Source organism: Vidua macroura, chromosome 2 (assembly GCF_024509145.1).
Source record: "Vidua macroura isolate BioBank_ID:100142 chromosome 2, ASM2450914v1, whole genome shotgun sequence".
NCBI lineage: Eukaryota > Metazoa > Chordata > Aves > Passeriformes > Viduidae > Vidua > Vidua macroura.
Genome location: NC_071572.1, coordinates 74,164,811 through 74,236,899, shown reverse-complemented (window position 1 = coordinate 74,236,899; position 72,089 = coordinate 74,164,811). Strand labels below are relative to the sequence as shown.

Here is a 72,089-nt window from a genome sequence, read left to right as displayed (position 1 = left end):
GTTTCCAGAGAGGTGGTGGATGGACCATCTCTGGAAACATTCAAGGTCTGGTTGGACAGGGCTTTGAGCAACCTGATCCAGTTGAAGATGTGCCTGCTCAGTGTCTGGGCTGCGTGACCTCCCTTCCTTCTAGGATTCTCTATCCTATTTACATTAGGCAATTCCAAAATCAGAAAGTCAATCACACAGTTCCAATGCTGCTGTTTGCAGGGGTTCTACACAGGAAGTTTAAAAGCTAAGTATCACAGGATGCAATTTTAGGGAAGAAGGCACTTGGAGAGCAGATACCAAAATTATAAAAAGGCCTAGCACTGGTAACTGAGTTGTGTTCTGCCTCCTGCCATGTCAAAGTGTTGTTTTAATATCGAAGATCAAATTACTCAATGTCTACAGCAATGAAGAAGAATGCAAAATCAGAACCAGGGCTTATACAACTTGTACTTCAAATTATTATTATTATTATTATTATTATTATTATTATTATTATTATTATTATTATTTTGTCACAAGGGGAAGTTCTTTTGTAGAAATGACAGTATGTGGTTCCATCATAACTGTATTTCGGTGGGTTTCAAACTAGCAAAATTTCTACTATATTTGGGGGCAGGGATAGTACCTGGAAATCCTTAGCTCTCCACTTCTTCCTATTGCCTATTCACTATGAAATAAAATTAATCTACAATTAGAACAACATTTCAGAGTTCTGGTTAACATACCACATTGCTCCTATTTCCATAGATCACCAGTGAAAAGGTTAAAGGTTTTGGGAAGGACTGACAGCACTTCAGTGACTGAGACCAGGCAACACCTTCAATTCAATAACATTTGTCAACTCAAAAGCATACAGTTGAATTCCAGAGTGATATCCTTCTGTCTGTCTTCCATTGGAGGACAAAAAAAACCAAAAAAAACCAAAAAAACAAAAAAGCATTCAAGTAAAAGAAAGTAGGTATTTAAATAAATACACACAATTGCAAAGATCATGATACTCATTACAGCACCTGCAAGTGAGAAGGTGTAGGAGAGGTTTGCAGTGATATTTCAATACAATCAGAAATCCACTGGATTCAGTTTTTTCATTGTCTGCTTTGGTTATCACAGGGTGATTTGGCTCAACGTCTAGTGCTAGATAATAATCTTTCATTTCTTAAAGAACAAAGTTGCCGTTACTAGTACCATTGGAAGGAAATGTTAAGACCGTGGATTGCTTTCTGCTTAACTTCTGCTACTGGAATGAAACTCCACACTCCTGAGAATACAAAAAAAAAAAAAACCTGAAATGACTATCCATTTCTCTGAACATTTCTTCAATTTTTCTTAAAGTGGCCTGAGGCAGATGACAAACTGACAGACTGGCACATGCCTGGAAGGGAACTGTGCATAGTTGTTCATTGGATAGTTTTAGACTATCAGAAAGAGACTGAGAGAGCAAGCGAGCACCAGTTTCTGAACTGTCTCTGCAATAACTCTTATTCATCTATCCAACATCTCCTCACCATTTCTTTCTGTGTTAAATAGGAGCTCACTACTCAACGTTGATGGCTCAGTTATAAGTCAGGGAACTATGGTTCAGAAACCTATTCTTCCACAAAAAACAAAAGACCAGCTTTAGCTTACTTGGGAGATAAATATCTCTGCTGAAATTTCACACTGCTGAAACTCACCTAATCAGGTCATACACTGTCTCAATTGGAAAAGAAGTTCCCACTTTAGAATCCTCCCAGGAATAGCAATCACATCTTTTCAAAAGCTTAAAGTGCATTCATGTGACAAAAAATTAAAACAAACAAAAACATCCATCACCAATAAAAAATCCAAACAAGCAAAGCAAACCAAACCAAAACCAAAACAGTCCTGCTAAGCCAGAAATGTTGAAATTGCAGTTAATGGAGACTGCCTTTCTTCAGAGGGCAAAATCTGTCAGGCCCTGAATGCCAGCTGAGTAGTTACAGTCCTTTTCAATCATCACAGTGTCAACAACTACCTTCATTCCTGAGATCAGTTATAGGGTTTGTGGGATATGGGGGAGTTTGGGGTTTTTTTCCTGTTCTGTATAAAATCATAAATCAGAACTTCAGTCTTCTTTGCTATGAGAGCCTTGCAATTTTGCGAAACTGTGGAGGGGGGAAGATTATGTAACAGTCTGGAAGAGGGCTTACTGATCACTTCATCATAAATGGATGAAATCTCATTGCAGGCTTCCTTTGATCATTTGCATAACATGGCTCAACAAGCCCACCAGCTCGGTGCAAATATCAATGCAATTGCAGAGACACTTATAAGCAGGAGAGAAAAAATTGCATTCTTTTGTCATAGCACAGATGTCATGAACTGCTCACAAAATCTTCACCAGCAGAGTTCTCCAAGGCTGACGAATGCATGTGGCATGATGGGGAGTGTATGAACAGCTGTAGAAGACAACTGTCATGGCAAAAGGTCCACTCCACATATTGTGGAGTGAAAATAGAGGCTTCTTAGACATCGTAGACCTCCTCATCCACAGCAGGACCAACCTCTCCACAGAGCTGGCGGAAGGTGTTGCGCCTCAGTATCTCCCAGCCACGGTGAGAACTAGTTCTGGATGTGCTCCGTGACAGTGACAGAGCAGACATTTCCTTCTTGCACAAGGTGTCCCCATTGGTTTCCAGCTTTTCTGAACCTTTGTCATAGTTATCCCTATCCTGAGCCTTAAATGCCTCTGTGTACCGCATCATCTTGTGTTTGTTGGGATCCACCCTGTCTTCAATTCTGGAAGAGGATTAGAAAATATAAACTGAATGAAGTAGAAAAGTGCCAGCTTATCAACAAAACCCCTCCAAAAAACAAGCCTACTGACACAGACACTCCAGAAAAATCTACACAGGAAACTGATTATAGGCAGGATGCTAGGGGCTGCTAGCACAGTTATCTCCTAGACCTTCATCCTGATCATTGACTTCAGTACCTTTGTCTGTCTGTGGTTTCTTGTCCTTTAACTCATTTCCCAGTTGTGATTTGCCCTTTCCATTTTGCCAGCTGTAAGCAATTGGCAGACCTTGATATATGCATATATTCATATATATGCATATATTAATTTATTTTCTCTGTTCTTGACTTTCCTCCTCTGATACTCTATGGCTGCTAGCCTCAGGATGTCACTCATCTCTTGTTGAAGAGATTTAACTGCTTTTATTTAACTGCTCCAGTTCCACCAATCCTCTACATTACTTACAGATTGTCTTCTGAATTACTATCCAACACATATATAAGGAACATCCATGTGATTTGACAGAACTAAATCACAGCACTCTTTTCTCACAGCATCCATTGAATAATTGGCATTCCCAATTATTCCAAGTGAATTTCTGGGACATTGCTCTTGCAATATATTTCTATATTTCATGCCTTGGACTGAAAGTGTTGTATATTGGCACCACTTTAGGTCTGCTTGTTCTGCCCAGTAAATATCAAAATCCACAAGGCTCAGTTTGTCTGCAAAACCTGCAGAATGTCCTGTGCAGGGCCAGGAGTTGGACTTTGAGGACCCTTGTGGGTCCCTTCCAACTCAGGATATTCTATGAGTAGATGATTCTATGATTCATATAGCCACCACTCCCCCTTCTGGCTTTATCAGCAAAAGATGGCACAGTAAGAAAAGGCAAATGCCCAAAAGTTATTTCTTTTCTCACCCGGCATAAATATTGATTAAAATCAGAAATAATGGGGAATTTAGTGTTATCCAGACTACAGACAGTATTTTAGTTCAGTACCTAAATTGAAATCCTGGACCTGTGCCTTTGCCACCTGACACAGTCATTGCAAAGTATAACATATTTACTAGGTTCACTCAAGAAAGAGATTTTGACTTTAATTATTCCTGTTCTGATTTTGAGTCATTCACAGGGCAGCTCATTGCTGTTGAATGCTTGATAGGTTGATTCTGCCTCTGCCATTTCATGTATCCAAGGGACAGGGATGGCCAACCACGCACAGCAGTTAACTTCAGTGATATTCATTACAAGAAGTTTGAAAGAAAAATTCAGGTCTTATAACCCATGCAGTTTCTGAGGTCTGTCCAATGTAACTACTGGATGAGAAAGCATCAGCTGATTTCACAAGGAAATGCACAGCAGAGCTTTCTGAGGGGGACAGTGCTTGCCTGTCTATCAGTCACAGACAGAAAACAGATTGGGGTCTGTGTTTTGTAAGGACAGCACTTCAAACACCCCCAAGACCACTGGAAAGGCTCTTTGTTAACATCCATACATTGGGTTCTTCTCATTGGATCCTTGCATGCACACACTCCAAGAGAACTCACCTGAGATACCATCGGTCCCCCAGCCCAAAGTCCCGCCCACAGATTCCCGAGCGAGGCCAGAGGCACCGTGGCAGCTTCCGCTCCAACATGACAGTAGTAGCAACAACCTTTGGAATGAGAAAAAAGAAAACACTCAAATGAATTAGGAAAAAAAAAAAATCAGACTCTCTTTCAAAAATACTAGTTATATCAGCACTGACCCATACTGTACTTCATTACAGCTCCTTAAGGAAAAAAACAATTACAGAATCTATACTCCATTTCAAATAAAGCAGTCACTAATTTAGGTCTAATTGTTGAAGATCAACTTCAACCTGTTTTGAAGAAGTAATGGTGGTCATAAAACACTGTTCCATTTCTTTCCTTTTATATCTCATGGGAAGGATTAGGGCAATTAATTGCAAGCTAGAGAAGAGGACACTATCTTTACCCACTTTAATTGTCATCAGAACTTGCCACTGTGGCCACATGACTACATTTAACCATTTGTCTGACTGCTTTCTCACAGAAAAGCATAGGAAATGGATTTCCTGTTGATTAGCTATAGAACTGGTTGAATTTCTTTGCCTTTTGACCAAGATAGTCAGGCCAACTTCTTTTAGTGGATTGAAAGACATTTCTGGCCTTCCTGTAACCATTACCTAGTGTTCTATCCCCGCTCATTCAATCCATATAATTTAACTCTCAGTTACACAGCAATGTGATTTGCAAAAAAAAAACAAAAAAAAAAAAAAAAAACAAAAACAAAATAAAACAAAACAAAACAAAACAAAAAAGAAAAAAAAAAAAACCAAACAAAAAAAACCCCAAAAAAACCAAAAAAAACAGATGCAACTTCAATTCTATTTAACAAGAGATTCCACACGTAGGAATAAACATCTAGGGAGACACAGCATGGATAAGAAAGGCTGATGGGCTTCTGTCTGCTATTTGAAATAAGGTAGGAATGCCCACATTAACTAGATTACCTGGGCTCTCCAGAGCTCATCCTGCTCATGGGCCACTCTCCAGTGGGTGTCACCCATCATGGCAATTAACAAGTTGAGCATAAGGAGGGTGGCAATGATGGCGAAAGCAAAGTACACCACGCTGTACATAAAGGGCAGGTCCACATCGTAGTTTGCAGGGCCATCAATGATAGTGAGGAACAGCTCAAAAGTGGTGAATAAGGACATGGGATAGTTGTAGAACTGCCCAAGGTTTTCAGGGTTCTCTGTCTGAAAGATGATGTAAAAAGCTGGAAGAGAGAAATTGGGAGAAAAAAAGAGGGAGTTTAACAACAGCAATCACATTCCAGGAGGAATAACAGAATCTTATAAGAGATTCTGACCAAAAAAAATGGTCTGGGCAGGCCCTGCATGTGTTTCTATGCAAGGATAACTCCCTGATTAGAATCACTGGTCTCCATGATAAAATGACCCAAATTTACTTTGATTATTTATTTATTTCTCAAAGTAGTGATCTTTTCATCCTCAAGGATATAATAAAGCTATGTGTGTTAATCTAATGTTCCACAGACAAATATTATAAATGCAGTATGTTCTTAAACCTTGACTTTAAAATATATGGAATTATCTGAATTATCCTAGTTTCTATTACCCTGGAAAGAGCAAGAATTGAAAACCAAACTCATGGTTTGAGAACTGAAGTCAGTATTGGGAAAGTGACCATGCTCAGAGAAATAGAAGCTAAATATCATCACCAATGTTCCCAGCTATTCAGAAGTCAGAGATTTAATCAAAACCCATATTCTTAATTCATGCCAAAGCAGTTGGCAGGGGTAACACGATTATTTTCTCTTTGTAGACTCACCTGATGCAAAGCCCAATATCACCACAGCCATGAGCCAGCAAAAGCGCATGAGATCTCCAAATATCATCTACAGAGCAAAGACAGAGCCACCATGAGGCCCAACTGTTCCACTAAGTCACAGTGCCACCCCATGTAAACCTTTTCCCAGATTCTAAGACCATGAGTGGACTAAAGGAAACCTTTGCACTGAAGAGAGAATGTGAAAGTTCTAAAATGCTCTGTGCAGACAAGAACCTGTCCATTTGACATGAATGCAAAATTAAGCAAATAGTCCTGAGGGAGAAAAAAGTATTCTTACAGTTCTCCCTATCTGCAAAGAGGTGCCAGGATAGCCCGTATTTGTTTGTGTCTCACACCTTCTGGATCATGATGGTGAAAGGTCCGAGCATCTGGAAGCCCCGAGCGAAGTACATGACGTTGCACCATCCCAGCACCAGGGCAAAGGACATGGGCACCACCTCCCCAGTTGTGCTGGTGAGACGCATCACCATGGTCACCAGGATCATGCAAGCATATGTGATGCTGCAAGGAAGAAGAGACAGCAAAAAGAAGTTCAGTAAAGGAAATAGTAGTCTAGCCATTAAGAGAAATAAATCCAGAAAAAGAGTACTCTAAAGAAAAATGAGAAAGTGACTCATCAGGCAAAAGAGAGCTGTGGGGAAAATGATAGACAATATATTTATTAGACTTACTATGTTCTGTACTTACACAATTATGTGGAAAGGCCCTCCTAGGATTGTTTGTCCAAAGTATTTTGCTGCTCCAACTCTAAGAATATCTGGAATCTGAGAGAGACATCCTGTTAACTTAAGGACTCAGACAGTTTCCATAACACTACTAAATGTCATGGCAACCACCAATATTCGCAGGTTCTTAAGGTCAGCCACATCTCCTTTAATGGATCAATTTCTATGCTACTTAAAAATCAGAATGGTTGAGCCAGGTGGGCCCTTCTTGGGATGAGACAGAGATTGCTGAAAAATCTAAGAATTCTTGGACAGATTGAGAGACTTGTCACAGAGAGGTGCCTCAGTAACAAGGACAAAAAGACCTTCTTGGGGAATCAAAGGGGCTTGTTACAATTCACATTGTGCTGGTTGTAGCCTTAGCCCCAGAGTGCTGACTAAGCACAGAAAGAAGGACTTGTTCTTCTGGAATATATCATAGAATCTAAACTGCACACTGCACTCAAGCTGAGGTCACACCATTGCAGAGCAGAGAGGGGGCAATCACCTCTTTTGGCCAGCTGGTTACACTCTGCCTGATGCACCCCATATAGGCATAAAGCTTTTTACAAGACCTGTTTAATTTTCAGTTCTTCCTATCGTTATCTTTTGAGTTTTCTAAAAAAAGTTTCAGTCTCCTGTTTCCTATTACAATAAAATCAAGTGGGGGGTAGTTGAGAAAGATTCCTGTTACAAGTCCATAGAGTAACTGATCTCCAATTAAATATAAATTTTTCTGTTTATGCACAGAAATCACTTTACCCAGCACCCCTAAATACAGGAATATTTATAGATGCTAGATGAAGCAACATCTGGGAGTCAGCTGGACAATGGATGGTGCTAACAGGAACTGTGGATTACCCTGCAGAAGTATTTGAGAGCGCGACCAATCCATCTAATTGCTTCTTCCGCACCTGGAGCCTTCCTAGGACATTGCCATAGTCTCTGTCTCATCTAATAGGTACTGTTGACAATGTCTATTGCCATAGACCTACGCTGAAGCACTCAGACTAAGCAAATAAGCCCTATCAAGTAATGAGCACAAATCCATGTTTGTCTAGTAAGTAAAATCTGCCTTGATGAAATAAGAAACTGTATAGCTGTTTCTCTTACCTCAAGGACCAAAATTACTACAGCTCCAATGACTGTGATCAGCTCCCCCACCAGCCTCAGCTCATCCTCATATGCCACATATGATTCCTGAAAAATAAAGTTTATGAAAAGTAAAATTACATTTTAAACAAAGTGAAAGTAAATTTTAGAAGAGGATGGGGAGAAGAAAGCCTATTGTTACTTATAATAAACATAGTAGACCTGGCAATGCCAGAGGAACCAGCCCAGCCACAGCAATGGAGAACAGAGCACACCTATTCCTCCCTGACAAAGGTCAGCTGGCTGAAAGAGGGGAGAAGGACAGCTGCAATAGCTGAGGACTGGGGAAGGATTGGACTTTCCAGTTAAGTAGGTTAGATGGGAATTGCCCAATGGGGGCTCCGACTCCTACAGTCACAGTACCTGGAGCATTTTCTGGACATAGACTGTGTTGTCCCTGCTGCTGGTTCTGTTGCCTGTGCGGGGTTTCAGAGGCCGGTAGACGCAGCACATGGTGAAGCAGACCATGTAGAGGATATAGAATAAGGCCAGGAAACAGAAATAGGGACGACCATACATGTTCCACTTCAGGCTCACCAGCTCCTTCACAGGTGTTAGGTCCAAGATCTGGCGTGCCTGAGGAAGCGAGGAAGAAGGAATTAATTGCCAGAAGTGCATTGCTTCAACAGCATTCATAAATTTTCCTGAGAGAATGTTAACAAACTATTCTCATCTGCCCTATTCAGCATTATGAAACTGAATTTACTTTGCAAAAGTGGAATGCTCTAGTGGGCATTGGATTTGCTCAGTCTGACAATAAAGAGCTTTGGAAAAAAGAAACATATCCTGCAGAGAACAGCTGTTGAGTACCAGTGGGAAGTACAAGAAAAGCATGTTAGATACTGGAATAAATTTGTGCTCTGTGTAGGAACATAGAACTGAGGATGACAGAATATTCTTGCTAGTACAACAACACAAGTTTCTGTATCAGGCGTTTTAAAATAAGAAAACTGAAACATTTTTTCTGAAAGATATTTGTACTTGACTGATGCTCTATGGCTTATGTAAAAATACTGCCTTTTAAGTTTCTGCCTTATTATCTGGGTGATAATTAATTGAATCTCCTATATCAAGCCTTCAGCTTACACTAGAAGACTGACAGAGCATAAATAGGAGGGAGGTGTACTTTACAACTTATGAATTTGAGCCACACACTTTATTAAATATTTCTAGACTTACTTTCTGTTGCTTAGGAGACCACTGCAGTAAATGAGGAGAAAATGTGAGTCAAATTGTTGTGACTGGGTTACTTTAAAGAAAAACTTTTTAATGTACTCTGGATGTTTTTCTTCTCTTGATACAATACCCTGTTTCCTCTAAGTTAGCCAAAAATTGCTGAGTGCACAAAGTGCAAGGAATGTTTCCATAAATGGACATGACTCTAAAAAACTCTTGAATGGCCTATGAAATATCATAAAGGATCAAAACTGCATGAGAGAGAATCCACATATGGGTGTTCTGGTTTCTGCAGAAGTCAGTATTCTAGAATTCTTTGGATAGGAGAGCAAATTTAATTTTCAAAGGAATAATACAAATTTGAAGTTTACTATAATCTTCCTGCAGCTTAGTTCCCGTCTATTTTTTTACTTTTCAACCACTTCAGGGTCAGAAAATATATCTTAGGACCTATGTGTGTATGCATTCCCCTTAATACAAGAAGAACCTGCTTCTGACTGGGAGCTAAAGGTGCTTCTCTAATCCAGTATTGAACTGGGAGGAGATGATGGGATGAGGTCACACATGGCATTCTTCTAGAGAGACAGCAAACATTTTGGGCCCCACATATCAAGTGCAAAAAAGAATTGCTAGTTAGGCATCAAAAATTGCAACTGCATAAAAGTAAGAGCATTCTGGAAAACAAATTTTATCTCTTGATATCTGGAGACATCTTACCTTCTGAAATCAGTATTCTTGGATCTGCATGTACTAAATGAATGTTTTGGGATAAGAAAGGCCCAATATTCTGCTTTCTTTTTAGAATTATGGTTTAGTCTTCTAAAGTGGACAACTTCTAAGCCTGTTATATTTTTTGACATGGACTGTTTTTACCTGAATTTCCATATCTATCCTCACTCATGAAAATTTAGATGATTTCACATAAGAGCAAATGAGAGGTCCACAGACATAGCAGCTCCATAGCAAAGCTCTCCAGAAGCACAAAGGTTTGACTAAAATTTTGATAGGTGGAAATAATACAGGATGGGCAGAACTGTGCTAATTGAAGTGTCTTCTGATTCATTTCCTGTTCTGTTAGGATTATTTAAGGTCATTACAACTGATAGGGTTGTGTACCTTGAAAGTCCTAGGGAGATCTATCAAAGCTTGCCATTACACTCAGCTATTTTTGTCTTATTAATCCTTTTACAAGCTTACGAACCTACAGCAGAGATAATTCACCCACTTTGTTTTGAGTCATAACCTGTCATTAAATGAAGAGAATAATAACAATGAGTGGTTTTTAAATGCACTCCAATTTAGGATTTCTGAATGTACTCCTGTCTCAAGGGATATTGTGAGAGTTAATCAGTATGACAGGTACAGGAAGATACTTGCTAGAGCTACTCTACAGGTTCTTAGTGTATCTTTGAGCCTGCTGAGAGAAAACCCTTTTCTGTAGTTTGTTCATACTTAATTCTTCCAATAACCTTCAATTTTCACACCTCAGAAGAAACTGTATATAAAGCATCAGATATAGCCAGACCATTAACAAATCTTTATACTTAATGTGTCCTCTGCAGCTCATGGTACAACGTACTTGCCCTATGAATTGTATCAATGAGCTTGAACCTGCAAACTTATCATTCTTATCATTCCTCCCTTCTATAATCACCATGGTCTGCACACAGCATGCATGCAGTGCAGTACCTCTCTCTTCTTGGTGGATACTATGAGCTCAAGGAAGGACTGATCTTCAGCCCAGGAGTCAATCTCGGTGATATCGTACAGCACAGTGCTCAAGGGGCCAAAGGACCAGAGATTCTGCTTCCGCTTCTGCATAAGGTATTGAAACATCTGAGGAGAAAAGAAGGGAGGCAAGGATATCAGAAGCTTTCCAGTATATTGTGTGTTTGCAATGAGAACAAATAAAGTTGTTCAAAGCCCTCAATTATGAAATATTTTCCTTGAACCTGGTAGCTGTTGTGGTTCTCATATCTCTTGGGAACAATTACAGCAGGTTAAGAAGTGGAAGAAATTTTTCTGATTCCCATTTGATTATTAGCTCATGCCTGATGTAAAGGATGAGTTATTTTTACTCTAAATTCTAATCAAACTACTAAAGTTACTTGACACAGTTATAGTTCCTGACAATAGACTTCAGATGGAATTACATGTTGATTAGAAAAAAAATGTTTTAATACTCTTCTACAAGACATCAGAAAAGAGGTGTGACAAGGGAAATGATCCTGTCCCTTGTGAACCTACAGAAGAAACAATAACCATCTTTGTCTTTTCAGTGAGTGGAAGGATGAGGGTTTGCATTAAATGCTAAGATTTTGTCTATGAACAAATGCCTGTGGGTACCCAAAGAGGTTTCCCATCTGTCACACTTAAAGCAATGAAATCTAGACAAAAAAAGAGAATAATTTCTGTGAGCCTTTAAAAAAATTACTTGGGTTAAATATGTCTATTAAAATCTGTTTAACTCAAATGCTCCAAAAACTGGGGAAAAATATCTATTCTTTAAGCACTCATTTCTTTCATTAGGATAAAGAAATTTCTTGTAAAGGGTTTTTGGGACCTACATAAGATTTCTGGAAAAAAAAAAACAAAACAACTTTTTATGTATCTCCTACCCACTAAGAATATGCACAAACACCCTTGCTCTGAATTGTTATTTCAAGGTCTCCATTTCTTTTGTACAGAGGTACCAGTGTCACACAAACTCACCACAGTGTTGCCCTCAACTCCAGCCAGTTTGAATGGACTAAGCCCCTCATTGTTAGGAATCAGTTCAAGTGACCCTGGTCCCTCTTTGTTCCTGTCATAGGAAAGTATCAGGCTGTACATGTGGCAGGCAAACGTCTTATTAGGTTGGAGAACCAGGATGTGAAGAACAGTGTTACCTATGAAGGAAGCAGACTGGATGAGGTATCTGGAATAGCCCAGCCTTGTGCAAAGATTGAGAATGGACTGATGGCTTTTATTTTCTTCATATCCCTCATCCCACAGCTGTTTCTAGTGAGAATATTGTTTATTTGCATTCACAGATGACAGCCTCTGAATTAAAATGTCCAGATCCAGTCTATGTAATTCACTGTACCCCACAGCACATACCCAGAGCATCTTGAGCTCTAATGTCAGCTCCATTTTCAATGAGCAGCTGTACAATTTCCTCATTTCCCACACAGGCAGCAAATGATAAAACATGTTCCCCTGAAATGAAAGGAATGGGGAGAAACAATATTAAAGATCCAGGAGGTAGGAGAGGTTGAAGCATGCTGAGGGAAAGCTATCCATGCTATGAAGCCATAGGATATGAAAGGAGAAGTTTCCTAAGACAACTTGTAAATTTCCTGCCCCACTTCTCATCCTAATCAGAAAGGTTAAAAAAGACCTGTCCCACACAACACTAAAAGGAAGAAGTGTTCTTTTCAGTGGTTTACCTCCATAAGAAGGTTGACATGTAATTTATTTCTAGGAAGACACTAAATTACAATTTTTATATATAATATATATATTTATTTGCATACATGCGAAGCTATAAATTGTGTATTGTTTGTATTCACATAACATTCACATGCTCAGAGGAGTCATACTCTCTGCTAAGAGGTGTATGTCTGATGATGCTTGGAGATAGGCACCTCTGTTTATCCACTTCAGATGGGAATTAAAGGAAGGCTCCCCCATATCCCCTCACCACTCTGCTGGTTCCCTCCCATAGCAGCAAGGGGAGAAGTTAAGGCTGTACCAAAATAGAAAAGGTTCTGGGAGCTGCGCCTGAAGAAGTGTCCAGTGGCCCTTGCCGTGCTGGCATTGGCTCCTCTCTTAAGCAAAGCCTTCACCAGCGTGGTGTTCTGGTTGGCTGCTGCAATGTGGAGAGCAGTCTGTCCTGCAAGACACAGAAACAAAACCTTGTCGTTCAAGAAAGCAACTTCAGGCTGATCACCAGCCTGCAGTTCACATGTCAGTCATGGTAAATGGACAGCAGTTAAAGGATTTGGCTTTGAAGTTATTCCTGTTGTGTGCAAAGAGTTGTGCTAGAGATTTTCCAGAGGTTCCTTTCTACTTAAATCTTTTCATTAATTTATTAAAACTGACTTTACAAATTGCCAAAAAACCCCAACAGGGTGCATTCTCTTGATTTTTTCCTAGGGAAAATCAAGACATGCCACTCTCTCCTGGGAAGCAAACAGAAAGTTATGAGATTGACTATGCTTTCCTTCATAAGAAATTAAGATAAGGTCAAGACAAAACTCCCAAAGACTTCCTCTAATCCTTCAAACTAGACTTTAGAATTTTTAAAACCCCATTATTATTATTATTTTATTGGTTTTGAGATTCAGGCTAGAATTTCTGTATACTCGACCAGAAGCATGCTTTAAAAATCTGGATAAGAGTCTAGCCTCAAAAGCAGTGGTCACATTTCTCATTTTCTCAACCAAATAACTACATTTTCTCCTTTCAGGGGAGATCAGGCAGATATCCCTTTTTTAACAAATGAGTATGTCAGAAAGCAAGCTGTATATATCCTTGCAATTCCCTGGTCAAGGTCTTTGCATTTTTGCATATGTATGTACTCATGTTTAATATAATTCCATCTTCCAAGAAAGGTCAGAAGCCATTGGCATGTTGGTTTTCCCGTGTAACAGTTCAGCAACATATTGAACCAGGAACCTTATAAGCCAATTTCCCAAATGTACAAGTAGTATCTCCTCTCCCCTCCTGCAGGGAATCCTGCCCATCCTCCTTCCCAGTGATATTACCTTCATAAAGTTCTGATGTCATCCTCTCATTGATAAGCTCAGGAGCTGCTTCCATCAGAGCCACTGCTGCCTCCAAGTTATCATACATGGCAGCTACATGAAGGGCAGTCTCTCCCACTGCGCCTAGAAACAGCAGGACAAGCATGAGAATTGTCAAGATGTTCAACTGTACAGAAAGCAGGGAACAAAAAAGCAGAAATAGATTCACTGAGGTGGGGAATTACAGGAGGGCTATGTTCTCCCTTGAGTAGTGCCTGGTACAGCCACACAACTGCACAGTCTCTGTCCTTCGACAAAATCTGAAAACTGAGCAGAAACTTCAGGTGTCTGTAAGTGACGGCCAACCTCAAGCATGAAGTGAGTGAGCACAACCAAGTCAGAAAACTCACTTTGTTGCAAAGCTACTGACATAGAGTTAAGCCATCTGAGCCTGCTGATACAAATGTTTTTAACAAACTAACAAGCTGCTCACTGTAGGAAGTTCTTGCCTTCCACAGAAAACCATTTTTTTCAAGTAATCCCAGTTACCTCTCTGATAGATATCACATGTTCCGTCAGTGAGAAGTTTCCTAATGGCAGCAAGGTTGTTCTCTTTGGCAGCCTGGAGGAGTGGGGATTCCCAGATCCTGGAATCAAGAAAAAGTGGCTGATAAGGAACAAAGTCAAACACATGGTGCCTCTCTCCAGAGCTAGTATGGCCTTTGCTCAAGACAGTTTGTCTCTTGAACATTTTCGCTGAAAAATCAGCAATTCACATCTACCATCTGAGGTATTCTTTGAATGCACCAAAAGGGGAAAGAAAAAAAAAAAAAAAAAAAAAAACAGGAAAAAGCAGAGCAGTGCAATTCTAAAAACACACTGAAGTTCATAATCTCTTGGCTTACTGGTGCTGAACCATATGGTGGCAGCAGAGGGAAAGACAGAGGAAACAACCAAAATGTTTCTTGTTTTGATATCCCACTTTTTGAGGCACAGAAATGAATGATGGGTCATTGAAACCCTTCTGCAAGTAGACACTTATCTCAGGAGCCAGAAAAAGCCAGTTGCTTCTTCACACAGCACAATAAATTAAGAAAAGATTTTGTCTGAATTGCTCTCATAGTGGATGGAAAAGGGAAAACAAGAATTCCATCTGTGTTCTAGCAACACTTACTATAATTAAGAGACTGAGCTCTGAAATGTAGTTCTTCCATATACAAAATTGTGGAGAAAAATCTGACAACTTAGCTATACTACTTTTTTCTCTAGTGATGAGAGAACTGAGGAAATTGTTGAGAACTGAAATATGTTCATGTGCTGGGAAAGAGCATGCGCTCGTACAAGTTCCAGACAGAGTGGTTCACTTATAGCTGAAGCATGTCCTTGAGTCTTCCATGAGGATCTAGGTTATTTGAGTATATCTTTTGGGCTTGATGAAGAATTTATAAGTACAGCCACCAAACTTCACTACAGCAAGGTCTTTGGAAGCAAACAACAGGTCAAGGGAGGTGATCCTCCCCCTCTACTCAGCTCTGGTGAGGCCATACCTAGAGCCCTGCATGCAGGTATTAGGATCTTCAGTACAAAACACAGAGGGAGCTACTGGAGAGAGTTCAGCAAAAGGCAAAAGAGGATCATGAGAATAGAACATGTCTCCGATGAGGAAAGGCTGAGAGAACTGTGACTGTTTAGCCTGGAAAAGAGAAGGCTCAGGTGGTGTTCCTATCAATTTGTGTAAGTATCTGAAGAGAGTTACCTGCAATGTTTGTTCAACATCCAAACAAGGTTTGCCAATGCTCAAAATCATGAGCTGGCCATACAAAATTTAAAAAAGAACAAAATCTACAAAATTGAGGTAAATATTTCTGTTATCCTTGAGTATTTTCAGGTTCATCTTTTAAATCATAAATCAAAAAGTGGTTTGAGGTGGGCTTTTGTATTTCTTGATTTTATACAAATAAATAATTATAAGTATCCATATTCAGGAGATAAAGATTAAAGGGGAGGAAAAACTCTCAAACCAAAAGAAAAAAAATATGTCTCATGAGTTTTCAGTATGAAATAGAAAGAGATTCCTCTCTCCCAACAAGACAAGGTCAGTTTTAGATCTCTGCTCAAATTAAAATTTTGTGGTTTTGTCTCACTTCTGCTGTTTTCTAGTACAAATGTTTAATTTGATCTTAATTATCTAGTGTGGCCCAGGTCAGGCTGCAATGTGTGATGTGGAATAAGTCTAAGGATTACAGTAGAAAATTACAAATTCAAGCTGATATGAACCAGGAAAACACCAGCCCTTGTTTTTCTACCAGTCTCTATCTGTCCCTTTACTACAATCTAACAACTGGCAATAGTTGTCTGAAGCACTCCTCCCAAAAATCCATGTGGGACAAATACATTAGTCAAACCATATACCTGCAGATACAGTAAATGCTTCCTCCTGGTGATGTTCCATGTATTCTGGCATTATTTAGTCACAAGATTTTTAGGGATAAATCCTACATAAAGCAATGGATGCTTTGCATTAAGTGGTAACACTGATGTGAGGACACATCACCTGTGAATATAACTCTGTTATAAGCCACAATAAAACCCACATCAGAGACATAGGGAATATAAATGGCCCATTGCAAAAAATGTTTTCTTACAACTCATGCATCCTAAGTATAGGACAGTTTAACAATAAAACAACAGGAAAGCAGGCAACATGAATTCTGTGGCTCACAGGAATATATATTTCTTGCTTTAAATTATTATTTTATGAAAAACAAGACCTTGAATCAAAAAGAAATTTATATGTCATTATCTCTGGATTTAATCCACTTGAAATGTGAGAGTTCTGCTTTCCTTTATTGTGGAAAGACACTGAAGACACTTGAGAAAACTTGAGGAATAAAGCAAAACAAAAAATATCAGAATTATACAGATAAATAGAAATCATCTGAATAAGCATAAATTAATGTACATGGGCTACAAGTAATCTAAGCATAACTGAACATCAATGTTTATCATTCCACAAAATGAGCACTTCCTGTCACCAAAAACACCCCATTATCTATGTCACGAGAAACTAAACTAGAAAACCCCAGAGCAGAGAAGAAATAAAATCATTCAAGATAAAAAGAACCATCCTCAACAAATCAGGGAGCCCTTCTGAGATATTTTTATATGTCCTTCACACTCCTAGTTAGGGAAGTATTCCTTCTATAGCTTACTCATGCGTCAGTTTCATTACTAACTAATGATAAGATGATTTGATGAGGAGATTGCATCTAGGATCAAACAAACAGGAGCTAAATGAAGAGGCACTCTAAGCAAAAAAAAGTCTTAAGATTCAGTGTTAGTGAAGTCAGCTTGCCACCTCTGCCACTGTTTTGGCTACGAAAGACTCTGTGGTTCTGGAAAAGACAAGTTTCAGAGGCAGGAAGTGGGAAAGAGGTGGGGTTTCAGTAGTATAAACAATGCTAAAATTAATATGTTGATGCTTTACTGGGGAGGCCTTTATCCCTCAAATGACCTCAGAGAGGAGGAAGGATTGGGCAAGAGACAACATGGGAGGACACAAACACAATATCTTTCTCTCAAAAATTACCAAAATTCTTGTAAACAGCTACGAGGAAGGCACATAAAAAATACTACGCTCAGCTTTTGGAAACTGAGGGTAAAATTGTCAAACATTTCTTCTTATTGTAGCAACCTCCAACTGGGCTTAAAATGCCAGAGATCTCAGGCCAAAGAGCAAACCAGAAGAGAAACTCAGAAATGCTGGCAAATGTCATGGCATACTGCTTGTGATGCTTCAAAGGTTTGTGAGTTACATGTTCCTGGCATATGCTTTTACTCTCATTTAATTTTCTGTCTCATAATTGGGGAAACATTTTAACCTTATTTAAAACATACTGTTCTAATTATCAACTAATTTTTAATACATTACAGCAATGTACTGAGCATATAAATGTCAAAAACTAGGGGAAGCAAATTTGCTAATATAAAAAATTAAATGAAGACACCTGAATTTAGAGCCTTCAAAACATTTTCAATTATTAAACTTCAGCATATTTAACCAGCTTTCTTCCTGATGGATCAAACACAGTACAGAGCACAGAGTTTTGCATTTTACTACTTAGGCCTCTTTGTGTGTCAAAGCAGCAGCTGGCAAAATCTGTAACTTAAGTCTCTTACAAGAGCTGCCTGCAGTAGATGCTTGGCTTCCAGAAAGTACCATTATGTCACTGAACAGTGAGGCTGGCTTTCAGAAAATGATCCAGCAGACATATCTGGACACCTTGAGACGATAATTCAGCATATCTAAGTTAAGCTCCTCTTCTAATCCTCTTCATCCCCTTCAACAGCTATGGAATCAAGGAATACTAAGCTCAGCTAAGTTAAGTTTGTAACACTAGGCAGACTGGATGTTGCCTTGCAGGATCTGTTTAGGTTAAGCACAGCTCCATAGCAAACCAGTAATTCTGAGGGGCAAGGAGAACCACAGCAGTATGCACCTGGATGTGCTCCTGGGTTGCTCTTGCTGAGCTAAGGAATGTGTCAGTCTGGAGGCATGAGTGAGCCTTGATCAGGCCTTACTATCGGCCAGTTTTCCTCACAGGTGATTCAATGACGTGCTCAGGGAGCCGTGAGCTGTTTTTCCAATGTAGGTGAGGGCAAAATCAGGAACACCCGAAAATCCATTGTGAAACAAAGAGAAGATAAAATGTAGGTCAGATTCTTACTGAGGAAGTCATGTAAAACAGTTCTAAACAAGGTTAAAGATTTCACAAGCACTTTCTGCTGGTAATATGTACCCTTTTAGCTTCTTAAGCACTTCTTTTGGAGTGCAGCCTGCTCATTTCACTCTTGGAGAGATAGAGAATGCACAGACTATTAAATAAATCTTAATTTCATTATAAAAATAAGAATTTGGATTGCTATGAGTATTCTTTCAGAACAGGGAAATATATTAAATGTGTGAAATGTCTGGACAACAACCAATCTAAAGATTCTATTTCACAAATGAACTCACCAGAAATGCAATGAAGCATCTCTTTCTGTTCTTCCCTTATCAGATTCTACAACTTCAATCATTTGCTATATGGAATTTCCCCATTCTTTGCTCTAATTTAAGTTTGCTTCCAGCTTCAAGCTTTATGCCCATAGTCAGTTCCTGAGGTTCTAAAGCAGTCATTTTAACCTAAGCTATACATTAATCATCAGGATATTAGCTTTCTCTTCTTTCCCTGTTGTGCTCAGAATATCCATGCTCCAGAATGAAGCATGAAATTGCCAGAGGAGATTAATCTTCTCCCTTCCTTCTGCTAGCATGTGCATGTAAATGTGAGAAAGCCTTCAGGAGAGCAGAGGACTGCTCAGAGGAACCCAACAAGCTGAAAGAGCATCAAAGCAATCATCTAGCAAGATGCCAAAGAAGGAGTTAGGGAATAATTGCACTAAGTGAAAAGGAGCCAGATAACAGGGGCTTGGACAATCAACAGGGTCAGCAAATTTCTTCAGCAACAGCAACAAGACTCAGCAAGTTAACTGGGACTTCTTGCTCATGTATGTCAAAGCCCCCTCAGCTGAGAGCAAACAGAGCTTCTCTGGAAATAAATTAAACAGGTTAATAATTGCCCATGTTACTAGACAAGAAACTGATAGGGAATTCTTACCCCTTCAGATTTTTAACTGCCACACAAAGCAATAGAAATCTTGATCAGTCATTTCCAGCAGGGCATTCTTCTTGCATTAACATCTTTTTTTTCTAATTCTTCATCTAAGCCCATCGTTAGAATAATCTCATGCTAGAACTCTTTTAATGGTTTAGAAGTTGTTAGTTGTTATTTATTGTCACTGAAGCAGTCATAAAACAAATTTTTCTCTGATGCATAGCCTCATTCTGCATCAAAACGTCCAGCCATCCTCAACAGGGATTTTCTTGCACTTTTATTCCAGGTTTGTTTCCCTTACCCAGTGTCTAATATTTTTTTTTTTTCTAACAGCTTTCTAATCTGGGGGGAGGGAGGGGTTCAAAGCAAAAATTTCATGTTTCCTTCTTTATATTGAAACCTATGGCTAAGTTGAGGAAATCAAATAACTTCCTAAATCTGCAAATAACTTCCTACATCTATGAGCCTGAGATGCATCTTAGGCTGAGATTGGGTGTGTGTATGTCTGTGCATTGCTGGGGAAACACCACTTCTGGAGGACTTTTACACTTGTGAAATTAGGGAGACTGTTTTCTATTATTAGTCTCAACTAATCATCCTAACTTCCATTAGGATGAAGGTGTATCAGTAGAAGAAAAGACCAGAAATGCTGCTATTGATGCTTTTGATTTTACTTTATGCACTGCAGCCAATTGTTCTTTGGATCTTGACTACTCAGAAGCACTGTGGTTGAAACAAGCTATAAATGAAGTGCTGGAACTGGAAGCTGGCATCTTTATTTCACTGTCACCTTTGGGAGCAAATGAACCGATTAAGACTGACAGGCATTGTGGATTTTAAGACACGACAATCCTACGTTAAATTGTGGGATGAAAACTCAGTAATGTTGTTTAGACAAATGAACAGCCAAACTATGGGGACATCTCATTCACTACCAGCTTGAGAAAGATTTGTGTAGAAGCTGAAGGCTCTCTGTGTCCCTGCACAACTCTTAAACAATCCAGTTTACCTGCATTAGGCTAAGCTGCTTCTTTATTTGTGCCACATTTGTTTCCAGGGTAAGCAAAGCACCTCGATAATATGTCTGGGAGACTAAAGAGCCACCAAAGAATTTGGAAACTAAAGGTTTTATTGCGACATCTTTGGAATGACCATAACTCTCTGCAAGTAATGCAAATTGTTCCAGGCACTTCTAATGCATTACTTACTATTTATCAACCAGAGTTACGAATACAGGCAATAGCAGGAGGAAAAATACTACATAATTTTTATACTTTTACAGGTACTGTAACCATGTACTCACTTGTTCTAATCTATATATTGCTTAATTTTTATGAACAGTGCAATTTTCATAGGGTGGATTTTCTAAAATCACATTCTAGGAGGAACTTGTTCACATTTCCTTGGAAACTCTTGCACTGAAAATAATTTCTAGAGGGTCTATTGCACTGTGACAGACACGTGATTCTTCTTCACCTCTATCAGGCCCAAATTTTCACAAGTATACATATTTATGTTCTCTGTCGTTGAATTATGTTGAGGGATCATGTTCATATGTTTCAGGCTGTGTAGATCCCAGAGTTTGCTTCCAAAGATGATTCTAGAGAGGACATATGAGATGTGACCACTGTCCCTGGGACTCCACATTGAGCTACAGGCTGTTTAAAAAGGAGAGTCTTCAACAGAGAGAAACCAGAAGATTAAGGCCAAATAAACTCAAAGTCCTCTTCAATGTTAGGAGGTTGTATTGCATTTTCTGAACCTGGATTCCCCTGGGGAAATATTATAGAGTGGAATATTAATCCCTTTCTGTGAATAATGCTGAGATCTACTGCTAGTAAGATTCAAAAGACTGTTTCACAGGAAGAAAGAGAATGAACATCAATGCCAGGGAAGGTGACAACTGCCAAAGCAATCAGTTTTCAGGTATTATCACCAGTCGTCAGACAGAAAAAAAAGCTTTGTTCTTCTCTTGCAGACTTTCTGTGTGAGATCAGAGAATGCCAGTTAAACAGTAACATATTTACCACTGGCTTTCAATAAGATAATAGTAGAATTTAATCACTGCTAATTACTGTATGTATTCCAATGCCATTTTCACTAAGAAGAACTGAAGCTGAAGCCACAACACTGCAGTTTTATACCACAAAATGACAGGACGCAGCAAAAGCCCTTTTGGCTTACAACACTTCTTCCACAAAAGCAGAGGTTTCATAAGAGTAGTTCCCACACACCAGTCACCAAAGAAGGTCTTCCTGCTGTGTTTTTCTATCTGTACATAACTAAAAATGTGAAAGCAATAAAACCAGTCCTCTGCAAAACGTTCATTATTTTTTTCTCCTCAAACTCTGAGCATCCCTGGGGATAAGAAAGGAAAGAGTAGGATAATAGGAGGAAGAACTGGTCCTGTCGCTCTTTAGCAAAAGATTTTTCACATATTGGCACCACGTAATTTGTAACCAAATAGCAGGAGCCTAATTTGTTGTAGTTGAAAGCTATGGGAAACATAGGCCTAAAATGGAAGGGAACAACTGTGTCCCCATGCAACCCTGATTTCACAGTGACTATTGTGCACACCGCATGTGTTTTACAGAGAGCTTTATAAAGAAACACAGAAAAGTTAACTTTGGGGCCAGTGGGATTGCACTACAGTGATCTAAGAGAAGTTTATGCAGGAGGGTTTATATGACTAAAATTTTTTCTGTTTTCCTCTGTCAGTAGCAACACACAAGATGTTCATGGGCCTGTAGCACATGAGTCATGAGAACCAATAAGCAAAGAGAAGTGGCAATCTAACAGGAGCCTGTGGGAAAGGGAGCAACAAAAAGGAAGGGACCAAACCCCTCTTGGCAACAGCAGATGGTAAACAAGGGACAGGAATATCATCAAAATCAGGTTGACTATTTGGGAAAAAAAGAACAAACAAACTCTCTCACTAGGAGGTTACTACAGCACTGTAGCAGGTACCTAAAGATATGGTGGAATCTCTGTCCTGGGAAGCTTTCAAGACTGAGCTAGACAGAGCTTAAGCAATGTGATCTCTTGCTGGCAAGACTTCAGCTTAAAGTGGGAGGTTAGCTGGAGATCACAAGAGCTTCCTTCCACAACTCTTTGACTTAAAAATATGAAGATAATGTTATAATCATAAACAATACTGTATTACAATTTATTGCTTATTGGTATTAATCATTGGTATATAATCAATATAATTAATTTGACATATTAATGTATTTTTAATATTCCATTTTTTACTCATTTGGATCTTACAGAATCTGCAGAGAACTTATTTTTCAGTTACCTGTGATGCTTTTCATGAACACATCAGAATGTAAACACTTTAGCATTCCACAGAAACACTATTGTTCCCATTGTCCCTCCCATTTTAAGTGTATTTAACTCCCACTGCTCTGAAGTAAACTGGAACAGGCTTTATTACTTGGTCAGAAGCTAAATAACAATACAATTCTTTCCCTAAAGGCGTGCTTTTGTCCCTCTTAATCTGCTTCTTTGCATATTTCTATACATATATGTACAAATACATATGTATAGATAGATCCATTTTGTCCCATACAGTCACTTTTTTGCCCCCACAAATGTTCAGAGTTATGCGTGGAAAGAAAAAACAGATTTTACAAGCAACTGGAAGCAATTTGTTATTTGAGTACTGCAGCATTTGTGCATGCAGAAATGACAATGAAAACCACATCCAGCTGCATTTCCATGAATAGTCCCACATTTCTGTGTGTGGGGGGAGCAATCCTGCACAGCAGTAACAAACAGCCTTCAGTGCTCACATGGGAAGACACAGCCAATCTTCTGGATAATCTAAGATCTAAGAGGAGTCACTGTACATGTTGACACTCAGGTCAGAGGTCTGAGAAACCACAGTCTGACCCAGGAGGTGACTGACCCCCAAAACGTTCAACAACATTAAGCCTACTCTATTCCACAGTAAGAGCGACCTTTAGAGAGACAGAAAGCAAAATCCTGACAAAAAGGCACCACTCTTTCAGATGACTGCAGCTTATGCACCACACACACTCCTAATTATAATAATAATGTTAATGATAATGATGACAATAATAATGATAATAATAACAATCAAAAACAAACCTTCATGCTTTTTCCTGTGAGCTTTACCAATGAAGCAGGAAAGACAAGAGAATACATTATTAATTTGTGACTGAAATACTGCACTCAGGGTAATTCAATTGCAACCTGGTAAATCTACCTGTGAAAACAGATAAGATTGGAACTCCAGAAGCATTCCACATTGGAAGAAGAAATCTGATAGAGAAAAGTGCTCCAGGGTTGTTTAAAGTTTATCTACTGGCAGAAAAGCCTAAGGGGGACTAGTGAGAATCAGCTACAGGGAGAGCAGCAGAAGAAAGAGAAGAAAAGAAGGCTGAAGTGCACCATACCTTTTCTGCTGGAGTAAGTAGATTTCATCCAGATGTTTATCCCAGGATTTTTTGCCTTGCAGCTTCTGACTTAGTCCATTCCATATCCGGGAATAGAAGGGATTGCTCTCCCCAAATAAAGGTACCCCCATATCACGTCCCTTTTTCTCTCTTGCCTAGCTGCCTGAAAGCCAGCAATCCCCACTTTGGGAAAAAGTCAGGAAAGGCACACTTCAGGTCACCACTCCTCCGCCCTCAGTTACTTACAGAGGAGACTGTCAGTCAACTTCATCAGCTGATCAAAGTACGTGTAAAAAACACACAATAAAATCACTTGTTCCTAGCAGACCATACCTTGAGCCTCATCAATTACTTAGTTTCCAAAATAGCCCAACCCAAAGGTGTGTCTGATTTAGAAGTAGCTCGCCAGCAGCCTACCCCTCAAAAAGACCCTGTACAGCAACTGAAGAATTCATACAGCATCAAGGTCCCAGGCTTCTACTATTTTGATTTTGAAACCTAGGCTTTAGAAGCAATCATCCTCCTTTTGTATCTCTGAATTCCTCTGGAAAGCAACATGTAAGCAATTTTGAAATAGACAGCTGAGCAAGTCAGGCAAAACACCTTTAAGGTGAGCGAACATGTGGGAACGTGCCCTAAAAGACACAGGGCTCTGGGAAGGTGGCAGAGAGGAGGACACACCTCCCACCTTAGCTGTCTGCAAATCCCATTAAAGAAATTATCCTTACAGACTCCACCTTCTCCACATAAAACAAAATCACCTTACTCCACAAGCTGGAAGCAGAGTTTATGTAGATTAATATGTAAACTTTATATATTCAATTTTTGTTTAATGTTCTACAAATTAATTATTTCTTCTAGTTGCTTCCAGAAAAAAAATCTTATTTAGGAAAAGAGTAAAACTTTTTATTTAACAAAACCTTTTTTAAAATTATTTAACAAAAACTTGATTTTGGCACAGAAAAACATATTCAGGATCAGGGGGTATTTGCCTGCAAAGCCACAGACCAAATATAAAAATTAAGAGATGAGACATCCTTCTCTGTGTGAAGAAACTGGAAGCTATGAGGGAGAAAAGAAAAAAACAAAAATAAAAGAAAAAAAGAGAAAAGAGAAAAGAGAAAAGGAAAGGAGAAAGCTTCTAGTTTCTAATCTTCTTTCCCCAAAGACTTGTCCCAATATTTTTGCACCTTGAATCAACAGAAATATCCCTTCATTCCCTTTCCTGCTGTAGTGGAAAAGAATTCTGTTTAGGGTGCCTGGACCTTGATGGAATCAGAAGGTAAGAGAGAGAAGTGTATAAAGCAGTAGGACTGAGTCATGTCTTTGAAATTCCTGGTTTATTTAGAGGTTTCTTAGAACTACAAAACCAGGATTAACATCCAAACTTCCGTAAACTCATGATGTATCCTATTCTATAAAATCATAAATTGCCACACAATTGCTATACAAAAAACAATGCTTTAAGGCAAACCTGAGGGATCATACCCTAAAATGTAAAATTCACTGAGTTGACCTGATCTAGGAGGAAGTGTCAGGTTAAACTGTCATAATGGGAAGAATATATTACTTGCTACTTTGAGAGGTTAGAGTTTATACCAGCCAGGTGTTTTGAGCATATGTTGTGTTTTTATTAGGTTGTTTTTTTTTGGTTTGTTTTTTTTTTTTTTTTTAAGAATATCAATAATGAGTCCCTCCTAACACTGTGAGGGGTGGGGGAAGCAAGTTGAGAAAGGTATTTAGACACTGAGGTGTTAAGTGCCTCTGACAGACAAACACAATCTCTATTTCTCCCAAGCAGAGAATACTTTCCACTATCTGTCCAAGGAAGCCCTAGAAGAGTAGTATCAGCAGGGCAGGAAAGCAGTGATTTATTCCTGCCTCCTCTGGGCAGCGCTGTCACCCTGACAGCAGCTCTGGGGTACAAGAAGTGAAGAACAGTCAGCCAGCAGGTTGATGGTGTTCTTAGCTAACCGTGGAGGCAACATCTGCAGCAGCCAGGGCAGTCCCGGCAGCTGCAGACCAGGTGGACTCACCACATGGTCGTGGGCGGCTCATCAGAGCTCTCATTATGGCTTCAGACTGCAGTAAAGCTGGCTCAATAGTTTTCCCTTACCCACTTGTATGAACATAAAGTTTAATACTGCAAAAGAGTGTTTTCTTGTAACTCATAGCAGAGGGCATTTTCAGCAGAAATAGAATACAGAGATGAAAGGTGGATGAAATATGTAAGGTATGGTAGGGACTGAAAGCTCTTTAGCACATCATGACCATACCACTTAAGCACTGCTGGGCTTTCAGTCTAGCAGGCTGTGAATAGTTTTATTCAAAAACTAAGGACCTGATAAAACCTTGCAGTTGAGGTGTGGATTGTAGGTCTATACAGTTTTGGTGTATGTGGTTTTCCACATACCTGATAGGTGCTTTTAGGTCTCTGAATCTCTTTCCTCAGCTCCTGAGTCATGTTGTGACTGGTTTCTAGCCCTTTAGCTCCTGACATTATTCTAGCTCTACTTGTTCCTTGGTCCAAGCTCCTACTGCAAATGGTGTCTTTATCCTGGCTGACAGTGATGCCCTTTACTGGTTTATGCCTTGACTTCTCTTGTTTCTGAAATGGGGTAATTCTGACTGACCTGATTCCTGGACTCTTTCTTGATTCCAGCTTGACCCCTTCTAACAAATATGACAGCAGATGTTGACATCTCCTTCCACACAAATTCCCTTGTATATCCATAGGCTATCCATAGCAATGTAAGCATGAAGAAATGAGAAGCACAACCTGTCCAAATGTGTTTCTCACACCACAGTGTCTAACTACACAAAACTGAAACAGACCAGCAATGATGGAACGATGCTGCTTCTGGGTATTTATCAATATCATACATGGCACAGTTAGGATGTGCTGCCCTTTGCGGGACTGTAGAAGCTAAGTGCAAATACGCCGGAGTGTAGAGATACTTCAGCAACAACCAATTCCTATTTTCCCATACCTGCCATAAATACAAGGGAGAAAAAAACCCACTTCTGTCACTGAGGATTGTTATCTTGCTAGAGACAATACTCTGCACTTTTTTTATAGTACAATGCATTCCTTTTAGGCCAGCCTTGAATTTTAATTTTTTTTTTTAAAGAAAATCTGAATAGTTGAGTGTGAATGAGGTGACCTTTGGTGAACCTGAAATTCAAGCTAGCATTTGCCAGCAACGTACTTGAAAAGGAAAAATTATAACAGGAGAATTAGAGAAAAACACTACAGGAGAATTTTTCACATAATCTCCAGTTTTGTTTTCCTCCCAGCCACCTTTTCAGTGCCTTCTTTCTTTTCAAAATTAAATCAACACAGCTATTACCTGGCCTACTATAAAAGTAATTTCAGTGCTAATGTAGAGACAGACATAATTTGCACAGTACATGAATTCCTTTCCTTCTGAATGTTCCTGACCCCTACATTCCATGTTCTTACAAAACTCCTGTTAGCCTTCCTGGAAATTTTGAGTGCTGGAGGTATGTAAGATTAAATCCAATGTGCTTATCTGGTGACAAATCAGGATGGGAGTGTTTTTATATTTTTAATCTTTCTGCTTTTATCTTACAGGTTTTTTAGGGGAAGGAGGAATTGCAAAAGCTGCATGATATTTTAAAGTTACTACAAAGATGTAAGTGTAATCCCAGTCTTTCACAAAACCCACAGGAATGCAAACTGAGCAGCAGGAAATGGAAAAGATAAAAGTCATTGTAAAAGTAAGGAAACCTATTGAACCTAAAGGAGAAACCAAATTGGCTGGACATGGTAGATATCCCCCATTTTGATCTTCTGAAAAATTTTTTAAGGTTTCTGTTAAACACACAAGATTATGTAATGAGTGGTATGGGGAGAACTTACACAAAGTGGCTTTTGAAGAGAAAGGAAAGAAAGGGAAGTCAACTCATTTATTATGACAAATTGAAAATCTCTTCTTTATTTACCTTCCAAATTTGGCCCCCCACATCTATGTTAAGCATCTGGCAGACAAATAAAGTAGCATAATTAGATGCCTAACACATTCAGAGCCACTGAGTAGCCAAGTTATCTTGGCTAGAGTACAGACAAGATTTATCTGTCAGAGAAAAGTATTGCTCCCAAACATCTGCCTGGACAAATTTTTACACAGAGATTTGCCTGTTCTTCCAGAGCCACAGACTGCCAAGCCAATTCAGAAACTCTTATTCTTCCATGTCTTTTTTGCATATAATCTCTCTGAATCACATATATGCTCAAACCTTAAAAGTAAAGACACATTTTCTATTTTTTTTCTCAATTTCACAAAAGAATTTCACTATAAAAATTAGCTCTTAAAAATTCCCAATTTGGAAATCACAAGAGAGATTCTGTCATTTCAGCAACAGCAAAAACAAAGCGCATGGATTGCATTCCCAAGTTTACACTACCATCTTAAGAGCAAGACTGGAAGTGCAACCTATGACCAGACCAGCCTTTCAACACTTCCCCTGTACATTTCTGATTGTACTGCAATTCTTTGTCTGAAATCTCAACATCTTATAAAAGCTCTAAAGATGTAAGTTGTGAGAGAAAAGAGTGAGAGCTGTAGAAATTCAGGAAAAAACAATGACAGAGTCAGAGTAAGTACAGAGAGAGCACAGAACAGAAAGTCAAGAATTCACCAAGTCAGCAGTAAACAGTGATATAGTTTCTCCAAGTCTATAATAGATAATCTTCCATCTGAGAAGATTGTAATAATAACTAGGCAGCAACTGATTGATATATTACAGATATGTTAGGGAATCCTGTTGGACGTGATATTTCCAGTTGTTCAAGTTATATATCTTATTTGTGTAGCATAGGAAAACAAAGCTGAGGATGATTGCATGGAAATGCACAGCATTATGTACACTTTGATACCACACAGTTGAGTGGTGATACCTATCAAAAACCAAAACAAAGTAACAGGGGAAAATAACTAGATATTCCAGAAGCAGAATACTAGTGGTGTTATCTCCACCAGTCTTGAGAAACTCTTATCTGCACAAGATCTCATCTGCTGTGTAAATATGAATTACTTCACCACCAGTAAATCACAGGTAACTCAGCAACAGACATTACTTAACAATGCATTATAAACTATATCAGAGCATAAGTGACCTTAAAGGATTTATTCTATATTATGCAACTAATCCTGATGTGTAATTCCATTAATCCATCTCCTGGCCTGGAGGAGTGCGAAATGCTAGAGGGAAGCTGGTTGTAAATAAAATATTACACTGAATTCCTTTAATTAATAGCATGGCCTTGTATGTGAATGTGTGTGCAGCAAGCCTGATTAAGAAAGTTAAAGGGAAGTGGTCTCTACTACTTGACTCAGATTAGCAGAAGCAAGGACAGATACTTGTGGTGAGGAATGGCAGCAGAGGCACAGACTTCCTTGAAAGATGCATTCCTGAGGTCCTGGCCAGTTGGATGAGGGATCAGCGATAGCACCACTGACTGTTATAGAAAAGCAGCACAAAGATCACTAGATTTTGTAAAACCTACCCCACCCCGCAACATTTGCAGCAGAATTTGTAACATTTCTAGGAAAAGCCAAAAGATAATTGAAGACCTCTGATAACTGCAGTCATATTGGCAATGTGAAGGAGATATCTCAGTGAAATAGGATCACCAAGAGTATTACTAATTCCTACAAAACCTTGATTGAGGGAGTCAGTGGGATTCTACCTCACTGGAGAAGCCCAGACAAGGATCCTGGATAGTTTTCTACTGTTATGATTTGAGGCACTAGCTCAAGTCAAAAAGCTTTCTTAGCTTTCTTTTAGTCAGTTGGGAAGCTTATTTACTGGTGGTTTAAATAGTGACCAACCCCCCAGCCTCCTGTCAAGGGAGTGTGTCCCAGGGATTTGTCTACTCAATAGAAGCAGAAGCATATTCTTTCATAAAAGGTGGACTGGGTAAACGTGAAACCAATCATCTACTCCTGCAGATAGGGAACTGGTAGTGGGTCCTAATATAAAAATAGGTAATAAAGAAAAAGCAAAAAAAGGGCTCCACCTGCACTGTAGACTCACATTAAAATTGTGACAGTGATGCCTTGAGAGGATACCTGGAACAGAGGCTGGACAGTGTCAGAGGAATAAAGTAGGTATTTATTAAAAGGCCTTCAAAGGATGCACCCTTGGGCAGTACAAGAGCCTGGCCATGGCTACACCCAAGACAGATGATGGGTCCCACATTTTTCACACTTTTGGTTTATTTACATATTGGGGTTAATTGTCCAAATACATCTTCAGGTTATGAAGTCCCATCCTCCCAGATTGCTCTCATCCATTCACTGTTGTTTGTACTTTTTGGGCCTGAAGCTGCAACAGTGTCCTTGGTTCTCAGGAAGAAAAGGATTGTTTTATCTAACTAAACTGTGAAGGGAAGTTGCTAACACTTTATATGAAGTTCAGAGTTATATACTAAGGCAGTATGGAATCTGAAAAATATGAAAGCTAAAACTTAAGGCATCAATAGTAAGGTTGTAAGATACTGAAATCAAGTCATGAGAGCCTTCTCATTCAGATTACCTCAAAGAAGACCTAGGAATTAAAGGTAGCCCAAGGCTGTTACCAGGAATCTCCAAATCAGCCTATAAAAGAGTGGAAAAAACCAGTAGTAAAAAAAAAAGCACCTCACTAATTAGTTTTATTTTGTGGCCTGGAATGCCACAAGAATAGCTAAGTCTTTCATTTAGCAATTGTAAAATTCTGTGTATGAGTGGGTAGACCCTGCTTTTTAAGTAGAGACTCTCATTAATTGTAAAGATACAAAAAAACATGAAGGTATAGCTCTGGGATACATCTGTGGCAATGCTAACCCCCAGATCTGTGGCCAGCAACATTTTTGCAGTTTGGAGAAAGGAAGAAGCTTGTGTAATAGCTGCTTTGTTTTATTGCCTTATAGCAATTGATTTGAGACTGGGTGTGTGTAAATTGACTCCCAGTTTCATTGGTGGCATCAGGCTTAAAAGATTCTCTGAAACCTCTGAAGTATGAACACATCCTGATTTTATTGAGGTTTTTTTTGGTCTTAGCCCATAGCAACTGTACTATTAAGTCAGGATAGCAGACAAGAAATCAAATTTGGATTGTGACTGGGTTTTTTTGTGACAACAGGTGACACCACTTATTACTTGGAATGCACAGCTCTGCATTGTCCAAAGCACCATTAGGGGAACTCCTGAATATATGTTTTGGTGTAAGAGGAAGAATTTTGAAGGTAAGTGCTGATGACAGGTTAAACTTTGGTCCTGACAAACAGGGGAAATATGGGCCCTGTTAAATGTTTGTCTTTAAGAATATCCTGAGAACAATTCCTGGTAGAGCCATTCAACTGTACATCTCAGATTACAGGGCTTGCTACAAACAATGATACAAATTTCACAGGTTGCTTGCTGCAACCTGTGAAATCTTAGAGCAGACTAAAAATCCTTGGTTTCATTCCTCTGCCCCACCTTGGTCAGTCCCTGAGAGTACTAAATGGTCCTGACCAGCCTCATCTGATATCTCCAGCCTCATATTCATCACCTTAAAGTCTGTACGGTCTCTCACATAGCCTAGGTTTCCAGGTTTCCTCCCTTGTTCCCTAGGGTTTCCTTCCCCCTGCTTCCTCTGCTTTGCCCCATCCCCAAATCTTGTCAAGGATAGAGTGAATTTCTGCCCCACTCATCCCCTGTTGTCTCCCAAGCCCACCTAGCCTTTAGGAACCTCAGAGTCACTATGAGTTCTCTTACCCAACCCAAATTTTCCCATGCTTTCTTCTCCTTCTCAATAGTCTGACCTTGGCTTTGTGTCCTCTGAAACAGTCCTATGGAAACACACAACAGCTAATCCACTCTACTTACAGTCCTTTCTGACTCCAGAACCCTGAGAGATGTGAGGACACTTCTGCTGGGAGGCGACTCTTACTGTCGTGTTCTTGACTGTACTAATGGGTTTTCATGACCCTGACCAGTCGAACCAAGAGCCTTCAAAAAAGCTAGACACACACACACACTCAAATGATTGTCCAGAAGCCTAGGAGCCCTGTTTAAGGTCTGTCTTGTGTCTTCAGTTCCTGCCTGCAGCTGTGTTTGTGTTTGGCCATGGGCTCCATGACTTCTAGCTTGACTTCGCACTTGCCTTGTCAACATGTATATGTACTTTGTGATAAGAAGGCTTTGTCACCATCACTGGACACCATTCTGATCACTGGATTAATTTCCTGGCTTGATCTTAGACCTGCCTCACCATCATGAAATTGCTTGAAAATCTAGGCTCCTGCTTGAGTGACCATCTCCAGGTCTGCCTACTCACCTTGCTCAAACAGTGTGGGACTGTACCCCAGATGTGAGGCCCCTGTCCTGTCTGGTGTAAAGTCAGGCTCTGTCCCACCTGTTAGGGTGCAGCCAGCCCTTGCAGCTTCCTAACATTTCCCTCACAATTTAAGAGGTCCCATAAATACCTTTGCACTTACTACTCTTCGAATTGCAGTCTTGAAGATTGTCTCAGTGAAGTCTTGACCTGTTCTGAAAGTTTTGGCAGTAGCAGAAGGTCATGGGTAGATGTCAGATGTGACTGGTTGTTCTTCAGAATTAACTTAGAGAATCCATTGGTCCTAAAGTAGAAACAAATATCTCTGCCTATGTGAACTTGCTGCTTTCAACACCAGAAAATGAATAATCAATGAAAATGGTAGAGTCCACTTATGGTATCTGAGGAGCTGCTTACAGAATTTTTCTGGTAGAGAAGTGACAAAGAAGACAGTGGTTTATTGCATTAACTATTGGAACTACTTTGATTAGGTGAGTTTATCAGAGCTAGATCCCAAGCCAACAGAGTTTAAAATGGTCTCCTCTGAGACAAAGCACAGAAGCTAGATCTGTTCCTCTCAAAGGGAATATCCTGAAGGATATTCTTCATCATACTTGTTGCTGGGAAGGAACACTTACGGCCCATTCAGAAGTATTTGTCTATTAATCAGCTTTGGTTAGCTAAGCCAGGCAAGGTTCAGGTTATTGTGTTACTGTGTGAGTAATTCTGCTCTTTTTGTGCAGATATGGTCTTGCAATAGTTAAGAAAGATACTCAAGGGCTGCAGAACTCATTGCCCTGAGCTTCTGGGAAAAGGACTGTTATACACCTCATGGAAAATTTTATGGCAGAAACTGGAGTGTTGTACGCAAAGGGAAACTGATCCAGGGAGATGGCAATGAACTAAACTTAAAATAAAATTTTATAAGAACTAAGAAAGGAAAAAACTAATCTCCTGTAAGATGGAATTAGTTGGGTTTTATTTAATGCATTTATTAAAGTAACTACTAGAACGAAAATAATTTATTTATTTGTTTACTTATTAGTAATTTGTTAGTAATTTGTTTACTTATTAATAATTTGTTATACTTCTGCTGGAAAACTTGATGGTTGGGATCTTTTTTTTGAATTTTTGTTTTTCCTCAGATTCTGTTGTATTCACTTTATTGAATAATGCAGGATTCTTCTTCAGATTCATATTATCTGATTAGATTTTATCAGCTAATGAATTTTGAGCCTGATATAAAGAGCTACAAGAGCTGTATTTGCATTAGTGAATTTTTACCCTCATCTCCACCAAGAACTTGAGAGAAATTGTACTTCACCACAGAGAGAGGTATGTTCTAACCACACAATTAAAGACAGATGAATTACCAAAATTAATCATCACACACTTCCCCCTGAGAATGTTGAATATACCAGAAAGCTGTCCCCTGAAACATATGTGCACTGATTAAAACTGAGTACAGAAAAAAATTATCCTGAGACATCAGGTCTTTGGCCACTTGTACATACTCCAGGCACAGCTGAATTTTTCAGTTATGAAGACTGTCCTGGAGATTTTGAAGTGCATGTTCACAGTGATAACTAACTACTCTCCTAAGTGGAAAGAAGTTGCATTGGCTTACATAACCATGAATGGGACTGACATTTAGAAAACAAACTATTAGAGCAAGTGTTCAATCTTCATGAGAGAATCTGAGAATAGGATTTGAAATAAAATACTACTATTCCCTTTGCAAGTATGATTCATTAATTTTCCCAGGCACAGGCTCATTTGTAGCCTCCCTAAAGTCTCTTACTATCATTTGCCATGGACCAAGGAATTAAATATGTTTAAATACTCCCTAAACTGCCTCTTAAACAAGGATTTTTTTGTTTGTTTGTTTTGATGATCCAAAGTGACACCTTTGCCTTGAACGACCAGCAAAAACATCACTTATGCTGCTGAAGGGAGTATAGGTGATGTGACACAAAAATAACAAGGCACCACGAATTTGGTATCACAAAACAGCATCAGGAGGTGACTCATTAGTAACACCATTTCTCCTTGATTCAGCCCTTATGTCCCAGTGTGGAAGTGTTCTCAGAGTGCATCCACTATCACTAAACACAAGCTCAAGTCTCAATATAACACTCAACAACTGAATAGCAAATATAAACACGTATTTTATCTTAGTTATTCCCAACAGTCTCCATAGTGACTTCCCTAGTTTTTAACCTATTTATCTGTGAAACACAGCAAGAGCTGGTGGTGTGGAAGCTTTGACATGTCTCTGTGCCATGTGTATTAATTAGGAGAGACTGACTGACCTCTACTGGATCAATCAGAGTTCATTCACACTGCTGATGGTATCACAAATGCATTCAAAGTACAGATGGCACCTTCAGTAAATTGATGACCCCAAAGTGTGGGGATTGCTCGCTAAACTTGCTAAACTGGAAGGCAGGGCTGCCATTCAGAGACTACTTGATAAAATGAAGTAGAGTCCAACAGGGATCTCATAGGGCTCAACAAAGACAAAAACTCTGTCCTGGATCTAGAGTACGAAAACTACAGGCTAGGGAAAGATTGTCTGGGGACCATCTCTGCAGAAAAGAGTCTGCAAGTTGAACAAAAGCCAGCAGGATGTCCTTGCAGCAATGAAGGTCAACCACATGCTAGACTGCATTAGAAAAACTGTAGGCAGTACATCAAGAGAAATTATTTTTCCCTTCCGTTTCAGAGGGGTTAAGCTGCGTTTAATGAGACTGAATCCAGGATTGGGCTCCCCACACTGGCAAATGGGAGCACATCAAACTGTTTGAGGGGAGACTGAGGGGGCTCCTTTTGTTTATCATGGTGATTGCTTAAGGAGCGGGGAGGGGAAGAGAAGGGAAGGTAAAGGACTAATTGCTGTGTCCAGTAGGGTCACAGAGGTGACAGAACCAGACTCTTCTAAGAGGTACCAAGGAAAAAAAGTAACAACTTTCTAACACTGCAGTGAGGGTGATTCAGCAATACAATAGGTTGTCAAGAGAGTCTGTGACATCTCCATTCTTTGAGCTTTTCAAAACTCAGTTGAACAAGACTCTGAGCAAGCAGATCCAGTTTCTATGTCAGCATTACTTTGAGCAAGAAAAGACTACAGCTTTTCTAAAGGATATGAGTTTATAGAAGTGCTTCTAAAAACTAAAAATTTGGCAACACTTTAAAATGTATTTTATTAAGATATGAATGTTCAATGTTCTTATTCACTGATGTTAGTGAATGCTAGAGCCATACAGTCATCAACATTACAATGTTGTCATCTCCTACAAACATTAGCCAAAGCAGTTACTGGAGGTGGCCAACTATCCAAAAAATGTGACTCCCCTGGAGGTTTTTTTTGTGTGAACCAGCTCTGCACACCAGAGTCCTCTGTGAACCAGCTTGCTTCTTAACCTGACTTCTCTTGAAACCTCTACAGTCTTTGTGTTTATAGTTGGGAAGAATCTATGTCTCATCTTCCCCTCCTGATTTCAGAGTCAAGTTTCTGGATGCTCAAGGCAATCATTCTCCAAATAAATGAAAATGGTGACATCACTTGGAGTGGGACTTCCACTTCCAGTGGGCCATTTCCTATTCATACAGCAGAGTAACAAGCACTTGTGCTCAAGTCCTTGCCCATCTTCTGATTTGAAGTCTGCAAGATCAGAGGTCACGTCTTTAGAACTGCTGTAAGAACACTGTATCCAGGTGACCTTCATCCAAACCCTGAGGAAAAGACCACAAAGTATTTTTCCGCCTGAACATCTCCTGTGCACCCACGGCATTTTTCCATAATTTGCCCTTTGGAGTCACCAAGTTTATTGAAAAAGAAAAGGTAACCGAATACACTTATTCCATTTGGCTTCTCCTCGTTCGAATTACCAAGGAAAATAGTTATGCCTTAAAGCCTTCATTGCATCTTAAGTTTTTTCTGACGTCAACTATAAACATTGACTCCTAATCTATTTTCATGTGATGCCATATACAAACTTCAGTTGAAAACTGATTATCCCTATCACAGACCAGATCACAAGTTTAGTGTTTTGGTTCAAGTTTTCAAAAAGTGGCATGTCACCTCTTGCTTCTTTCCTATTTAGGCTATGTGGTGTTTTAAATCATTCCTTGTTTGGAAATTTCCTTTTCCTGACTCTTTTGAGACATTTTCATTTCCACCATTCAGTAATAAACTCTGATATCTGTTTATTTTTCAGGCATAATGTGCTCAGAACCTGGAGCATGGGAAGCACCCACATCAATAGCCTAATGCTTACAAAACCTGTCAGACTTAACTTTGCCAACCCATATCTACAGTTCACAAAACTCTGCCAACTTGCAGACCCATGCATGCTCTGCAGCTGCACCATTATTTCATGGACACTTTTGATGCCAAACATTTCTGGTTAAAAGGGCCTTCGAAAAGGTTGTATTTTTGTCAAAGAGAATTTAGGAATAATAAATTGGAAGAAAAAACCTACTGACAATACAAATTTAAGCTGTATTCCTAAATTTCTTCTCAGAACTGGTAATTCCTCCAGGTACGGCAACTATGTCGGACACTACCTATGCTGATTTCATTGCCATGGCATGATGAACACAAACTCTTGGCTGCATTTTTATTTTGCATGGTGCCATACAATGACTGTTAAAGATATCTTGGTGATGACTTTAAACTAGGGCAATTATTCAGCTTCTTTTATTTTGTTGCATTACCTGTGGGAGATAAACTTTGCAATAATAAACAGAGAGATTATAAGCTGATAATAAATCATAAGGTAATTTAACACCGAACGATATAAATGGTCAGTTTTTCCACAGCTGTCTACCCTATGTGAGTAGTATACATTGAAACCATACCCAAGTGAATAGATGACTTTAAAAGACAGAGGAACTTATCACAGGGCTAATGAAAGATCATTTTGCAATTTCAAGAATAATTCTCACTGCTAGAAAGCAAATACAGTTTCTAGCATTTTATCTTTTGTGTCAATTCTCTAATATTGCCTATGGACAGTGTAGTATTATCTCTTCCTATGAAAGTAGGAAATATTTCTTATATTAATAGCATATTGTTTATGTTACATAGAAATAGCACACATTCCAAGCCATGACTAGGAAGTCATAGGGAGAAAACCCTAAGAGTATACTTTTTGGGTTAACTATGTCATTTCACATGAAAAGAATCTCAAAGGCAGTCACATAAGCTACTAAATATAGGGCATTTGAACTTCTCCACCTTTGGGGTTCTTCTTCACATAAACCCTCATGAATCTGCTATATTTGGAAAGAAGTAGGAATACCAGCATAAAAATCTTCAAAACAACTTCTGCTATTTGTTTCCTAGGGCCAGGCTGCCAGACATGCACAAAGAAACCCAGGAAGAACTTGAGCTCAGGTGCTGGGCACGGTTCACATTCCAAAAATTACAGATCAGATTGCAGATCGGGCATCTCATTATCAAGAGTATGATGGGAAGAATGCACAGTCTGGCAACTTCTGCCCTCTGTTGCAATTCTGAGAAATCATGATAGTATTGTCACACTAGGGAATAGTCCTGTCACAGCTGCGCTTTCAGAACATGTTCACCTGCATTAGAAACAGGAACAGAAAGAAATTTGTTGGCAGTATTAATGTATTCCGATTTTGGAAGGAATATCTGTAAAAGGGAGAGTCATAGGTTTAAAAAAGCTATATCCAATAGATAAAGAGAAGGCCGAGCACATTACAGAAGGCATAGACAATGCAGTGCCTCTAAGATATCTCTGCATCTGCAGCTATTACCTGTCCAATCTATCCTGTGACACAGTTCTCAGTCCAAATGCTTCACAATGGGACACAAACACTTCTCTCTTCCTCTCCAGACAACTCTGTGTACACAATTCAAATACTTTACCAGGAAATAACATTGAAATATTCAATTTTGGATTGACTGGTTTTGTTTCGGTGAACTGAACGCGAAAAAAAAAAAACTGGACTCTCTAAAATTTTAGAGTGTTTGTTGTGTAACTGCCAGGTGTCAGACACCTTGAAAACTATTTGTATTACTCCCACTTAGCTAGCAATCATGCAGGTACTACTTGAGTGAGATCTTGGCTCCAATGAAGACATTGCAATTTTGCAACTGACTTATTTTCAAAATCCAAATACAGTTACATTTAAAGGGACACTTAAATCTCTTACATTGTTCTATTCCATTACAGCAAGTCAGTATTACAGACCCCAGCTTATAGATACTGAAGGAAGAAACCATGAGACTGTTACAGTAAAATTTCTCTGAGCTGGAGAAAGAGAGAAACTGGAATGATATCTATCCCATGGGAAATTCAGAAGTGAAAGTCAGCAAGGTTAACAAGTAGTGTTCAATGGCTATTTAGAAAACACAATTAGAATAACAAGAATGAAAGAAGACAAATTTTCTTCATAATTGCATTTAATTGTTTAAACACGGAACTATTTATTTAGATCTTTTAATTCTATATATTTTTCCTTGCTAGTATGAGTGACTGGGATATACTGCATGACACAGACTGTGCAGCTTCAGGGGCAGTTCAGAGCAACACCTCTGACAGCAGTGAACTATCACAGACTTTCTTATCAACTACCTAATTATCTTGGATCTCCATCTTATCATTGTACTGCCCTCATTTACCCCAAACCAAATTACAGCCTGGAAGGAGACTACAGAGGTGATTTGTGTATTTTATCTGATGAACAGTTACATCATGTGGTCAAGTCTGGAAAGGGTTCAAGAGAAATTAAGACAGAACCTTGTATAATTGCCCATTCATAAAGAAAGCATGTCAGAACAATGTCACTGATGTTTTGCCTGGGGAGAACGGGATCCAAGGCCCTGACAATGCACCTAATGACTTCTGCATTCCCACGGTTGTTATACCATTCCTCTTCTTTGTGTTTTCAATAAGCAAATGCAGAGTTGCCTCACATTCTCATTTTCAAGAACCCTGGGTATATGTAGACTCCACCCACTTGGAGGCCCCATTCTATTGCTATAATTATATACACATATATACATATACACTAATTATAGTTATTAATTTAATTAAATAGTCATTAAATTGTATCTTTTTCTGAATAGCCCTTGGATCATTTCACAAATAAAAAAAAATTAGCATCTACATCATAAAAGGTGAATAAAAAAGAGAGGTATGGATATATGCAGATTCCATGGGAAATTAACATAACTTGCATTGTACAAGCACTGCAATGCCTTCTGCAGAAAGCCTACAGTGCATGTTGGGCTGAGCCCCTGGATTTTTCAAGCTTTTAAAAAATCTGTTCCTGGATTACATTGCTAAAAAAAGAACCCAGAAAATACTAAGCAACTCTATTCAGAACAGACGGCACAAAATATTGCCATATTGTGTTTCTTATAGTATTAGTTTATTAATTTTCTTAAGAACTTGCTTTAATAACTGTTATTTTTTGACATAAGAATAAGAAGCTGAAATTCTTCAAGTAATTTATATCTTACGTTGTGTCTACATTTGGTCAGGGTAGCCTGAAGTAAATTAGAGGAAAAACATGCAAGTGTTTTAAAACAAGCACAGTAAGGCTGTTGTAAAAGATACTTCAATATTTATTGAATGCATATGGAGCTGGTTGACGACAAACATAAAGACGTTTGGATATATGATGTGAGGCTTAACAGGCCACACGAAACAGTGTCGCAACAGTTTAAGCTTCTTCTGACTCCTCCATTGACATGAAGAAATCAGGTTCTGCAGTCAGTGGAGTTGTTCTGATTTAGAAGCTTCCAACTGTGAACTTTCTCCTTTATCTGAATTCACTTTTCTCAAAATTACAGGCAGGGCTATTTATTTCACTTAAATATAGATATTTTTTAAAAATTAGGTTAAGTCTGAGTAAGTGTAAAAAGTAACAGCTCTTTGAGCTGGTTGGAAAAGACTGTCTTGTGGAGGTGACTCTCTTGCTCTTAAAGAATATTAGATTTAATACAGGTTTAATTCATACTGTGTATCTTGCATGTGATTCTACTGTTAATATTTTATATAAATAATAGCAGTCCACATAAGAGCAAATGAAAACAGAAATGGCACAAAAAGAGAATGAGAAGAGAAAGTGTTTATACAATCCATGCCTCAGTGGAAATCCAGTTTGCACTATTTTCTGAAATAACCATTCTTAACTCCCAGCTGAGGGGCTTTTCATTTGTCATTTCTGTGTTGTGGTGAGATAGACAAAACCTTTGGGGGAAGGATGTTATCCCCATCTCTTGCATGGGATGACACAACCTGGCTGCTGCTATCTGCTCTTAGAAGAAGCAAGGTATTTCCATTTCCAGAATCCTGTGTTAGTGATGAAAAATGGCCACATTTCAAAACCCTTCTGCTCTTTTTGACCCCCCCCTTCTAAGTTTTCTTTTTAGTGATGACCTCAGAAGCTGTGAATTCTGCATGAGAAAGCAGAGAGGGAGAGTACCTGCTTTGGGATAGTCATGAGCAACTGGACTCCACAGATTAGTTAGCATTCTGATGATAATACGTGACATGCAAATGAAAAGCCTGGTTTGCCTGAAGGAAATTAGTTTCTCGGAATTTGAAGTGCGCTTTATGACTCCCTGCACACCAGATCAGTAGCCATAGTACAGGACTGCCTGCAGTCCCTTCACCACAGACTTCTACTCACAACTGTCTGTGGCCTGAGCTGCAGCTCTTGATTCATCTTAAACACAGCACCCATCATTCCTGTCTTGCAGCTGCCAAGTGCGTTTCCAACCTACAGTCACAAAACCCTCTGCCAGTTCCCTCTGTCCTGTCCCGTGTCTCTCCACTTATTTCTGTTCTGGAATCTTGACAAAGTTCTGCTTGTGCCATTCCCCATTACACTGTTGCCTGGCCTTTGTAGGCCTGGGCAATCCCAAGGGAATCTGTTTCCAGTCATGTTCTGGGGTTCCCCATTACAGACTGCAGCATCCCCAAATTCTCCATCAGTTTCTGATCCCGGCATCAGCCAGTAGGTGTGCCTTTAGTTTCCTGGCACTATCCCGTTTTCTGAGGAATACAGCCTTGGGGTAGGATGCAGAAATTTACTGATTATGATCTTTCGGTCCATTTCCTTTCTTCCCTTCATTGGCTCCTTCTTGCCTCAAGGCCCTCACTGCTCCATCTTGGGAATGACTTTACAGCCTCATCCACCTCCTCATTACAAATCCAATGGGGTTTTGACCTCACACAGGAGAGTCATCTGATGCAGACAGTGATAACCTTCCTGGTGCTGCCAATTGTCCCGAGCTTCACTGGACCGGAGAGCTGCTTTTACTGGATTTCATGCACCAGCTCTTTCAACCTGATGAGGGAGAAAGCATACATTAACTAGTCTGCTTTGTCCCCCTCCCCCAGCCCAATCTGGGAGCAGTGGCCCATGTGCCGTTCTGCCGTGGGTATTTTCATCATCTTTACACCACACTGAGTCATGTTGCAGAATTTGCTAAGGAAAGAAAACATGAAATACTGAGTCACAATCCTTAGAGAAATTATTGCTCTAACTGGTTTATCCAACTGTTTCAGTGTATTCATCTTTCTCATATCCTGCTAATTCTCCACCATTGTATGGACAGAGGAATTCGTATCCACTGTTCTTTTCTACCTTGGAGCCTCAACTTCAAAGGAATCCAAGGGCAATCCTTTGGACTACACTAAAATCCACTCCCTTGCCTAAAGAAATGAACCTGTATCTCTTGTCTGGCTAGAAAAGTACAGCATTAGGAAGGAGTCTGTTTTCCACTGCAGTCAGTGTGACAATAAACAGAAAGGACCATGAGGATTCTAGGGAAGGACCAGGCCACGTGAAGTGAGGTTTTTGAATGGGGGTCATTCCTCTTCAGAAGTAAGAGATGAGGTTAGCCTACTAATGTGCAGGCCAGGAGAGCCAAAGTGAAAAAAGAGTTTTAAATACATCCAACTTAGGCCCAATATCCAACAGCATTTAAAACAAAACAGTTTATTGAGGATAGATGTTAAAAGTGTAGTACAATCAATGGGGTGGCAATGCTGGCAAAGGGTGATTTAATTCTGGGAACAGAGATGAAACGGAGGGGTGGGTGGGGGGAAGTAATTATTAATTTAATTCTTTCAACCTTTTTTTCTCTATTGTGTGAGATGCAAACAAATTGAAATTTTCACACATGCAAAAGAGAGAACAGCCAGAGAAATATGTATACAAGGTCTGAGATGGTCAGATAAATATTCTATTACTCTCAGCCGCACTGAGAAAAAAAACCCATTAGGCAGACAGTCTGGTTTATTTTTCTTTTTTAAAAAGTTTTTGCAGTTTGATTTTAAGAACTCTTCAGAGGTGGAGTGGTGTTTAAAGAGTAGTGCTTACATCTTTTTTTGAAAAGCTTAAATCTTTCTTTTTAAAGCTTAAATCTTCTCATTTTGCATTTCACCCATTTCCTATTTTAATTATATATACTTTGCTAGGGAACATACATAACTACAAACAAAGCAAAACAGGAGTCAGAACTCTCTGTACTCGAGCAATGATTGCGTAGTCACTGTTTCTTTTCAAGGCCATGGCTTCTTTTGAATTTGGAGTGTCTGTCACTCAGTAAAGGGCAGTCCAGCCTTCCTCTGTCCCGCCCCAATCCTTTGTTTCTGCTGGCTCACTGCAGAGTAGTATTTGTGTGACTGCACAGTTAACTGCATCGAAAACTCACCCAATAGTAAAGTGACCTAATAAAACCCGTGTTTAAAAAGTTTTTGTCACCTAATATATCCCATTAACTGAGCCACACTAGCACTAGTGTCAACAAACAAAAAGATGTAGGAGCAAGCATCCAGTGGCAGGAACCCTTGCTGAGGCAGGAGTGTGAGCTTATGCCAGAATGAATATGTCATCATGACCTCAGTCATAGTAAGAGTTTTCACAACTAGCATCTATTTACTCACCTACTTCACTGAAATAAAGAATTTCAGAGGTGTGGGTGAGGATTTGAAAATATCCCACACTCCCTGTGAGGAATGCAGAACACCTTTGAAATACAATCTTATGCTGATTTGGGTACAGATTACTTCAGATGCAGAGATGTAGGGAACAGCCCCTTGAAGTTGTTTTACTAATTGCTCTGCAGGACTGAAAATTCCATGATCCAATCCCACTCCCTCTTACCCTTTCTGATGCAGATCTGTTGAAGTTTCTGTCATACTCCTGTGTTGGAGTATATATCTCCTGACACCCAGTGTATTGGACTGTGTATTATTACACCATTCAGTAGGAGTCAGTAGAGTGGAAATTTATTTTACAGCCAAACACATTATTTATTTGTTGAATGTGACATTCAACAATTCCACTCAATTTTTGCAAAATTGATCTTCTAACCTCCTGAAATATATTTCTAATGAGCACTTTCTGGGCTGAATGTAAAATCTTTTCAAGACAAGCAGGAAAAAAGACTGCCGAATGTCAACAGCAAGCTGAAGTTGACCTAAGACCTGGTGTAGAAATCTCAATGCCTATAAAGCAGAATATATATCCTTGCATGTGCTTAAGTCTTTAGTAACCATCATAGGCACAGGATAATTATTATCTTAATTTGATGAGCTAATTCCCCAACTTGACTTTTGGGCATCTAGAAAAGAGATGTGAAGAGCTTGAATGAAAGGACCATTGCTAATAGTAGAAAAGGAAAAAAAAAAAAAAAAAAACAGAAAACAAGAAATGAGAACTACCCCCCAAGACTACAAAAAAAAAAAAAAAAAAAAAAAAAAAAAAACAACCCTCCAAACAAAACTAACACAAATTAAAAAAAAATAAAATAAACACAAAAAAAACAAAATGAAAGTAAAATCCAAGGGATCTTAACATAAATCTGTATGTAAATTTCAGGAGTGTGAAAGAAATTTGGTACAGCAAATAATAGTTGGGTTTAAATGTGAGTTTGAAAATAACTAGAAAATTGTCTTCTACGCTATGTGGTGAAACGTCATCATCAGAGTTCTAAAATGCAGTCTGGACAGAGATTTAATTAGAGTGGGCAATTTGTCAATGGCAAGGGTTAATAAGACATGAGATGGGTTTTTTTCCTCCCTAGAATAGGTACTTTGCAAGATGAGTTGTTTCTACATTGATGTTGTTAGATCACCATCTAGAGGTCATTTAAAACACATGCTTGTCATTTGACTGGATTTAAAAAAAAATTATTTCTATTTACTAAGGCTGTTTGAGCCAAACAGCACAAATTACTAATAATTGCTTAAGCACTGAAGTGGGAAATTCATTACATTTTCCACTCCACTTCTACCAGTTTCATAGAACACTTCTTGTTCAGTTTCAGTTAGTTGTCAGATACAGAAATATTCAGGATTAAGTGTGATTTTTTTCATATTAGGTAGTGTCCTATTGTTATGATCCTACCCCATTCATTTTCTTTTTTATCTTTCATCAGAGACATACTTTTTTTCAATTATTCCCAAAAGCTTTCACACTCTTTCTTTGCTTTGGGGTCTTCTTAGCTACATAGGGTGAAAGTCCCCAGTGTTTCTGCCTAACAGCATGCAACACCTTTGTATGTCAGATGGTGTCATGATGTCACAAAGTGCCCCAAACAAGACCCTGGTGGTAGTTATGTCCAGACTCCATTATCTGAAAAGCAGCAAGGAGCAAAAGTGTCTTGTGCTAGACAGCAAAATAGGATGGGTGTTAATGCAACCCTGATAATTTTCCTGGGATTTGCCATCTATCTGATGAGTTTGTTCCCGGCCACTTACTGCTCAGTACCAGTGAAAAGTCAGAGCATGATTCGCCCTGCCGAGAATGAACAGGAGGAGGAAAGCAGTCCAACAGCAGGTGAGAGGATGGGCTGAAGAGAGAGGATGAGAAATAAGGGGCTTGGAGAGGAGCTAAGGGCAGGAAATGAGATTAGGTGTAGACACAGAAGAAAAAAAAATATAAAAAGAAAATCAGAGGAGGAACAACAAGATATATGTCAAGGGGAAGTGGAGGTAAGATGATCCCTAAGGAATAGGGACCCTGCAAAGGAGTGGGGTAGCAAGGTAGACAGTGCCACAGGCCACAACAGGACAGGCCTGGGGATGGCAGTCAGGGTCAAACAAGAGGCCACCAGGGAGGTCCATGATGTTGAGACAAGTCCAAGTTCAAGGAGGAGTACCAGTCAGTGTGAGGACCAAACCTAGTGATGGTGACCAGGGTCGGACACAGTCCAGTGATGGCCCAACCCTACTCTTACAGGAGGCAGAGCACATGAGGGACACGCAACTTCAGGCCTTTTAGATCACCCACAGCCCTGACTGCAGCCTCCTGTCTCAGCTGTTCCCTCACACCCTACAGAGATCTGAAAGGAAAGGTCCAGGACATGCCTGGGAGACCAGGTGAAATAATGAAAGAAAATAGAGTCAGACACAGTCCCATGACTACCAAACAAGTCTGTAGTGACAGGGCACATTCAAGGTCAAACCAGGAGGTCAATTTGCAGGTCAGGATCCACAATAGCAGGGTCCAGGCACAGCTGTGATAGAGACGGAGCTGGAGATAAGTATATTTGCAGCAGACCACAAATAGAGATCTGAGACCCAAACCAGAACTTAAATGCAGCTCTCAGACCCATGGAATTCAGGAAAAGGCTCCAGTCAATGCTTTTAAGGGCTATTACAGCCTACTGCTATAGTCATGGCCCTGAAAAGATAAAAGAATCCAGTATCTGGGGTAACTTTTGTAATGGAAAATACAGGAAAGGAGAGAAAAATGAGATGCAAAGTGGAGTGAGGAAAAAGCAATTACTAAAAGAAAATATTTCAAAATCAGAATCACAGAAACAAGAAAAGGACAAAAGAAGCAGAGAGCAGAAAGAGGTACAAATGAAAAGCTGCTTGGGATGAAGGAGGAAATGGACATAGAATTAAGGTGAAGAGAATTTGAAAGTTTAGAAAGCAGGGAGAATAAAACAGGAGGGACGCAGAGGTAAAAAGGCTTCAAGTATGAAAGAAGTGAACAAGAAGAAAGCTTATGTTGTTCCCTTTTTCCCTCATTTCCAGGCTGGCAGGAAATGGAGGAGTCATTTGTGGCCTCATCAACAGGGGAAGGAATGGAGGTGATCGATATGGTGGAGCATGAGGGCTCAGAGACACTGAGCAATTCAACAGTGAAGGATCTGCTATTGGATCTGGCTCTTCTCCTCAGGATTGCTTTTTGGGTTTTTTTTAATGCATGACCTAGAACTTGAAATCATTTCTGTGATCATGAATAATGACAATTTGAACATCTACATGTGTTTCATGATCACCTACTGGACAATACAGCTTTTCTTCACCAACCACGTCCGAGGGAACTGAACTAGAGCACTGAAGACAAGGGCAAGGACCCTGTGCACATACTGAAAGTGTTTTCCTTTCTTCTTGAGAAACACAATAAATTCTCAGTAATTTCAGTAATTTTTTCTAAGCCAGCCTTCCCTTCTTGCACTTCCCATATGTTCTTTGTGTAAAACCATCATAACTAATAATAAGAATTAATTCAACTCACCAATTTCACCAGTGACCCTGTCTTTTAAACAGAATATTATTAAATTCAACATGTATTGAAAGAACAAGAAAAAATAAAGCATATTCCAGGGAACTGTACCTACCCCTACACTTAACAAGATAGATACAAGAAAAGTTAGACTCCTCAAAGTGCATATTGTCAGTACCTTTGCTTTTTTAAAACACAATAAACACAGAAGCCAAATAGTCTCAGAACACTGAAATAATGTCTATATTATACACTTAGTGTTATGCAATGTTATTTGCTATTAGGATCTTAAAAAAAAAAAACACCTGTCTGGACATGCTGCTAGGAGAAAACAATTGAATGAGTGATGGTAAGGAAGAGTATACACTGTTTAAGTGGTAATGATAAGTACAAGCCTAATTTTGTTATTTTTAAGATGGTAAATAAATAAAACTGTTTTGAGATATTCTTATTTATTACTTGTGAAGTTCAGCTAAGAGTATCAGACAAGTTGTGAACAGTACAAATACAGAAAAAAGATACAGGCCTGATGATAAAGCGTTTGCAACCAAAGTAATTTTTTTCAGAAGCAAACACTTTATTACTATTTTGGTTAGTTAATGAAAACAAAATCTCTGAACAGTCCAGTCTTGGGAAACATTTTGCTGTATTTGTCAGTACTTGAAAAGGATTAACACAGTTATTTTTAAAATGCTTACATTGATAAGGGATGTTTCCACTTTCCATCATCTATTCCACAAACAATCCCCAGGCAGCCAATATAATAAGTAAAATAAAAATGTTCCCATAAACAAGAACAGTTTGAAGAGCATGCAAAAGGTATAAGTATTTTGTATACTTATTAACATCGGTATAAATTTTCTAATTATGAGACCCTGAAATAGATGTAATTATTACATTGCTCTTAAGAATGTACTTTAGGCACTTCTGCTACCCCAAATCATATTGTTTCTTACTCTGCTTTTGCTCTAAAGCAAATGAATATCTAAAATTCAGTTTCAAGTAGAAAGTAAAATCCTGCAACATCTCTATGTCTCTGCTTGGATGGTAAATATTTACAAATGTAGGGAGAGAACCAGGTTCAGGATGCAGAGAAGCTCTTGGAATTCTAGTTGTTCAAGCTTCAGAAACTTCTAGAAACCTTTGTGACTCTCCCATACTGCATCCTCTATCATATCCTCAACCCTAGACACTTAAGAAAAGAGGATCTTGTTGGAAAAGAAAGAGAATCTGTTCTCAGCTCCCCAGGTACCCCTCCCATTAATGGGGGAGCTTTCCTCTTTCCTCTTATGTGTGATTTTTGCTGATGAAACAAAAACGGAGCAGAGAAGCTCTCCAGTAAAAGTCATTATTAAGTCACTTACCTTTCAGCCTACAAGTTGCAGCCACTGAGTCTTCCCTATCACCTGTCTCAATTAATTAGCAAAAGAAGAGAAGAGGATTCTTCCCTCTCTTGTAAGTTACATGTGGTTTGCACAGCAACCCACAGGATTTCCCCAAGAGCTGTTGTAAGATATTACCAAGTCTTACAGCTCCAGTTTATTGACTTGCCCTTCCTACAGGACTGTGAGGCTGCTGGAGCAGACAGGTAAATGCACTAAACAGAGGGACTAATAATGTAACAGTCTTTCTGTTCACAGCTCCTCACGAGCTGTTGCCTACTAGAAACTGGCCAGTCACCTTGCTGCCCTGGGACTTGTCACACATCTGGGACAGAGCACTGAGAGCCTTGGAGATCCCTTCCTCATGAGATCAGTTTAAGAATTTCCCTGCCATCAAACGCTGAGGAAAGGCTAACAAAAAAAGGAAGGCAAAGGAGTGGATAAGAGCACCACGTCACCCTAGAGGCCCTGAGAAGATGGTCATATTTTCATGTGTCAGGCCTTCCTCTCCCTGGGATCACATCTCTCTTCCTGCTCTTCCATGCACATTACCAGATGCGGCATTTGTTTTCTGGGTTCATTGGGGATCCACTGGGACATTGGAAGCTCTTGGAAAAGTCCTGGCTATTGCTGACAGGCCCAGAGACACGAAGTGGCAAGGGACTATGTGGATCTGTGTTCAGGGAAGACTGGAGCTTCTCTGGATCCTGGTGTCCACACATTGCCTGAAGGGAAACAAAACAGAAAAGTCAGTTTGGCTGGAAGACCTCATGTGAACAAGACTTAGGGTTCCTTATGCCTCTGCACATGTCAGAGAGTGCTGGAGAAAACAAGGAAATGTGCATACAGGGCTGACAACAATGGTCAGATTTTCTTCGGATTGTTTTCTCTTTCCTTAAACTTCTCTGACCCCATTTCACTCTCTGACAAGTCATCTGCACATTTCTATACTGCATAGTCCAGAACACAGAAAATTCAGGCCACCCTGGCTAGGCTCATGCAACCTTGGACTCTATCTAAAAAAGTGATAACGATGTCTCAGTGCCTGGATTCAGCATCTTAAGTGAAGTCAACGAGTGCTCATCAACAAAGGAGAGTACTTACACAAAATTCCATTTACTACTCTAGAGATTCAGGGAGAATGATATGACTTTACTGGTGTTAAAGAGGCAATCCAAGTCTTAATTCTCATTATTTCAGTCCTTCTTTATCAACAAATGATGCAGCAGCTGCCATTTAGCCTCTAAAATGCAAATCTTGCCAGCAAGGCCCAATAAGCTGGTTTTTTCACACACTGCTCTGACTTAATAAGCACACAAAACTTCTCCCTTTGCACAATTGCACGACTTACAAGGATGTGATTTTTCGAGCACAGAAATCCAACCATCTATCATGAGGAACTTGGCAGCACAGCTATGCATAGCTGCGCAATTTACTGCAACTTCCCACAGAAACAGCAAACTATGGGTGCGTGTACTTCTAGTTCTTTGTCTCTAAATAACATTTGAAACACTTTTTTTCACTATCAGCCAATCAGAGTGATGTGACATCCAGCAATGCACCATGACAGAGAAGTGAAGGAAGGAAGGAAGGGAGGGACAGATACATGACTTTTACAGTTAGATTTCACTTTCCATGTGTAAGATTGCTCACAACAGCAAAAAAGTACTCAGAGGCTGGCAATGAAGTCTGCTTTTCCTGACACAGTTGGTCTGCTACAACTTAATTTTGGTGTATTTCAGTGCTTTGTAAAAATATATTTGCAGACAGGCCTTTTGTTAACTTTGAGATCTATAACAGGTTAGGAGCTGTAAATATGATTTTTAGCTTCTAAATAAGATTCTGGATCTCAGAGAATCATTGGTCATTCTCAGTACTGTGAAGAGGGGGGAAAGTGATTGAATATTGAGAAAGACAAACTGTAAGGGTGCGGAAGAAATGGAGAGTGAAAAAGACACATGACTAGAATTCATTACATGAGCAAAACTGAGGTAGAAAAGTTGATCGTGTGGAAGTCCAATCTTAGGCAAATCCTCTTCTTTGTGCTTTTTCAGCCAATTCTTATAGGCCTGTGGAGAGATAAAATAGATAATTATAAATCTTCCTTAGACAGTATCACAAGCTCATGTCTTTTGTCAATGAAATCTATCAATCTAATATATATTTAATAAATTAGCAAGTTTGTATCTCTCTCCTCATTCTGAGGCTCTCTGCTGCTGGCCATGCCCTTAATAAATCTAAAGTGGGAAAATACAACATAATTACTTTCCTTACCATTTCAGATGCTACTACACAGATACTAATACACACATTGTTATAGGATGTGGTAATTACATTATGAAAGAATGAAAACTATTTTCAAAAAAAATCACAAATACTTGACTATAAATTAAAGACTTTCTGCCTCCCAATGTTCTTCACGAAAGAATGTAATAAGCACCATTTTAGACCTAGGGATCTCACACTACCCTCAGCAGTTAATCTGAAGTACTGCATGAGGAAACAAAAAATTCTCTCTAAAGTACTGCTGAAAACATTGTTATGGAGTCATTTCACCATCACACAAAATTCTGTTTCATGTCTCAGCTTACTTCCTCAAGTATAACATAAGCACATATACAATAGCATGCTTTTGTATGCATGGTATAAGCAGGGAAGTAAAGGTGGTGAAGGGGAGAAGTTGTCTTACATGGACATATTGAGGCTATGAGCAAAGCTTTGTGAGGAACTTCTCTCTGGAATAACAGAGGACATGCTGGGCTCATGCTCCACTGGCACAGGTATGCAAGAAATCTCGAACTGGAGCGGGATGTGGCAGAGAGGAGCAGCAGGGCAATCTTGTGTGCTATGTCGTGAGACTGTGAGATTGCAGAAATAAATCACAATACCTGATAAGCGACAGCGAGCCCTCCAGTGTCAGCTGTATTCTCCAACAGTGTGAATGTGCCATTGACATTAAAGCTGTAGCTTTCATACTGCTCAACCAAGCAGTCTATAGAGCTTTGTAGTGCACTCCTGTTGCATGCAGGACAGCCCTCAGGCAACACTGTGGAGGAAAAAAGTCCTAGAAGTAAAGCTATTTATGGCATTCACCTGTGTTCATCATACTAATCACTGATTATTCCTAGTAGCCAGCATGGACTGAAATATGTTTTCCTTAAGTTCATCTACCTTAATTATATATGTATATATTGATGTAAGGACTAGGATTTCAGATCCTCTAAGGGGAAGTACCAGTGGGACCTAGAAGAATAAATGAAGACACTACAGCCAGTACCCACCATAACCATAGAATGAGTGAAGAATTTCATGTGCCATGAAGACCCCGATGGCTCCAAAATTCACAGCGCTGAAAAATAAAGATGAAAAGAGTGCTTTTGGAAAGAAAAAGAGGACAGAGGAGCATTCTTTATAGCCACTAAGCACAACCATGTGCTCCACAGGTGTGTTCTACTCTGGGACTACACAGAAACACTTTCTATGTATTGTCACTCAGGCATGTAAAAGTGCAAATACAAGTGCAAATTATCCTACCTATGCTTAAAATTGTACTAAAGTATTTGTTGCTAATAAGCCATCATAACAATGAAGAGTCTATGAATGAGATTCTGCCTTTGTTAGCTGTAATAACAGGTATTTTTGATGTTGATATATGTCCTTATTGAACCTCTACTGTCTGAACTGCTGCACAAACAGCAACTACAATGGTAACTATACAAAAGCAGGATGTTTGGAGAAGCAATCTTGCAACTTCTGTCTAGTGAGAAGGGATACATAAAATTGGCAATGCAAATTAAAATCATGATGTTTTGACTGCAATTACTCTGGTCTAGCATTGATAATCATGCTACAAGCAAGAGGTTGCCCTAGAAACCCCCAGTAGTTATTTTGAAATGGAATTTCTATGGTTCTATGCAATGAATTTAGATACTCTCACAAGTAAGAGAACACTCAAAATGCATTTCCATTTTATGAAATTATGGGCTCATTCTTTCTTCCCATGCACTGATTAACAGTGCTGAAGCGTGACATTTTCATACTAGATCATTATTCCATCACTGGGAACTCAGTAGGAGCTCTATATCTGACAATTTATAAATTTTACCCAGAGAAGCTGTGGATGCCCCACACTTGGAAGTGTTCAGGGCCAGGCTGGATGGAGCTGTGAGCAACCTGGTCTAGTGGAAGGTGTCTCTGCCCATGGCAGGGGGGTGGAACTAGACAATCTTTAAAGGTTCCTTCCAACCCAAACCTTTTTATGATTCTATAACAATTGTACTGCTTTGCTGAGTTCTTATTTTGAAAATGATCCTCACAGTCACCTGAATTGGCTTTTGCCAGTAAAGTTTAAACTCTGGAGCATCATCTGAGAAAATGCTATTGTACCAACTCATCGAAAGCTGATCAAGTTTTACTTACCAGTCTACTCAGCTGAGGTGACAGTGAGAAAAATGTACTTTACTGACACTGAATACAAAAGGAATAAGAAGGCATAGACACCTTTTCACAGAGAAAGAATATAGTGACAGCCCATACCACTGGAAAAAAAAATTTCTTTTCTACTATTCTTTTGAGAATATCCTTTTCTTCATACTATAATATATTAATTAAATACTGCAAGCACTAGAAGATCACCATCGAGAAAATAATTAGTTTTAACTGAAACATGTTTCTTTTGAACTTCAGCCTCTTGCCAAAATGTGAGCTCATTTTTCAGTACAATGGTATTAGGACAAGTATCTCTCCACTATAGGCAAAAGGAACATAGAATTATATGTTTACAGTCAACTGTTTGGACTGCTTTTATTATCAGAAAAAATATTGCTTAAGAGATCTGTTCCATATGATGAAAGAACAGAACCAGAGGAGAATGGTCTAGAGAAGTATTGCTATTGCAGGGGAAGATTCAGATTTAAAAATCTATTTGCTTAGTAGAAAGGGTTTTTTAAAAAAAAAAAAAAGAACTGTGATACATTAGAAAAAGACTTCTGACTAGAAGTTGCTCTGTAAGGCTCCTATTTTCTCTGGGTTAAATTTCAGGAATCCTTGGAATTTAGAAAATGAGAGGCAAAGGTGGAATGTCTTCTTTGCAGTTAACCTACACATGACTTCTGCCTCTTTGCTCTGGAGTAATATCTTTGTGTTAGTTCAGTTTCACCTAGATTCTGATTTTGCTTCAGCAGAGACAATGATCACTCTCTCTCAGAATGCATCAAGCAGTATCCATCTGGCTTAGAAAAAGCTGGGCTTCCCCCCTTTCCTGTGCAGTGAGAAAAAGAAATTAAGGACAGACCACCTGCTAAGATTCCTCCTGGAAGCATGGTGCAGCCCAGGGAATACATTCAGCTTGCACCTCTGAAGCCCCTCCATACCTGGGAAACTCCATGTGGAAAAAAGGACTGCGGAACATTCCAGCCGGAAAGACCACCATGTGGTGCCTTATTGAATAGTATGAATGCACACTCCAGGGGTGCACCTGCCAGCTAGAAGCAAAATAAAAAGAGAAATTAGAGAATGTATTAACTCCTTATCTCACACTATGATCCTTCACTGAGCTTGCAAAAATAGCTCAACTGTTCACACAGCATCAGCAAATGATGAAATTCATATTCTCTAGAGTTACAGGTGTTTGAAATAAATCTTCAATTGTTTACAGATGGTCAGAACTAATAGCTTAGTTTTCATAGACATTCTCCCTCACAATTTCCCTGTCAAGTAGATTGGGATTAGTAACCCCTGTGAAGTCGTGCACAGAATACTCTGCAGGAGGTGTAAGGCCCTAAGCCTGTCTGTCAGTGCTGCCTTCCTTCTGAAGCATCCTATGTCCTGCCTTTGAGGTGACTCCACCAGCATTCCTGTCATCACAGTGCCTTGCTGTTGGCTTTGTTAAGAAGTCCAAGAGAATCGGCTATCCCCCTTAATTAAGGGTGCATGGTCAAAAAGTGGGTTTTTTTCAGGGGTCTGGTGCTCTCTTCACAATGGTGGGTAGCTCAGGCTCCATGAAGGACAGCCTGTCAGATTCAAGGTTTCTTTAAAGCAGGATGCAGTGATGCAGACTTGCAGCAACATTGAGAACTGGTGAAACCACTTTCAGAGGTACTGAGTCCAGTTCTGCCCACTAGCTCCCACCTGCCCTTCCTCCTCTTCCACAGTAAAAGAGGAATATAGACATACAGTTATCACAGTTCTGAGCAACCTGCTCTAACTAATCTTGCTTTGAGCAGGAGGATTGAACTAGGTGATCTCCACAGGTCCCTTCCAACCTCAGCTGGTTTACAAGTGATCTGATTTTTCAGATCACTATCTGACTTACTTTTCCTGTGAGTTTTGCTGAAGGAGCTTCAGGTAGGAATTTTCCCTTAGTACTTTCAAGCAAGCCACCACATTGAGGAAAAAAGTGTCTTCATTTATCTCCAGCTAAGGGAAGAGACAGGGAATGTGACTGTCATAGGGCATAATTGAAGAATGAATTGAACAATTCAGAAAAAGAAAAAAATGAGAAAAAGAAAAGTCCCATGGATCAAGAAAAGGTTAATCAAAAGAGAAACCAATGGGATACTTGTAGTTTTTCCCCCTCCCATTTCTAAAGACCTTCAGTTTAAGATATGACAGGAATGTTATCTGAAAGCCAAACAGAATATACAAACAGGTAAAAAATTACTTTTATCAGGCCAGCCACTCTAAATAGGAGACAGTATAGGCAACAATATAGAAGCAACAGATAAAGGTTCTGTAGTCCCATTTGTTCCCAAAAAATGAACTGTAGGAAATGTGCTCCACAGGTCATAGCCTCTTTTGTAAGCAGACAAGACAGCAGTTGATACAGGTAAACTGCCAATTATGAGGCAGGCATGTTTACATTATATAGCTCACATTCTGGTATTCCAGGTTCACTTTGTCAGTCTGGAGTATGTGAGCTGGATAACCAATCTCCACTTGTAGTTTGGATACCTAAAATAATAACAAACAAACAAACAAACATAAAGGAACTTGATCAGTTTCTGAGGCTTTACATTCTGCATGTCCTTTTAAAGGCTATTTCTAACCAATGTAAGCATGATCTGTAAGTCAGCCCTTCAAAAGGACAGCTACTCTGTTTCAGGAAGACATCTTGTTCTGCTGCTCTGCTTTCTCAACTCTGCAACCTGAGGCCTAATGTTGTTCTATTCTTTTTCTTTGTATTGTCTTCTGCCATTCAGCTTTATAGCTTTTAGCCTTACTAGATGTATAGAACTCAATTGTATCTCAAAAAAAATTAATTCAGAGTATTCATGGACGGACAAAAACTGAGCCACTCTATGCCTACCCATCAGGCTATGTACCCACACATGCTGGCACTTATAAAACCACCTTCAATTTTTAGTATGAATAAGACATCTATTTAAGACTGTGTGCCTATAGAAGCAGGTAGGAATACATAAAGGTGTCTTCCATTTCTTCTCCAGAGGCTTCAGGGAAAGGAAGACCTCAGTAATTTCTGCCTTCTGCACGCACCAAGGCTTTAGCATTTTGCCGAGTCTGTTCATCCATCCACTCCACCTGATCCAGGCGGTCACAGAGGGCATCTTGGATCACAGAGAACATCTGCTCAGCCTGCCATGGAGAAAAGAAGGCATGGTCACAACTGCACAAAAATATTGCTCACTCTTAGCTACCATCTTCCCATGTTCTAGCAATTCAACCACAGAATAACTGGGGGAAAATTCCTTTTTTGTGTGTGTGTAATGAAAGAGAAGATTTCATTTTCTACAGTGATTTAGCATTAAGCTATCTGGCACCCAGTTTTTCCTCACAGGGCTCACCATTCTCTCCCACACACCTTTTCATCTGGCCTCTCACAGTAACTAAGAGGGAGACAATTCCTTCTCATATATTAAATAATTGTCCCCCTCTTGAGCAAAATGAAAATTCAGTATCCACAAGTATTTTTTGCTGGTGTCTCCCTTTCCAAAATTATGGCAATCTGAGTCAACCCTTTTCAAATTATTCTTTATTCATTAAAATGTGTGCTTCCCTACATGTAGTCTTGGTTTTCTGATTAGCTTTTCTCGGTGTTATTTACTCTTGCCACCTTATAGACTTCAAGCTCTGCTAAACCAGGTGCTACATTAACTTTCCTCAAAAAAAAAAAAAAAAAGGAACTCTGACCATCTGACCATCACAGGATGAAAAAAACAGGACTCTTTTCCACACTGCAGGCAAGTGTTCTTTTTACCGTGCATCCACTCAGAATGTTTTCATATGATTGCTTAGTGTCTTTGCAATTGAAAATCTTACTGAGATACATCTCATTGGTGATGAATACTGTTAACACTCTAGTTCCAGGGAGTATACCGAAATTGCATGCATTTGTAGGGCTGTCATAGCTATTGGTGCTGTACATATGACTTTTCTAACAGTTGAGACAAAGATAATAGCAATGATAATTCTAAAATGACACCAATGTCTGTTCCAACATATTCCCAAAAAAGGAGGGGAAGTGCATAAGCAGAGGAACAAAAGGTAGGAAACCTACAGATTATTTTGCTGCCTTGATGTGGTCTTAAGGTGGCATGTCAAAAAAAGAAGGAGGTGAAGCTGAATTCTGCTTAGGGGTTAAGATGATGAATACCTACAAATTTCTTGGTCTGCTCAGGGAAAATTTCTTGCACAATCATCTTCCCTAGAACTGGCTCAAAGAAAAAGCTGGTATCAGTCAAGCACTTCCTCCAGCGCTCAGCTGGGATCTATAGGAACAAAGAAGTAGAGACACATGAGAGTGAGGACAAAGGACTAGGAAATCAGTAAAATTATATGTTGATGTGTGCGCAGTAGCATTGCCTAAAATTGACAGTAGTGAATAAGTAATGTAGTTCTATTTAAGCTAGCGCAGTAAACATTTCTAGTAAAATATTTATTTCCTTATGATTTACTCCACTTACTTTCCCTCAAGATGCAGATTTGTCTATTAGCAGAGAAAAAGCCATAGAAGAAAGGTGACTACCTATATATTTTTCCCTACTCCATGATACAGTACACTCAGCTCTTTAAACTTCTGAGGGTCATATCTACTCACACATTTGAGAAAAAAGAAGCACTTAATGACCATGAGAGAGTAGTTTTTCTCCCCAGATCTAAGAAACTGCATTCATTTAAGATATCAAGAGAACATTCAGAAGGCATGAGCTACAGTGTTCAGCTGTTGGGGAGGCTGAAGAAACTGATGAAAGGCTAACTCACCATTCTAGATCCCATTTTTCCATAAAGGATCTTATACAGCTCCAGGCGTGCATCTTGGAATTGACTGTCAAGGGCTGGGGAGAGATTCCCAACCAGACAAACAATCATATAAATGTGAAGGACCCTGTAGACAGAAGATCAAAGGCTGGTAACCATAAACACAGAAGCGAGGCAAGTGTCAGAGGAGTAACTTGAGGCAGAGAAATCCCAGGAACCTGACCAATGACAACAAAGAACTCTGAACGGAATACACCTGGGGCTATCAAAGAGGGATGATTGACATAAGTCGAATACAGAAACTCCCCAAAACACTGTGGAGACTTAAGGGGTAACTCCCTGCTGGGGCACAGGAATCTCTATGGAAAGTTGGAGAAGGATACTTTTTAGGACTGGGTGAAACATATAGAATATTATGAAAGGTCTGTGGGATTATGTAAGATTTATGACAACATGTTTATGGGAAGGACCAAAGGCAGGGAAAGAGAAGGATCATACTGGACTGGGAGAATATATGCAGGAAAATGGAGAGAAAAGCTGATAAGAGGGAATGATTGAGTGTAAACTTGTGCTTGTCAGGGTGTCTGCCTGACTGAGCCCTGCACATGGTAACCAGGATTTGATAGTATAGGTGTGTTTGTAACAGGAAGACACCAGAGTATCAGCAACCAAAGTAGGGCTGCAAGACTCAGGGGATCATATATTCATGTGATATATCTAAGTGGATACCAGGAGATCTTGGCCAGCTTCTTGACAGACTGAATACCTAAGACCAGCTATTGGAGTGAGCCACATCATGCATGTGCACGCACATATTTCACTAGTATAGACCAATCCTGATCAGCTGAAGCTGAGGAATAGAATCAGTCTGTGTTCATGTTGGTATGAGTGCTATGGGTGGATGGGGGCCAGTCAAGACACTATGCTCACTCTCTGTGTGACACACGTAAATATATTATTTTATATGTGTGTTCATACATGGTGCATGAATGTGCAAACCTATTGGGAATATATGCCAAGCCATAGCACTGGCCAAACCTGTGGATATAAAGCCACAGCAGCCTTGCAACTGTTAGACTACTGGATTCAGCAGCCTGTAACATAGCAGCCTCTCATCTATTAAACTTATGGTATTTGAAGAAAATACTTCTTGGGGCATGAACAACAGCAACCATAGATATTGACTCCTACCTTCCCTTGTGCCATTTCTCAATGAGCTGTGACATGTTGCTTAAGTAATCCATGTCATGCACTGCAATTGGCTGAGAGAGGTTCATTGGCACAGGATGGAAGACAGCCTTGAGACACGCCAGCCAGTCAATAGCAGGTGCCTTTTCCTGCAAGTAAAACAAAGCTTACATGCTGAACTATGAATCTAAACTGGCTCACAAGAAATAACAGGGAAACCAGGATAGTCTTCCCAATAATGTTAAGGGATACTTTCCACAAGTTAAATTGTTTTTATAATGTGCATCTTGAAGAGGAGAAGTGACTTTTTTTAAAGAGAATTAGCACTGGGGAGGGTAGAGTTGTGGGCCTGAAAAAACTCTGTCAGTAAAAGACCATAAGTTACTGGGTTATTTAAAGCTCAACAGGCTCCAAGTGTAATTTGCAAGACCATGGCATTTAAACACAGCGTCTCATATCTCTTTTGATCTGGGTCTTCAGAATGAAGACATGAATGTCACATGTAACTGTGTTGCTCAAGCTTTAAGGCACGGGTACCTGTAGCTCCCTAATGGTAGTGTGAAAGAACAGCATCCCCCTCTGCTGTCTTTTCTGCAGTGGAGTGACAAATCGCTGGAGGTTAGAGATGAAGGACAAGGTCAAGGAAAAGGAGTCAGGGGGACCATCCTCTGTTCTTCCAAGTAGGACCCCCAATTTCTTCAAATATGAAAGATACACACGGAGAACCTGCAATAGAGAGCATATCTTCAATGGAAGATGCATGACCAAAAATTAGTCACTCACTCCATCCATCCATCCATCCATCCATCCATCCATCCATCCATCCATCCATCCATTCACCCATTCATCTTGACCATATAAACTTCAGTCTTTCAAAACTACTGCTGACCAGCCCCATCCCTAAAACTGTCTTCTTGCTGCAACATCTTATGTAATTGCTCATGTGGAATACCCTTTGTCAAGTACAGTTCCTCTCTCAGTGAAGAACAGTGAATTCCCAAATTATTCTTCTTCTCACAACTCACAATTACTTCAAATACTAGAATAACTTTAGCGATGTAGGCCTGCCATCTCTGGAGTCAGAGGAGAGAAATTCAGTGATATAATGAGCCAGTATTTTAATGAACAGAAAATGTCAACTTCTTGTTTCTATCTTCATGAGGTTTCAGAGGAATGCTTATGATAGCTCAGGAGTTTTTTTGAGGATTTTTCTGAAAGGCTTAGATTGAGAAACTGACATAACTCAGTTTTTATGAAGTTCAAAAATGACAAAGTTCATTTTGTTACAATGTCCCAAGGTCAAAGAACTTCTTCCCCCAACATACATTCAAACACTTTAAAATAAGCTGAAAAATGCTAGCTATCCCTCCCTGAAGTACACAAATTTTGTTATAAAGCCTTATTTTGGACAGAAACATTTTTAAAAAACATTCTTTCAAGGCAAAAACTAAAAGGAAGCCCAGGTTCAGACTACTAAGCAAATAGAAATTAAAATTGTCATTATAACATTCTAAACTAGAAGTTTTAAACCTGGCAGGTAAGATGGGTTACATTTTACAATCTATCCTTTGGAAAAGCTGAGTTTCATAAAGAGTTCTTTCTGGAGGCATTTTCAGAGGTCACTGACCGTAACCCATGGAAACAGACCACTCTGAACCAGGAGGCAATTCAAGGAGATCCCTGCATCAAATAGCTATTTTTACCTTTCTTCAGCCTCTGATATGTTACCTCAAGATAATTTTTCTCTTTGAATTCACTCTCAAGTGGAATATCAAACTCAGGATGGTCAATCTGCAAAAAGGAGTAAAGAAAAACTTATATTCAGAAATGCAAATGTGAGGATATTTTGGTATTTTCTGTATCATGGAATTTGAAATGCTGTTAGCTTGCTTTTACTTTTGGAAAACGTTTGCTCAGTTCTTCAGAGAAGGACACAGGCTTAACTTGAGCAAGCCTTGGTCTGACTCTTTACTCACAGTGCTTCCTTGATAATGCTCTTTCTTTAGCACACTCACCTGAATAATATTGTTCTTGGGGTCAAAAGGAGTAGGTCCCACATGGACTCTAAAAAATGGAAAGGTGCTGTATCTGCTCATGAGAATCTGAAGAGTTTCATTAAAATCTTTTGTTTCCCCCAATCCTGTGTTATGCCATCCACCAACCTAGAGAAAGACAGAAATGCTTCAAGTGAAAAAATCTGGTTGGATCCGTACTTATATTTTTTTTTCTTTTACAGCTATAAGCTCAGTCATTCTGGTAACTGAGAAGCAACAGAGCAAAAAGCACCAGGGGAAACTTGTGAAGTATTCTACATACCCTACTGGCTTTAAAATGACCTGACACTTTCCCTTAAGCAAAGCAATGAACTGCAAAATGACACAAGGAAAACGAATTGTAATTAGCAACAGAGTAAGGTGTGCAGTAAAAAATGCTGGATAAGCAGGAGACAGGAAATAGGTCTCATTTTTCTAAAGCTATCCAGGAGGACAAACAGGGATCAGTAATTACTGGTCCCACCTCCTTGACAAGCAGATTCACAGGTGGGCCTGTAGTCACTATTCCTTTTTTTGCTGGAAGGTTCTGCATCCCCCTTTGACACAGGGCATAAATGCTCTTTGCTGGAAGGAAGATGTCCAGCCTTCCCTGGCACCAAGAGGAGTCCCCCAGAATGGAAAGAGAAAAATTTTCTCCTTTAAACAAGCTCTCCTGGAAGCCTTAGCTACTGAATGATCATCTGGTTTTAGACACAAAAATTTCATCCATTTGCAAGATGCTCCCCAATCGGTGAGTCAGATCCTGCTGAACCAAACTTCTAAGATTAAACAAGATCCCTCTCTATAGACTTGTTTTTTTACCATCCATCAGTAATATATAAGGTTATGAGGAGAGATTTAGGTACCCGATGTCAAAAAATCAGTTCTTGAAACAGGTAAGATTTATCACTAGGAAGTTGTGCTGTGAACCATGACTAGGGTCAGATTCTACAAAAGTTACATCATATAAGACTATATGACCCCACCTGCCCACTTTCCTTCTTCCTGCAGGAATTCTCTTCCTGAGGGAGAGAAAACAACACAAACATTCACCTGATTTAGGAGCTCCTTCAGTGGCTGAGCTCCTTGGGATTCTATTTGTTCAGTATCCATGCAGGAACGATAAAATTGTATTGCCTTCTCCTTGGCTGAACCTCTTATCCCAAACTGTGGACTTTCTGAGGAAAAAAGTATAATTAAAATTAAAAAAAAAAAAAAATTAAAAAAGAAGTTGGGACAGCAGTAGAGAAGAGTTTTAAGAAAATACTGTACTTTGATCCAGAACATTTTAACAAATACATCCACATTTCCCACAGTGACCCAAAGCAAGGGACCTTCTAGTGCCATGACTCTTCCTGAGGCCAAATCTGTGAGTTTCTTTGCATGGAAACAGGAGCACAACAGGAAGTCAGTGCATATCTATGTTTCAGTCCCCCATGAAGACAGGACACATCAACCAGAGTGCACATTCAAACTAGCACAGCAGCAATGGCCTACTTTGACAAGGCAACAGGAAAATGGTTTGAGTTGCTGTCAGAATTTAAAGTGTGACTGTCATCTGTTACACTTGGCAAGAGGAACTAAAATGTTTAAAATGCAGCTACTGTAACATGACATGCTCAAAAAATAAATCTGTACCTGTAATGATAGAAGAACGAAGAGAAGGGACTCAGTCCCTCTTAGGAATGATTGTGCTCTCAGTCACTACTATTGTCAGATCTGACCAAGGCAGATGCCGAAGGTAACACACCAATCATCTGACCCTACCTAAAAGCCTTTTCAGGATCAACAGGTTTTCTTCCAACAACACATCAAATACATTTAGTGATTCTCCTCTGGTTCTGCTTGACTGTTTGCCTTCCCATCTGCCACAGGCATATTTGTAGAAGTTCTCACAGGGGTTTACAGTGTCATTCCTAGAATTCAGAAGTCTTTCCAACAGAGCAGGATCTGACTCAGCATCACAGGATCCTGAAGAGGAAGTAAATAAGAGAGAACTGAGAAGTGACAGTGGAGAGTGAGAACAACTCCAAACAATAATCTTTTAGGGGGCATTTACCCCAAAAGACTTATTTTTGGTACAAGCTTCTTTGCATGCAGTGTTGAATTCCTTGTAAGGTAATGCTGAATATGGAGGAAGTGTGTTCTCTCTTTCACATCCCAGGAAGATTGTCCTCTATTTGTACTATCTAGACAGCCACAGGTTGGATTATTCTGCCTTCTCAATATCTTTCCTCTGAATCAGCCAAATTTGGCCACATGATAAACAAGAAGCAACTGATGGCGTCAATACAAGATGCAAGAGAAGAACATAGCACAGAGAAAGAAATAAGATTAAAACATGTTTTTTTCAAACATGGGAAACATTTTTCAGCATGACATTTGTCAAAAGAGGACAAGGATATTTCTAGAATATCTTGCTTTGATATATAATTTTCTTTTTCTAAACTGCTTCAAATTGCCAGTATACATTGCCATTTTAGTTCAGTATCTTATATCAACATCAGATCAGATCAATTATTTACTGAAATAGTAAATCAAGGCAAGACTTCCTATACTATGTTTTCAAAGTTGACATGGGAGAAGGTAGGCAGAGTGGAAATGGACTAGATCTAAACAGATCTTCCTTGGTCTCTGCAATCTCTAACATACAACAAAAACTAAAGAAAAAAGCTAGGTAAAGATTCAACAGTGCTTATTTTGGGGCAGGGAATGTCTGTATCCACCAATATAAATGTACCTTCTGTATTGAGCTTTCTATATGCTGAGATATTCACATGGACCATTCTGCAGATAGTTCTTTAGCAAATTTGGAAGGCAAATTAATGTTTCTGGTCTATACTCACAGCTTCTCCATTAGCAAGAAACTCTGACTTTTGCTTTTACTCTACGACTGCACTGATTTGTGCTAGAAAACCGGGACTAGACTTAAGTCAGAGATAGAAAGGCAAAAGAGGAGCTCCAAGTCTCAGATTCAGGTCCGTTTCTTGACTACAGAGAGAGCAGAACACATTGATGAGGTGAAAGACAATATAATGCTGTTCTGCCTCAAAACTGGGCTCAGGCATATTAAATAGCAGGCAGAGAAGGACAGATGTGGAGGATCTCTCCCCACTGTGACTCAAGGAAGAGGTAGAAAAATGTACCTTTTTGACAAAAGGTATTATGATTCCTGGAGAGTCTGAAAGTCTGGTTCTTAATACTGATGTTGAGCTTAAAACACAGTGGAGGCAGGTAAGAAAGAAGGGGATCTTGAAAATGGGGTGGATGACGAAGAATAGAAAAGGATATCTCATATTATACCTAGAGCACAAGTCATCACGAGGTAGGTGATAAGCAATGTAAAGCCAAGGAGAGTACTGAGAAGAAGTGCACACAGAAGTAGGCTTTTCCCCTGAAGGCATCGTTCTTTCTTTGCACCTGTTCTCAGCTCCTGGTCACAGGTCTGAAGAGACAGAAAAAATCAAGAAAGAAAAATTCATATTAAGGTTAGCACTAATAACATACTCCATCTGCCACCTAATCTACTAGAAAATCGTTCACAGGACTAGTGCTATAACACCAACTGTCATCCAAGTCATCTACATGACTGTATTCCCATAGGCTTTCTCACTTTCTTCATTTCCCTGTTTTTTAAAGCTATAACTGTTGCACAGTGTTATGAATTACTCATTGAAAATCCAGCTTGCTATGAGGAGACTTGTCCCTCAATGGTTCATTCTGGTTTATGGAATCATCTTGCATATACCTCCTGAAGATATCAAAGCATTTTTGAGTCTATAAAGCTAATAATAGGATGGCTAGGACTGGTGGTTCTTTATTCTGCCAGAGTCTGGCAATCTGAGCACTAATTTTAGACCTCTCCTCAAGAAATAAAGTACTGCAGCCGAAGCCCTCTAGTCCAATTCAAGTGAGAGAAAATATTTGTTCTATCCCACAAACTGGAGTAAGCTATAAATCGCTGAGAAGATCTGATATAGAGACAGGTTTTATGTCACTTAAATTTCGTTTTCATAATCTAGGTGTGTATTTTCAGTCCATGGAACAGGCTGGGGACCTAATGAGTACACCTTCTGTTTTAGATATCTGTTTTAGGATGAACTGAACTATTCTCCAGAGTTATTTGTCCCTTCCTCTGTTGGCTACAAAGGAAGCTAGATGACTATCTTAAGATACACCCCTAACATCTACCTGGATATAGTTAAATAATACGACATTTTCTCTCCTTCTGCATACTTCGATGGAGAACAGCAGTTTATGAAAGAACAGACACAGGAATGCATGCTGGTGATATATAAGGAAAGGGAAAGAATTGACAAAAAATGAAAAGTGAAATGACTGGATAGGAGTATACAGTGAGAAAAGGGAGGCAGAAGGGGGGAAAAAGCCAGAAGATAATGGAAAACCTCAGCTGTAGCAAACAAGGACAAAATCTCACAGCTGTGAAAGCTGATGTAAGTGCTGTTGGGAGAGTCCTACCTGTCACTGTCAAGGCCTGGCCTGGCCTGTACTGTCCCCACAGGCTCAAGTTTAGCTCCCTGTTCTATCTTGATTCTTTGATAAAAGAAATCTGTTTGAAAAACCTTGTCGGGCCTTGGAGCTCTTTGAGGAAAGGCAAGAAGCAGCCTTAGTGCACATGCCCACTTCTTCACTAGGCCATCTGAAGCTCTCCTGTGCGCTCTCCATCTGAACTTTGCTGCAATGGCAGCCATCCTTTCTCTGGACAGGCATCCCATCGATGTGGATCCTGACCATCACCTACAGCCTTGACTCTGCAGGTTTGCCCTCGGAACTGCCTCTTCACAAAGGACTTGCCTGGCAATCTACACTCTTGGTTGACCCTGGGCACTGTCACCAGGCCTACCTTACACCCCTCATGCTGGGGGGAGCACCCCTTGCTTTTTAAGTCATTGCTTCTGGCCTGCTGTGTCATGACTCTCAGGTTTCAAATTGTCATCTCTCTTCTGCCTTGGCTGCTCCCTTACATGCAGCAGCTAAACTGCATTTGTCACTACTCTCGGTATCTATGTTATTTGCCACAAAACCAGGAAACATGGATCTTGACAAAAATCACAAGAAATGGAGCAAAATCTTACAGGAATTAAGTATGTCACAGTATATGCCCCTTCACCTAAGGGAATGTTAAGGAAATGAATGTGTCTGCTCTTAATCATCTGGACTAATATACTATGTACAACTTCTGCACAAAAACATTAATAGAAGGGAAAACCAAAATAGGCAATAGAAAAACAGACCTTATAATTTTATAATCTTTCAAACGTGAATTTTATTCAATCTTGAATAAAAGCCTCTCAAAGGCTTACTTGACTCCTGGAAATTACTAACAAGAGTTGAGTGCCTAATACTTTTCTCCTTCAAAATCCTATTTTCCTGACTTCTTCAGGAAGGATACAGAATAACTAAATGGAAAGCAAGTACATACAAGTGACATTACAAGTTGCTAGATACAGAACATGATCACACTGGCAAAATACAGTGTACAAACTACAAAGGAGGAAATCCAGATTCCTTTCATAAGTCCCTGTAGCAAAACAGTTGTTTTACTCCTGGAGTAAGAGAGAAAGTGTCACAACAGTATGGCAGGGAACTGAGTGAAAGAAAACTAGCTTAGCTGATAAAGGAAATAGAAAAACTGTTCTTTGGCATGCAAGCCTTCTCTGACCATTTAGGAAAGAGTGAATGATTTACATTCACAATTCTCCTGATTTCTCTGCTGCAATAAACTTCTTGTTTTTCACATGGAAAATCTGGCCTACTCCTACTATGAAATAATAACAATTTTACAATTATTTGGTTTCATGTTATCAGAAGACATCTGTTTCTCTCTTTTGAGTCATAAATGGCATGACTGTGGAGATACTAACAAGAAACTGGTATTTCAAGACTGTTGGTGCAATTTCTTATTAATTTTTGGTTAACAGTTGGTCTACTTCAGGCCTACGCATGATGTTTATTTTGAAATGCAAAATGCATCAAATAGATTTAAAAAATTCTCTAAGAGAAAGAGCACTGCCCCCCTCAAGTCTCCATTGTGAAACAACTAGAGAAGTACTTGTCTGAGAGCAGCATGCCCAAATAATAACATAGCACAAAAGAAATGACAGGGGAGTGGAAATTGGTTGTGGACCTCTACGTAGAAACTGGATTATGGCCTGTATGTGAACCATAAGCATAAAAATTGTTCTTGAAACACTTCACCTTCCATAATAAATGACTTTCTAATCTTGCCTCTGTAACTGGGGTGGGGTTTGAAAGAAACTGTAGACCTACATAAACAGAGAAAAAAGAGGAGGGTAGTCATATTTAGTTCTCCTTTATGCCTTTTTCATGACAACAGCTTAAACAAATCTAGACAGACAAATACTGCTTCTTCAGTACTCTTACACAGATACTGACCAGAGCAAAATCCCTGTCAGATTCTTGATCTAGAAATGAATTTCACTTTTATGCCACAATGGATTAAGTGGTTCACAGGCACTAAAATAGAGACCTCTTCCTAAGGCAGCGATCCTTGGCCAAGGCAGAGGTGTGGATTTAACTAGATGGAACCAGAGGTGGCATACCAACACTTCCAGGGCACGGGATACAGGAACATTACATAGCTTACAGGAAGCAGCAGCACTGTATTGTGGTATGTTTTGAAACCTGGTTGCTTCATCCAGCATGCTCCATATAAAGATACAAGTGAATGGTTTGAACAAGCCAGTGGAAAAGGGTAAAAAGACTTCAACCTCTGACAGGGTTTTTCCTTATAGACCTCACTTATGGGTGAGAAGAATCATTCATATTAGCATAAAGATTAATGCAATTTCCAGTACAGTTTCAGTTTTTTCATGTTTTTAAACATGTGCAAATGTTCAAATTTAAATGGCTTCACTATAGCTAAGTGAGAACAAATGGCTGTAAAATCATTAAAAAATTAATTCTAATAGCTGCAAATTATAAAAATATATGACTTTAAATTAATGTACTATGTGTATCATCTAACTCAAACGCAAGCATGACTTGGGGTAGCATGACAAGTACTGTTATCACTAAAGCAAGAACTGTTTGATACAACTAAATCGGCCAAAGAATTTGATTTTCCTTGAGCATCTCCTTCTTTCTGTTTGTGAGCTGTTCCTGAATTCTGAGGAAGGTTGAAGACACTCTGCCTAATTCTTTCTCACCTTGCATTTTCACAGTGTTTAGTGATATTACAGAAAAAGAAACATCTAGCTTTCATGAAAATAAATTTTTAAAAAGAGATAAAAGGAAGAGAGAACTGAACTTATTTTTCATAACTATTTACCAGATAATGTAGCAGTATTGTTTTTCAGCCAGTAGATTATTCATGAATTACTGACTTTGGCTGTTACCCAAATCATGTTTATCACATTACTCACATGGATGGCATATTTTCAGACTAATACCCCAATATCACAAAAACCTTCATTTTCTTAAGTTTTTGTTAGCAAATTATTTAAGCACATAAATGGAACCCATTAAATGCCACTTGAGAAACATTTTAGCCTGTGTTTGAAATAGAGTACCTGCTCACATGAAATATGAAACAGAACGGTTGCTGAATTGTATTCTGGAGTGCTAAAATTGTAAAGCAAAACCATGGCAAACAACTAAAATTATGATTATGGTTTGATCTTCATCACACAGAAATTTGAGAATGGATATACAAAACAAACATTTCTGCAAATTCTTCAACTATAAAAATGCAGACAAGATAAATATAAGTGACTGCATTACAGCCACAGTCACACTGACCAGATCTCAGTGTAAGAACACACACATGTTTGTATTATTTAGTAACATAGAACACTTCACTTATCTCTGTTGCCCTTAAATGTTTTGTATTTTTTTAGCAACCTTGAGCTAACAGTTCAGTTCAGTGCAATTTGTCTGTAAATATGCAATTAAGACTTTGCTAGCTATTTATATAAGACATCAAAGCAGAAAAAGGACACCACGCTACATGGGAAGCAATTAGGCTCACTATGTCATTCTCACATTCCAAAAACTGTGCCTTGCTTATCCACAACTATTTGTGGGGGGGAAACTGCACATTTCAGTGTAAGTACTTTCTTATTATACCTTGCTGAAAAAAATGGAGATAGAATAAAAGATGTCATTATTATTATTTTTATTATTGTTGTTGTTGTTGTTATCATTATTACTACTACTGATAGTTTTACTATTACTATTATTACTTATTGGTCAGTGCTTCAAACAGTTCTCAGAATGGCCATTAGGGTGACTAACAGGAAGGGCAAGAACCCCTAAATCATCACACCATATCCCAAATCATTAATTCTGAGACCCGGACAAGACCTTTCTGGATACAAACTGTCAAAAACTCAACTACCTCAGTCCCCCAAGGCAATAAGCAGTGTAGCTATGAAAGGGGAAAGAAAAAAAAGGTGTGCAATGAAGGTCCCTCAGCAGATTGCAAGACAGACCCATTTCCTTACCTGTGGAACAGTGCTCATGCTTGTCACTGAGCAGTCTTTGCTCCTGCAGCTACCACCGTTATGAACTCTGTTTACTTGGCTGCTATCAGTCTTCTGTGCCCACACACTCTGCTGAGTTCAGAGACAATCTCTTCTTCCCAGCTTGGCTGTTTGTTGTGGGGAGGAGAAGTGAGAGGAAAAGCTCAGAGACAAACACTCTTAGAGAAAATGAGAGGGAGGGAAATGGTGTTTCTGCAACTCTCCACCCATCTTCTTAACACCTCTACTTCTCATGAAAGGATATTTTTTTCCCTTCTTGCCTCTGTGACCCACCTACTTTCTGTCTCTTGGAGCTCCACCGAAATCTTTTTGAACAGGAGTATGTGATTCTCTATCTCCCTCAGCCTCTTCTGAGCTATTCGCTGTTTCTTTTCTCTCCAGCAGCCTCACTATCCTGCCCACCCAACAAGTCTGTTTTGGTCTGATATTATACCTGCCACTAGCCTGTTTCAACCTGCTGCTGCCTTGGGGCCCGCAGGCTTCTGCCTATTGCTAGATAGTGTAAGCTAGGGATCCTAGTGCTCCTCCTCCCACGAGGAAAGGCCAAGGTGCTGGCTTGCTTCTTGCTCTTGCTCTCTCATCTGCGCCCTAGTGTCCATTCAAGGGGTGAACACATCTGACTTTTTCTCTTTCCCATTAAGAGGCATAGAAAAAAAATCATTAATTACTGATTCTATTTACAGTTGTTCATTGCTTCTTGGAAAATGGCCAGCCTGTGTGTCTTTGCTTATTTAAGGAGAAATATTGGGAAGATTTGGGAGGGAGGTTTCTCTGCTTTGAGGACTGGGAACCCAGATTATTTCTCTGTGACATTAAAAACTGAGTAGGAGAGCAAGACATTGAGACTTGAGACCTTCTCAATTGGCAGCTGTGAGCTGAGAGAGGTAGTGGGGACCAGCTTGGTGTCAGCTTCCAAAGTGCTTGAAACAAGCAGAATACCAGGACAGGACTGTTTTCCTCCCCAGGCTGCAAATCTCTGAGGAGAGTATGATATCTTGGTTCATTAGTCTGAAGATAATTTGATATCTGTTCAGTTGTTCAGAGCTCCTATCAACCTGATTTTTCCCTATTTCTGTAGTGCTTGCATAATTTAACACTTTACCATCACAACAGATTTCTTACATGGCTGAAACCAGTTACTTACTCTCAGTTCTTTTTAGCATTCAGGTTACTGGTAGCTATATATTTCTATATTTACCAAACAGCTCTAAATACAGTACGAAAGTCCTTGCATACTGACAAAAAGATTCCTACTGATCTTTCTTTCCTTGCAGTGTGTCACTTCACTTTAACGTCAGAATCCATTTTGCAAATACTTCTCTCATAAATTGATTGAGATTTGACTTAATGAAAGCAACAAAACAGTCTTTTGTTAGCCATAACTGAGATCTCACAGTGAAGAGATCTTTGTAAACTATCTGGACAGATTTGTTCATGACAATATTCAGTTTATTTATCTGTCTTAACTGTATCTGAACTCTTCCACCTTCATAACAGCAACTAACAGCTGCCAAGCTTTATGTAATGAAGTAAATTTTACTTCTCTTTTCTCTGTGAACACTATCAAAGTTTTAAAATTTACCTGGGCAAGGAATTTATTGCCTTTTTTGATTATAAAATGGTTATGATGGTTTTGAACCCAATGTAATAAAATTAAAGCAAGTAATAAAACATTGGCTGAAGTATTCACTTTTAAAATGACACTTGAAAAGACAAAAAAAGCCTTTGGTCAATATGCTGGGAGGATATGACTGGCATTAACGTGGTTTCACATACCAGTATCTATTAAACAGGTATTCTCATTTCCTCTTGATTAAATGAAATTTTACCACATAATTATTGCCACAACGCATGGATTGTCCCACACACACTACCTAGAAATTATTTGAATGTGTACGTATGGACAATTTTTACCAGACTTGCAAACTAATAAGGACACATCCTGAAAAGTAAATGGATCACAATGCCATTTCAAGAGTGTGTGGGATGTTTCAGGAAAGGAAACCTGAGAAAACCTCTCTTTCTCAATGAAGAGCACAGCTCTTTGAATTAGTACGTTTCAGTGGTGCTGTGATGCTGAGAAAGCTGCCTTGCAAGATCTAGTGTAGTGGTGATCTTTCTTCTCGGAAGGCATGACATACCATAGTAACATTATATGTTGGATCTAATAGACATTATTGTTGGATTCTCAATACTGTTCCGGAAAAGTATGCTCCTGAGTAGTATTCTGCTGTAGTGGACATTGGGTTTTGAGTTTGTTCAGTAATTCAGTAGAAAAGTTGAGCTGTTATGGAGAGAATTAAGCAGTTAAAACTTTTATTTATTCCAAAATTTGTGTATCTCATTGGAAAAATGTGGATTTATTTCACATAGATGCTGCCTCTATTATGGTCTGAGATATCCACATATAAGACATATTTTATCTGAAATTATATGATCCACACTTCAGAAAGATCAGTTTGGCTGTGGTTATTAGCTGTTGCAAAGTAATTCAGACACTGTGTTTATATATATTTTCACGCAGAGTTTCTTGCATCTGTCAGGGTAAGAATAGAGCATATTTGCATTTGGTAGCAATAAGGCAGTGAACCATGTCTTACATTTTCCACATCAGAAATTGGGTATGGAAATTTCTTTCAGATTATGTGCCACAGGACAGTAGCACTTTCTATCTGAAAGTGACAGTCTGTATATATATATTTAAGCCTTGAAAAAGCTCTACCTTGGGGAGGATTGCATGATGGCATTGTAAATACTCTGATGGGGTTTTGAATATACAACCTGTAGAGCTTTGGGCATCTTGAGAGCTGAATGTGTGAAGCATTCACATATACATTAAAATGGTGCTGTTGTTTTTCCTGCTAGCATGTAGATTTCTTTGAAGACACTTTTATCACCTACAGAAAGAAAAGACAAAAAGTTTCCCTGTAATTTTTTTC

At 39.3% G+C, this 72,089-nt stretch overlaps 2 protein-coding genes and 1 long non-coding RNA gene across 5 annotated transcripts; all 3 read right to left on the bottom strand.

The window, feature by feature from the left end:
- Positions 1 to 2,474: 2,474 nt before the first annotated feature.
- LOC128803570 (transient receptor potential cation channel subfamily V member 6-like) lies at positions 2,475 to 24,098 on the bottom strand. Its single transcript, XM_053970683.1, has 15 exons — positions 23,968 to 24,098; positions 14,439 to 14,536; positions 13,911 to 14,033; positions 12,896 to 13,036; positions 12,262 to 12,360; positions 11,875 to 12,050; positions 10,852 to 10,998; positions 8,350 to 8,562; positions 7,948 to 8,034; positions 6,818 to 6,894; positions 6,466 to 6,631; positions 6,110 to 6,176; positions 5,266 to 5,534; positions 4,298 to 4,404; positions 2,475 to 2,748 (listed from the first exon to the last, which is right to left on the bottom strand). Exons 1-15 carry the CDS (start codon positions 24,096 to 24,098, stop codon positions 2,475 to 2,477), a joined length of 2,175 nt encoding a protein of 724 aa, XP_053826658.1.
- A 17,253-nt stretch (positions 24,099 to 41,351) lies between these two features.
- LOC128803588 (uncharacterized) lies at positions 41,352 to 44,807 on the bottom strand. Its single transcript, XR_008435762.1, has 2 exons — positions 44,734 to 44,807; positions 41,352 to 41,625 (listed from the first exon to the last, which is right to left on the bottom strand). It is a non-coding gene; the product is annotated as an uncharacterized LOC128803588 (long non-coding RNA).
- A 2,262-nt stretch (positions 44,808 to 47,069) lies between these two features.
- On the bottom strand, positions 47,070 to 69,657 carry KEL (Kell metallo-endopeptidase (Kell blood group)). 3 transcript variants are annotated; one of them, XM_053970679.1, is made up of 18 exons: positions 69,112 to 69,657; positions 63,929 to 64,070; positions 62,393 to 62,596; positions 61,679 to 61,803; positions 60,608 to 60,754; positions 60,321 to 60,383; positions 59,130 to 59,318; positions 58,596 to 58,741; positions 57,408 to 57,531; positions 56,804 to 56,914; positions 55,728 to 55,781; positions 55,062 to 55,139; positions 54,502 to 54,605; positions 53,561 to 53,671; positions 51,470 to 51,537; positions 51,077 to 51,234; positions 50,165 to 50,257; positions 47,070 to 48,913 (listed from the first exon to the last, which is right to left on the bottom strand). In XM_053970679.1, the coding sequence occupies exons 1-18, from the start codon at positions 69,127 to 69,129 to the stop codon at positions 48,737 to 48,739; spliced, it is 2,112 nt and encodes a 703-aa protein (XP_053826654.1). In that variant the 5' UTR covers positions 69,130 to 69,657; the 3' UTR covers positions 47,070 to 48,736. The 3 variants fall into 3 exon arrangements, with proteins under 3 accessions (XP_053826654.1, XP_053826653.1, XP_053826655.1); XM_053970678.1 differs by having other exon boundaries at positions 55,683 to 55,781; positions 69,112 to 69,656; XM_053970680.1 differs by lacking the exon at positions 56,804 to 56,914 and having other exon boundaries at positions 55,683 to 55,781; positions 69,112 to 69,656.
- Positions 69,658 to 72,089: the final 2,432 nt, after the last annotated feature.

Excerpts from the sequence above, each read along its gene's own strand:
- LOC128803570 (XM_053970683.1), bottom strand. The coding sequence starts at position 24,098 with ATGGGGGTACCTTTATTTGGGGAGAGCAATCCCTTCTATTCCCGGATA. Across the intron at positions 14,034-14,438 it reads ATGTGATATCTATCAGAGAG|GCGCAGTGGGAGAGACTGCC; the intron begins GTAACTGGGATT and ends TGCTGTTTCTAG. Across the intron at positions 12,051-12,261 it reads TAGAGCTCAAGATGCTCTGG|GTAACACTGTTCTTCACATC; the intron begins GTATGTGCTGTG and ends CTTCCTTCATAG.
- KEL (XM_053970678.1), bottom strand. Across the intron at positions 62,597-63,928 it reads CGTGATGACTTGTGCTCTAG|GATCCTGTGATGCTGAGTCA; the intron begins GTATAATATGAG and ends CTTCCTCTTCAG. Across the intron at positions 51,235-51,469 it reads TCACTCATTCTATGGTTATG|TGTTGCCTGAGGGCTGTCCT; the intron begins GTGGGTACTGGC and ends TTTCCTCCACAG.